Source organism: Rhea americana, unplaced genomic scaffold, assembly GCF_003343005.1.
Source record: "Rhea americana isolate MKP2758 unplaced genomic scaffold, rheAme1 scaffold_422, whole genome shotgun sequence".
NCBI lineage: Eukaryota > Metazoa > Chordata > Aves > Rheiformes > Rheidae > Rhea > Rhea americana.
The window spans coordinates 34,740-106,426 of NW_028186560.1; the positions used below are offsets into that span (position 1 = coordinate 34,740).

At 41.2% G+C, this 71,687-nt stretch overlaps 2 protein-coding genes across 2 annotated transcripts in view; both read left to right on the forward strand.

The window, feature by feature from the left end:
- Positions 1-10,711: 10,711 nt before the first annotated feature.
- LOC146590040 (myosin heavy chain, skeletal muscle, adult) lies at positions 10,712-28,669 on the forward strand. Its single transcript, XM_085315220.1, has 38 exons — positions 10,712-10,915; positions 11,004-11,147; positions 11,233-11,389; positions 12,602-12,629; positions 12,734-12,845; positions 12,928-13,020; positions 13,771-13,834; positions 13,981-14,079; positions 14,181-14,284; positions 14,363-14,501; positions 17,108-17,226; positions 17,316-17,465; positions 18,174-18,344; positions 18,984-19,293; positions 19,380-19,462; positions 19,954-20,041; positions 20,130-20,247; positions 20,398-20,521; positions 20,607-20,743; positions 20,840-21,095; positions 22,207-22,449; positions 22,556-22,732; positions 22,820-22,965; positions 23,052-23,142; positions 23,231-23,620; positions 23,869-23,995; positions 24,099-24,217; positions 24,470-24,666; positions 25,045-25,228; positions 25,315-25,480; positions 25,653-25,777; positions 26,007-26,315; positions 26,451-26,654; positions 27,266-27,391; positions 27,485-27,655; positions 27,742-27,846; positions 27,989-28,084; positions 28,508-28,669. The coding sequence occupies exons 1-38, from the start codon at positions 10,712-10,714 to the stop codon at positions 28,661-28,663; spliced, it is 5,832 nt and encodes a 1,943-aa protein (XP_085171346.1). The 3' UTR covers positions 28,664-28,669.
- A 31,121-nt stretch (positions 28,670-59,790) lies between these two features.
- LOC146590041 (myosin-1B) overlaps positions 59,791-71,687 on the forward strand; it is a 16,560-nt gene continuing 4,663 nt past the window's right edge. The window contains exons 1-27 of the mRNA XM_085315221.1: positions 59,791-59,994; positions 60,090-60,233; positions 60,326-60,482; positions 61,153-61,180; positions 61,267-61,387; positions 61,467-61,559; positions 61,684-61,747; positions 61,830-61,928; positions 62,034-62,137; positions 62,219-62,357; positions 63,840-63,958; positions 64,058-64,207; positions 64,840-65,010; positions 65,289-65,595; positions 65,994-66,067; positions 67,083-67,170; positions 67,266-67,383; positions 68,133-68,256; positions 68,342-68,478; positions 68,581-68,836; positions 69,823-70,065; positions 70,172-70,348; positions 70,436-70,581; positions 70,668-70,758; positions 70,847-71,236; positions 71,349-71,475; positions 71,683-71,687. The exon at positions 71,683-71,687 is cut by the window's right edge and continues 114 nt beyond it. Of these exons, the coding sequence (XP_085171347.1) occupies positions 59,791-59,994; positions 60,090-60,233; positions 60,326-60,482; positions 61,153-61,180; positions 61,267-61,387; positions 61,467-61,559; positions 61,684-61,747; positions 61,830-61,928; positions 62,034-62,137; positions 62,219-62,357; positions 63,840-63,958; positions 64,058-64,207; positions 64,840-65,010; positions 65,289-65,595; positions 65,994-66,067; positions 67,083-67,170; positions 67,266-67,383; positions 68,133-68,256; positions 68,342-68,478; positions 68,581-68,836; positions 69,823-70,065; positions 70,172-70,348; positions 70,436-70,581; positions 70,668-70,758; positions 70,847-71,236; positions 71,349-71,475; positions 71,683-71,687 (3,876 nt within the window). The remainder of the gene's footprint in view (positions 59,995-60,089; positions 60,234-60,325; positions 60,483-61,152; positions 61,181-61,266; positions 61,388-61,466; positions 61,560-61,683; positions 61,748-61,829; positions 61,929-62,033; positions 62,138-62,218; positions 62,358-63,839; positions 63,959-64,057; positions 64,208-64,839; positions 65,011-65,288; positions 65,596-65,993; positions 66,068-67,082; positions 67,171-67,265; positions 67,384-68,132; positions 68,257-68,341; positions 68,479-68,580; positions 68,837-69,822; positions 70,066-70,171; positions 70,349-70,435; positions 70,582-70,667; positions 70,759-70,846; positions 71,237-71,348; positions 71,476-71,682) is intronic.

Here is a 71,687-nt window from a genome sequence, read left to right on the forward strand (position 1 = left end):
GCACTGTTCAGGGAGAGTATCGGTGCATCTTACTTGTTCTCGAGCTTTCTGTACTACATCTGCCTCAAATATGGGAGATATTCATAGCCACTGACAGGAAGACACTGGTCTAGGCAGGACTTTGACCTGACCTAGTAAGTGATCTCCATGTCCTGAAATGATTTTCAGGACTAGGACCTGGCAAAGAGGCCCTGATGTGGAAAGCTTGGAGTCTCGTAGCTACTATTTCAGTGCCAGGAAAGGCTCTGTTCCCTTAGGAGTGACAGTCACAGAATAACAGAATGGCTGAGGTTGGAAGCGACCTCTGGAGATTATCTAGTTCAGCCTCCCTGTTCAAGCAGGGTCAGCTACAGAACACTGCCAAGGATCCTATCCAGAAGGCTTTTGACTATCTCCAAGGAAGGAGACTCCACARCCTCTCTGGTCAACCTATCCCAGTCCTCAGTCACCCTCACAGGAAAGAAGTTTTTCCACATCTTCAGCTGGAACTTCCTGTGTTTCATTTTATGCCCATTGCCTCTTGTGCTGTCACTAGGCACCTCTGAGAAGAGTCTGGTCACATCCACTTTACACCCTCCCTTTGGATATTTATACACACTGAAAAGATCACTCCTCAATCTTCTCTTCTCCAGGATGAACAGACCCAGCTCTTGCAGTCTTTCCTCAYACGAGAGATGCTCCAGGTCCTTAATCATACTAGTAGCCCTCCACCAGACTTGCTCCAATAGCTCCAYGTCTCTCTTGTATTGAGGAGCGCAGAACTGGACCCAGCACTCCAGATGTGGTCTCACCAGGGGAGTGAGTAGAGGGGGAGGATCACCTCCCTCGACCTGCTGGCAATACTCTTCCTAATGCACCCCAGGATACTATTGGCCTTCTTGACCACAATGGCACATGACTGGCTCACGGTCAACTTGTTGTCCACCGGGACTCCCAGGTCCTTCTCTGCAGAGCTGCTTTCCAGCAGGTCAGTCCCCAGTCTGTCATAGTGTAGGGGGTTATTTCTCCCTAGGGGRCATAGCTTTCAGGATGTTATGGGAGACAGTGTCAAAAGTCTTCCTGAAGTCAAGGCTGACATCRTGCACTTCTCTCTCCTTATCTATTCAGCCATTCAATCATAGAAGGCTATTAGATTGCTAAGCATGATTTTCCCTTTGTGAATTCATGCTGACTCCTTCTGATCATTTTCTTATCCTTCAAATGCATGGAGATGACATCTAGTTCCATCACCTTTCTAGGGATGGAGGTGAGGCTGACTAGCCTTTATTCCCTGGATCCTCCTTTTTGTCCTTTTTGAAGACTGGAGTGACACTGGCTTTCTTCCAGTCTTGAGACACCTCTCCTGTTCTCCATGACCTTTCAAAGATGATGGAGAGTGGCCTAGCAATGATGTCCACCAACTCTGTCAGCCCTCATGGTTCATCCAATGAGGGCCCATGGACTTGTGGATATCAAACTTGCTTAAAGGATTCCTAATCCAATCCTCTTCCACATAGAGAAGTCTCCATTTTTCCAGACTTTCTCCCTGGTTTTTGGGGTCTGGCTCCAGTGTTTGCAAGGACCAGGCAGTCTAAGCTCATGTAGTGTCAGAAGCAAAGCTGAGAGTGACTCCAGGCAAAGCATGCACCTTGCAAGGTGAAACACTCAGTACACTGATCCCAAGGCCACAGCTTTCTGACAGTCAMTAGATTCAGAAGCTGAAGTGTGACTGCAGCAGTGGTGGAACAGCTCACAACTGAGTGAATCCCACACATGGGTCACTAAGTGGAAACACAATAGCAGGAATTACAGCAAAGCTTCTGGAGCCAGRGATAGCTGTTACATTTTCTTATCTGGGCAATACTGCCCATCCTGAGCCCTGCAGTACTGGCTTCAGGCTGCTGCTGGTTTCTGATCTTGCAAGTATGAGAGAGAGACTGGGAAAGCAACACTCTATAGGTTTGCTTTTGCAAGAGATACATCCCATCTGAAAGCAAGTGGGTGGCTTGTCAGCCTTCATGACACCTCTCAGGAGGGTTTTTGCTTCTCGTGGATATGCCACAAAGTGTTTAGCTTAATGGGTGCCTGGGAGCCCAGGCTCCCTGACACATGACAAGCCAGTAGCCAAGGCCTAGAAATGAGGAGCAGCTCCAGAAGAGGGAAGCTGTGTTGTCACATCATGGAGAAAGGAGAAGCTGAGTGACTGGGACTGATGACAGACCTAAAACATGTTCAACTTGCATTTTCTATATTGTCAGAAATGTTAGTCTGTAGGAAGAGCTAGTTGGAAGATTTCCCAAAGACAGCTCCCTTTGTGGCTATTCCAAATCTTGCTACAGTAATGCTACACTTATATTAGTAAATTAAACATGTCCAAGAGTATTCCCAGGAACTTAGGCCAATTGGCAAGGGACCACTTGTGCTTACTTCAGTAAATTATCTCAGTATTAAGAATAGTGAGGCTCAGTGCAGACTTTGTATTGGGAACGGGCCCAGAAAATGCCAACTGTCCGGTTATGCCTTGAATTTGTTTAGGAGAGTGGTAGCTGGCACAAGTCAAAAGCTTACAGGGAATGTGTTAATATTTTACCACTATAAGTGATTACATTCTATTTCCTCCAAATGTTCCCTGGCACAGTTCAGTTTTGCTAAAAAGACATAGCATGAGCCAACATTTCCTCCAGTGTTACTCACTAAGGTCTACGGAGTTACAGTAGAGCAGAATTAGAATTGACTACTTCTGATCATAGACTTTTTTGGAAGAAGCTGATCAACCCTAAATACCAGGAAATATAAAATAATCAATGCTAGGAGGAAGATCAGGTTTATAAAAGAAAATAAACCTAGAACCAAGCTCGAGCAGCTCATGGGATGCTCATACTACCCAACATGAGTCTTTTGCATTTTTACTTCTTTTAGAGTGTCTTTTAGAAGGACACTCCAAGATAGGTGGTCTACAAATTTTCATTAATATCACCATGACTTTTCGACTGCAAGAAATTGTAAGAAATGATAGTTGTATTGATAATTTTAGTGACACAGAAGTGCTAAATATATAATGTTTTTCCATGATGCTCACCTGTTGATCATCTCCACCTTCAGTCTCTAGAAGCATGGTCCAAATGACTTTTCTCTGGACACCTTGCCTTGAAAACCTAGGCCCTAATGTGTAGGCTACTTTCCTTACAAGTAATGATTGAGATTACTTCTTGAGTTCATTAATCCAGAAAAAAGATTGATGAACTGTTTTGCCTTTTTTGTTTGTTTGTTTGTTTGGAAAGCTGCAGAAAGCAGAAACTTTCCATGGTATTTTCACAAGGATTACCTAAGAATGTTTGAATGTTTCAGGCTATTTTCTCCAGATGCTTTAAGTCAAGCTTCCCAGTTGACTTATTCATCAATATTTCTTGCTTGTGTCTGATGTCCTTGTGTTAATCTATGTTCTCCCAAGTCAAGAGAATTACTGACAATGCTAAAAAAGTTCCTGCTGAACAAGTGTTTGCTRTGGGCGCTGTTCTTATGTAGGACTATAAATAGCCAGCATATTCTCTGCAGGGAAGCTGCTGAAATAAATCTGCTCTCACAAGATTCAGCTAATATTGTGATAATAGAGATTTCAAAGTTATGGTAAACTTTTGCCATATGTCCAAGTTTTTTTTTTTTTTTTTGTGAAGCTCTGATGGATTTTACCAATTAACTTGCAAGTAAGACATGTAAATAAGCTACATTTTTCACCTTACTTTCCTTCTTTCATACTTTTTATATTGTCTAATCAAAACCAAAATGTTGTAAATATTTCTCAATAACGTATAGTTTCTTCCTTCAAGCAATAAGAGTTTTACTACTCACTACAAAGATATCAAGTAAGGAATTTTCCTTTTTAACTATTTTATTCAGGATAAAAGATATTCAAGATAAAAGAAGGGCAACAGATAAATTAAAAAAAAAAAGTATTAACATTTTATTTTTACTTTCTCAGTGTGGCAAATTTAATGTTGTGCTATGGGATTCCTCTAAGATGGCAATGACCTTTGAGTTGTTACTGGGATAAGGRTGTCAGCTGTCACCTGTGAGATGAAGGTGACTAGATCTGCAAGAACTAATGACAGTCCTTCTAAAGAAATAAGATATTACAATGTCTTTTTTATTGAATGTTCTTCCTACTAGGTTGGGATGTAATTAAATGAGTCTTAAAAACCCTTGCAACAATGAGATATTTTTCCACTATTGCTGAATAGCCTAAATATAGATCAGTGAGTTTAGTTCCAAGTCCCAGCCATTTAATTATGTTGTTTCTTTGTTTTGACACTGAAAACATCATTATTTAAATATCATTCCAAAAGGAGGTTCTTGCAGCCTAAGAGGTTGTCAGAGTTTAATCTGTTCTTTAGTTCATCAGATAGTTGGAAGTTTTCTCCAAGACATGAGCCTGATTYATTTTTAAGCTTGTAGCCAATCTACCTCTAATATATCACCTGCCTTTAGAAGAAATATAGTTTCCCAGTTTCTGCCAAGATACTCAATACACTGTTGGAGCATGTGTACACCATTGCCTGTTAGGATGAGGCAGTTTCCTTTCCTTGTGTATGGTGAATATCTGAGAACTGATCCCAGGGGAGAGTGCAGCAAAATAGCTCTCCTTGCTACTCAGGAAGGCAGGTAGTTCTCTTAACATAATATTGTTGAATTATTTTTAACTGAACTGAATTTTCTCTGTAAACTATAGCAAAGACACAATTCACTCAAATTAAGACAGCATTCACCAATGCACTCAGTACTGGCCCAGTCATGCCCATTTGAGTGAACAAAAATTTACTGTCAAGTAGGACCAGCGTTTGGCCAAGAATAAACATACCAGAGAATTTCACTTATAAAGAATCCTTCAGTTTTATTAACACATCTCTCTGTGGCCATCTCCATCACCTTGGATCATTGTGTGGCAGAGACTGCTACAGTACAAGCTTCTGCAATGCTGTTTCAGTGTGGTGCTATTTCCCTGGGAAATGGTGCTTGTACACAGAAAAAGAGTTGAGAGGGAGAAGGAAAAGAGTTCTACTGTCACCCTGGGAGTGGAGTAAAGAGTAGGGAACATTAATAGCAGAGAGAGGACTTAAGAAGGAATGAATTTCTCCTGCCATCCCTGGCTGAGGTTCTATTAAGTCTTGGCAGCACTGRGAATCTACCACTATTTTTCTCAGCTGTTGCTGTAACCTGGAAAGAGCCCCTCTCCCCACCCCCCACCACTTCAAGGTCATACTGAAGGGGAGATCAGTTCTGCACTAGACYGTTTGAATTGAAAAGGCAGCAAGGCAGTTTTCTTTATGAGAAGGCTTCACATTTTAGATGAGCACAGTACATAGGCATTTTCCTAAACATTCCTGGCAGGACACAAATAATCTCATTCTTCTCTTTGCAAATTGAAAACAAACTGAATTTGCCATTCTGCCTGAGTGCACATTCATGTGATTGTCTTTAAATTGTTATTACTCTCTCCAAATTCATTTCTTGAAAGTGTATAAATCATATATAACTCTAGGAACTAGCTGCAAGTTCTTTGTCATTATGTATTTCAACCTTTTTGCACTATTTTTGGGCAGTATAAGGTGACTATAGTGGGAAAAATTGTGTGTAGTTTGAATTTTCGACAACTCTTAATTCAGTAAAAGGATAGTTCTATAACATTGAACTTTTCAACAAAAAGACAACAATTGGAAAAAACTCCAGAGAATTTAGAGTATTTGAAGAGACAAAAATGCACTTTAACTTATTGGTAGCAACACAAAGTGACACCTGAATTTAGAACTGGGAAATATATTGATAGAAGGCATATTGCTCATGTACAGAGAAGACATAAAGCAATATATCAGTTGAGATCTAAATATCCATATAAAGAAATATAACTTATTGTAGGTCTGTGGTATAGGAGGCTTAACAATATATTTTCACTTATTTTGCAGACTTATTGTGAGTATTATTTAAATTCTCTTCCCTGATATTCATGCTATACTACAAAGAAATATACACAAATAGGAGATTAGGCCTGGTTTTCACATCCCTTTTAATGTCACTATTAATTCAATGCCATGACAAAGATACATATGGATGTTTTCTGCTATATAGTTGTGGAACAGCATACAACTTACAGTTACACCCTCCTGGTAACAGTGAGCAAACCTACAAGAATTTTAATTAAAAAAACATGAGTAATTTGCAGCTGGAGGAAATGTCACCTGTCTGCTGAAAAGAAGTTAGGGACATGGAGGTGTGAGGAAGGAATTCTTCTATTTTCTTTCTAGGCCTGGCTCACATATGAGAGGCTACCCTTGCATGAGATTGAGACCACTTTCAGAAAAGGTTTTTGGTTTCTAAAACTGACTTGTGTGAGCCTACCCAACCTCCAGGCCTCCATTGCAAAAGCATTACTGAGTGACAACAAAAGCCAAAGAGACACTTAGACTCACTAACCACTTTCTTTTCAAATCAGACCTTCTCTTGGTGGCTGTTGTTCTGCACTGTGGCCCAGGATGTCCTAGCCACATGTCTCTCTCCTGCTTATGAGATAGCTGGAACCACATCCTGCACAATATAATATTAAGAACCCAGAAAAGGTCTACTGAGAAGGTACACCAAGTGTGGAGTCATCACTGAGAACTGAAATGTTAAAGATTTTCATTCAGCATCTAGACTAAGAGACTCAGCTAAACTCCTTGTATGTCCCTGGAGACACGGACACATCCTGAGGGCACCTTGTACCATCCTGACAGCAGAGCATAAAACAGGCTTACTATGTATCACTGAGAGGAGCCCGACAGAAATGAGATAGCAGCTAGTTCATACTTAATCTGTGGATGCCAGAGGATGAAGGATGCTGCTGCCTTTGCATCCTCTCTGAGGGCCCACTCTGAGGAGCATCTTTGTGCTCTGGATCCCACTGGAAGGGAGGTGTCCCTTACCAACAGTCCCTCAGTGCCTGCTCCTCAGAGAGGCAGGACTTCAGATGCACCCTCATGCTTACCATTTCCTGGTGACTGGCTGATTCTGGGCTCCTCCCTGGATAGGGTCAAAGGTGTTTGTATCAGCCTCCTCATATTTTATGTAGAGACCCCAGGAATGAGTTCTGGGTTTGGACTCCAGRCTGGGGTTCCTCCACCCAAAATGTGGATGCTGCAGTGCCTGAGTCCTTGGAACGGGCTCTACATGCACAGAGTATTGCTTGATGCTTGATATTATCCCAGACCCCACACACCATTTTTCTAACCTTGTGCCTGTGTTATTCACAGAGCTCTTTCAATAACTGAAATGCCAGTGACCAGGAGAAGAGTGTGTTTCAATCTGACAGGATTTAAAGCAGCTCAAGTGACAGTGCCCTTCTTCTAAAACTAGATCAGGCATTCTGCTGGACTACCAGCAAATTCCCCCTTTCTCAGAATATCAGCACTGTACAAGACTGCCTACCACATCTAATGCTCTGATACAGGCAGCACTAGGTTTCTAGTTTTTTTGGAGCACATGTGAATATGCAAGTGTGCAAGGTAATTTTGATGCAATAGGAGTACTGGACTGAGGATGTATCAGAGTGGGACTGTATGCTGAAATGATGTGTATATAGGATCATGTGAACAGTTATGGCTGGGTGAAGGGGTATTTGGGGCGGTTGTAGGTAGGGAAGGTCTACTGCAGTCTCTACTGTTTCCTGGCTTGTGCATGTTGACAGTAGGCACATGCATACAGGAGACAGGCTTAAGCTGAGATTGCTTTTTCGCTTTTGTGAGGGGAAATGGAACGAACTGCTGTGTGTTGGTAGAGAAAGAAGGTATCTGAGAGCTGCGATTTTTTTAGCTAGGTTGTCTTCTGCATGTGCGAACTGAGCTCTAGAATGGCAACACTCTAGGAGCTGAAATTCTTGTAAGAACAGTAATAAATTTGGCTGATATTTTGTCTCTATAACCACTCCCAGGTGAAAAGGCATATAAAGATCAGAATGGCATAGATTTCTACAGGCCCAGTTCTTTACCTGAGCTATTTGCTCTTTTCACTCTACAAACTGACAAGATTGACTTGAAAAAAGACATATGAAAAAAAAGAGGTCATTTCTGAAATTGCCAGACTCGGTCACCTTAATGAATTAAAATGTTACCAAGAAATAAAGGGAGCATGTCTTGCTYGCCTGGACTGGCCTGCATATATATCTCACAGCATACATTATAAGCTCTTCCCTAGCACAATCTCATAATAAGTTTTCTTAGTGAATCTCACACTTTTTWGCAATTTAAAGAGTACTGATGTGCACATGTGAGAAATCCTCTGTATACATGAATGCATGCATGCTCTTCTTCCTGCATCAGAAGTGATCTCACATCTCTCTCTCAGGCTCCAGCCCAGAATTTCAGCYAGATTTCAGCCTCCCATTTCTGCAACTAAATCTTTGTCTCTTGGCTGACCATTTCTGTCACCATTTCTGTGAATTTCCTTTACCATCACTATCACACTGAGGAACCCAAATTACTCTCTAATTTCATGATTTTACCACTGCAATGGCCAGATGCTTTTAGTAATGTTTATTTCCCTTTTAGTGATCTGACTAATGTATTACTCTTAAGCATTTCTTACACACTTCACACCATCACATGGGGAAGATAAATGTTATCATCCCCATTGTACAGCTGAGAGAGTTGCTGCACAGACATACCAAGCAATCCACCCTGGGTCATACAGTGAGTCGGTGGGAAAGCCAGCAATAGAATCCATAAGTCCTTCATCCAAGTTCTCTAAGTGCCTTGACTAGTCCAGATTCCCCCCTTAACACCCTTGTCAAATTATTTATAGGAGATGTATTCATATAGTCAGTAAGACATCAAAATTTTCTAATTATATCTAGTCATGTCAAATGACAATTATGCCCTTAGTTCAGTTTGCCAGACAATGCTTTGCCAAAGAAGGTTTGCCAAAAATGTTTTGACCGAAGAAAGAGTAGGCATCTGCAGCATCTGCAGCCTAGATCCTATAAAATGTCCCTGTGACAAGTCTGCCCTGTCTCCACGAAAGCTTCAAGGTAAGTGTATGGGGTGTGCAGGCTTGCAGAAAGGGAATGGTGCTCTTATGTTCCATTGCATTCCTCCTGCCTCCAAYACTTATTTGCAGGAGAGGACTTTTATTTCTCAGCACAGGTTTTAAATCTGCTTTCAAGACACCTGCATATTTTCACTCTGGAATTCTGTGCAGCAAYAAGTAGAGAGTTACCATTTTTATTTTACAGTACTGTCCAGCTGCCAGCCTGTAAGCCACCTGACTGGTATCACAAGAGGTAAGAATCTGATTTATTAAATCTGAGAGGACTGAGAAAGATTTTTTTTGGATGGGATTTTTGAATGGSTGAGTGAGCAGTCACTGTTTCATCCTATGTTCAAATCCAATGTGATTACAGTAGATTGATGGAGGGATGCCATGGCTAGTAAGGTTTTCAAGTCGCTAGGTTTAAAGCTTCTGACGACTGATGGCAGATCGGAAAATCCTCATGGGGTTATTCCTTACTTCTGCCTAACAGATCTAACAGAGTGAGGTATGATGACTTTAGATCTTTGCTATGACAGCAAAATARCTGGACAGAGATGGGCAGAGGAAGGAAAAGTAAAAAATCATATATTTTATCTTGGAGCATGTGAATTAATGTATTATTTTGTCCAAAATTTACTTTTAAATTCCTAAGATGTTAGAGCAGACAGAACTGTGATATGAGCAACCAAACTCTGGTGGTCTTCTCTGCGACACTCCAGCTGAGTTCCCCTTGCTACTCTGCATATTCTCTATTTCATAAAAAATGGAAGCCTCAGTTCTCCACCTTTCTGTAAGCCAATGCCTGGTCCTGCAGAGAGAAATGAAGAATTGTTATGTTGGTAACTCATTCAAGAATGGTTATGTTGGTACAATGTAGCATAATTGTAAAAGCTATTGTAAATTTTAGGTACCTAAATGAATACAAGGCATAGCAATAAGTAAATATTTTCCTGAGCTGCCCACTGCTATTTCTGAWAGTAGTCATTTCTTAGGGAGACTAATAATGGCTTTAGATTTCTTCATTTGAAATTCTGGAGTTGAGCTTTGAATCTTTGTGTTTAAATTCTTTTTATTATCATTGTATTCATTTAAAAAAGTAAAAGGAAATAACTGGAATGTTCAGAAACAACATTACTCCTCTTTTCACAGACACTCATTAGACCATGCAGTGTAGATGTTTACACCTGGATTCAAGACTTCACTAAAATTAGCAAATAATATTATCATAATTGTAAAGTTTTAGAGATTGAAACTGTCAGTAAGGTGTGCAAATTATCTGTAAGTCACTCAAGACTGTAGTATACTAGCCTTCTGCTCCAGCTTCCTGAATTAGTATTACTTGGAAAGGCATTCATTTGTAGCCATGACATTATARTCATATCAAGTGAAGTTTCAAAGGTTGTCTAGATAATTGGAAAGAATATTGGGGTTCTTTTTCTCTGCAGTACAGYGCCTAATTGCATTGAATGGCCACAGGTTATTTCAAAAATGATTTTAGCACAGGGGACCCTCAACCCAACAAACCCCAAATAAACATTTTTCACATTTTCCCCAAAGGATAAAGCATACTAATGAAAAAGTATGTAGGAATTTCCAAAAAAGCTTTGAACAATATTAATATAGTATCGTTCTTTTCCCATATTGTCTTCTTCTAGAAAGCCCCTAATAAATTGCAGCCATGTCTTCAGACTCTGAGATGGCTGTTTTTGGGGAGGCAGCTCCTTACCTCCGAAAGTCTGAAAAGGAGAGAATTGAGGCCCAGAAYAGACCTTTTGATGCCAAATCATCAGTCTTTGTGGTACATGCCAAGGAATCTTTTGTGAAAGGGACAATCCAGAGCAAAGAAGGAGGAAAGGTCACTGTCAAGACTGAAGCAGGAGAGGTGGGTGAAAAACAAGGCTTAAGGACAAAACCTATTTCCCATTCTTGGTTCTCAGCTAACATACAAGGATCTCTCGTTTCCTTGGCAGACTCTGACTGTGAAGGAAGATCAGRTCTTCTCCATGAACCCTCCCAAATATGATAAAATTGAGGACATGGCCATGATGACCCACCTCCATGAACCTGCTGTGCTGTATAACCTCAAAGAGCGTTATGCAGCCTGGATGATCTACGTAAGTACCAGCAGCAGTCTTCCTGCAAGCAGCTGGGAAGAACTGCTGCAAGTGGAAGCCAAYGTTCTGTCTCYTTYCCTCACAGACCTACTCGGGTCTCTTCTGTGTCACTGTCAACCCCTACAAGTGGCTGCCAGTGTACAACCCGGAGGTGGTGTTGGCCTACCGAGGCAAAAAGCGCCAGGAGGCCCCTCCCCACATCTTCTCCATCTCTGACAACGCCTATCAGTTCATGTTAACTGGTGAGTGACTTCACCTGTCTCCATGGGATTGTATCATGAAATTTTCTGAATGGACATCCTGTGCTAGGAATACAGTGTGACTTTTTCAAAGCTTTCATCAATCTGATATGTATGTATTTTGAGCTTTATGATATTTACACCATTGTTTTTGCTATTTTAAATGAAATGTATCTCTATACTTTTTTTTTTTAATCAGGCTGAAAGCATACAGTTTTAACCAGCACAAGAGAAATTGATATATAGATAGAAATATATAGATAAATTGAATCAGAAGAACACATTCCACTCCCTGCGCCATATATGAATTTTTTGTTTGTTTTTGGAACTGATTAAAAGTAGTCCAAATCAGCTCTGGCATTCTCAGTATGTCATTTGCTCTTTATACTTGAGCCACCATAAAGTGTTTTTTTCCCTTTGGCTTCAAAGGTTGTTGTCCCAGTTTCCCAACAATCTTGGAAGCTGAAATACTGGAGTTTTTTGAGATGTTTTTGAGGATTTGGGATAAACCTCTGGGCTTCTCATTTTTTGACCCTTCTRTGTTAATTTGCTCCTGAGAAAGTGTTTTTTTCATATGTCTATACAGTAGAATTTGGTGAAAGAAAGTAAAAATTAGATATTTACAAGCCAAAGGCCTTTTTATAGTTTGGGAGAATCAGGTGACTGTAACTCACTTATTTACTCTGTTGAAAACCTAATCGTCCTTGAAGTGATGCTGTGGAACATTTCCATTTTACTTTGAAAGAGTTTCTACTGTGATATGGAATGACTATTAAAACACTGATATTTGAATCTCTACCCTGACTTAACTTTGTTCTTCTCTTTGATCCTTGGAGGCAAGAGAGGAGAGGATGACTAAATGTATCATTTGTGTTTTGTTTCTTTTTCATTCTTTCTTAGATCTTTATGTCCAAAAAACTTCAGTTGCCTAGGAAAGTTACAATGATGCTAAAGAGAAATAATCAAAAGACAGATGGAAAAAAAAATTAAAACCCCTCACCTCAGTCTTTACTCTTCTGTACTCAGCAGAACAAAGGGATGAAAACGGGAATTACTTCTTATATTTGAATTAAGTTAAAAACAATCAACATTTTTCTAAAAATAGAAATAAATGTCAATTCTTTTGATTCACCTAAAGTTATCTGACTACTTTTCACTCTTTCTGTGTTGTTTACTGAATATTAAATAAGCCCTTTATTTGTGTCTCTTTCAYAGATCGTGAGAATCAGTCAATCCTCATCACGTACGTACATATACATTGCCTGCTTGGGTTCTTCATGGGTTGCTCTGTGCCAGGGGAGCTGCTGCCTGACCATACGCTCTCTGCTTCTCTCTCTGGCTTCACAGYGGAGAATCCGGTGCMGGGAAGACTGTGAACACAAAGCGTGTCATCCAGTACTTTGCAACAATTGCAGCTAGTGGAGATAAGAAGAAGGAGGAGCAGGCGGGCAAAATGCAGGTGAGGTAGGAGGGACAGACTAAACACTTGGCCTGTAATTGCCACATGGGTTAAACGCTTAACAATGCTGACYATGTTGCAGGGAACGCTTGAGGATCAAATCATCAGCGCCAACCCCCTGCTGGAGGCCTTTGGAAATGCCAAGACCGTGAGGAATGACAACTCCTCACGCTTTGTGAGTTGCTCAGCCAAAGGGTTCCTGAACAATAATAAACAGAAGCATGTGACAATCATAATTTCCTGTAGTTCAAGCTTAGGGTTTACAAGATCTTCAGATTTTGAAAACAATAATTCTATGAAAAATTTGATCTATATTATATTAGCAYGCAAATTCTTTCTCCAATAATGCATTTCAATATGAAACTGTATTTTTTAGCGATTAATATATGMTTATGTCCATTTATAAAAGAAATAATGGAATAAGGAAAGAAAGGGAGGGAGGGAGGGAGGAAGAAAAAGTAGGAAAGAAAAAGCTACCTGAACATTAAATCAGTCTTTGCTTGGTATGATATTTAATTAAGCAGAAGTAAAATTGCTTATTAGATACCAGGAGAGATTTAAGCATCTGAACTGGTTAAATGGATATTCTCACATCATTCAGATGAATACTTTCTGTATGCAGGATATAGTTAGAAGAGTATGGAATGAGATATAAATGGCCTAATGAAATCCACCCATTCCTTTCCATTTGTGCATTCAACATAAAGGAAATACACAGCTGTGGCTCTCCTGGCTATCTTCATGGTTAAAAATGTGTTTAAACCCCATTAAAATTAAGACTTTATCTTAATGGTGGAAATTTATCTGACTCTTAAGAAAATATCTCTAATATAAAATCTTCTGCCCAGTAGAGTAAATAGCAAAACCTACCATTTCAGATACACTTTTTATGAAGGAAATTTTAAGAYTTTTTTTTCCTTTAAAGGGCAAATTCATCAGAATTCACTTTGGTGCCACAGGAAAACTGGCTTCTGCTGACATTGAAACATGTAAGACACTTTTCTGAACTTTTCACAATCCGTCCATCCAATATCTTTTCACTCAGACATCTGTTCTGCCTTCCCTGCTTTTCTTTGTGCCTTCTCCCTACCTTCTCTTTTTCCAATTCATGTTTCTAATTATATTTTTCCCCTAGACCTGCTGGAGAAGTCCAGAGTCACTTTCCAGCTCAAGGCAGAAAGAAGCTACCACATATTTTATCAGATCATGTCCAACAAGAAGCCGGAGCTAATTGGTAGGGAACTAACTTTTTTRGAAGAAGATCACCGAGCACCAGCTCAAACTATTACCTGATTGACTAAATTAAGCCTGCATGATTCCTCTTCTTGCTTTCAGATATGCTCCTAATTACGACCAACCCATATGACTATCACTTTGTGAGTCAAGGTGAGATCACTGTTCCCAGCATCAATGACCAGGAAGAACTGATGGCTACAGATGTAAGTAACATTCATATGTATATTGTATCTATTGTCATGTCTCCAGACAAAGCTTTTATTTTACTATTTCTATTGCAGAGTGCCATTGACATCCTGGGCTTCACTCCTGATGAAAAGACCGCCATTTACAAGCTGACGGGTGCTGTCATGCACTACGGGAACTTGAAGTTCAAGCAGAAACAACGAGAGGAGCAGGCAGAGCCAGATGGCACTGAAGGTATTAGTAAAGTCTGCTGTTCATCTCTTAGTAATAATATAGTCTTTGGAGATGAAGGGTGAGAAGACTTGAAATGTGTAAAGAGAGTTTAGGTGGAGCCAGCACAAAACCGCCACCCAAAATATCCCTTTTTTTCAAAGAGTACCTAATCCTTATTTGAAGTATAAATTGAACACGTGCCCATAAATCTATCCTGGGCATTTATCCAAAGCTTTGAATAATACAACTTACTTGCTGTGATCATATGAATCCTGAGACCCACTGAGAAGAGGAAGATTTTTCATAAATATTTTTCCAGTTGCTTTTTAAAGGAAACTGAGGAAACTAAATCAGTGTCACAACTTCTCTTTCATATTCCATATATTAGGGATTTTGCCCAGGAAAAAAGGAACATCTCTTCATCTTATTTCTTTAGGTAGGAGATTCAACCCATAAATATCACCTCATAGTAGAATTCTCTGACCATCAGTCTATAGGAAGCTGACATACACTAGTCTAATGAAGAAATCTGCTTCTCAGTTGACTATTTAATCACCTGAATGTTACATAAAAAGTGAGCAGTGATGCATGATGTTTTAAAATGACTCACCTGGCCTACTTCTTTCAAAGAATTCTCTTAGATGGTTAACTTTAGGACTTGATTTGGGGTTTTGATCCAGAATAAATGAATATTGGAGATGGTGGAGTTCAGGGTCCTGCAGGAAAGAAGTAAGGCAACAAGCAGGATTGCAACCCTGGACTTCAGGAGAGCGGACTTTGGGCTCTTCAGAGACCGAATTGGAGGAATTTCATGGGTTAAGGCCCTAGAAGGAAGGGGGGGTCTAGGAGAGCTGGCTAGTATTCAAACATAATTTCCTCCAAGCTCAAGAGCRGTGCATCCCTATGAGTAAGAAGTTCAGCAAAGGGGCAGGAGACCTGCATGTGTGAGCAAGGAGCTCCTGGCCAAGTTCAGACAGAATAAGAAAGTATACAGAACGTGRGAGAGGGGACAGACTACTTGGGAGAATTACAGGAATGCAGTCAGAGTATGTAGAGATGCGGTGAGGAAGGCTAAGGCCCAGTTGGGATTGAGTCTTGCAAGGGATGTTAAGGACAATAGGAAGGGCTTCTCCAACTACATCAGCAGCAAGAGGAGGACTAGGGAAAATGTRGGYCYGCTACTGAATGGGGCAGGGGCCCTGGTGACAAGGGATACAGAGAAGGCAGAATTACTGAATGCCTTCTTTGCTTCAGTCTTCACTGCTAAGGGCAGCCCTCAAGAATCCTGTAGCCTGGACGTGAGGGAGAAAGTCTGGAGAAGGGAAGACTTTGCTTTGGTTGAGGAGGATAGGATTAGAGATCTTCTGGGCAGGCTAGACATCCACAGATCCATGGGCCCGGATGGGATGTACCCATGGTACTGAGGGAGCTGGCGGATGTTGTTGCCATCGTCTTTGAAAGGTTGTGGAGAACTGGAGAGGTGCCTGAGGACTGGAAGAAAGCCAGTGTCACTCCAGTCTTCAAGAAGGGCAAGAAGRAGGACCCAGGCAACTCTAGGACACAACTACTGTGTCCAGTTCTGGGCTCCCCAGGACAAGAGAGACATGGAGCTACTGGAGAGAGTCCWGCATAGGGCTACAAGGATGGTCAGAGGGCTGAAGCACCTGCCTTATGAGGAACGGCTRCAAGAGCTGGGCCTGTTTAGCCTGGAGAAGAGAAGACTGAGGGGGGATCTTATCAATGTGTATAAGTACCTGAAGGGAGGGTGTCAAGGGGACAGGGACAAACTCTTTTCAGTTGTCCCGTGTGACAGGACAAGAGGCAATGGGCAGAAACTGAACCACAGGAAGTTCGGCCTGAACATGACAGGGAATTTCTTCACTGTGAGAGTGACAGAGCACTGGAAGAGCTTGCCCAGGTTGGTTGTGGAGTCTCCTTCTCTGGAGATATTCAAAGCCCGCCTGGATGCAACCCGGTCTAACATGCTCTAGGTGACCCTGCTTGAGCAGGGGAGTTGGACTAGATGATCTCCAGAGGTCCCTTCCAACCTTACTGATTCTATGATTCTATGAATATGCTTATGATTTGTTTTGAGTATAACAATAACTCTCAACAGAGTGGCAAATTTCAGAGACATGTCTCTACTGAGCACTCACTATCAACCACGCTGTGGCAGTTCTAAATTCAGAAAGCCCTGCCTTTCAATGATATGCCTGCTCCCAAAGCAATGTACAGGGAGCCCAAGTACTTAAATATATGTTTTGGAATATACTCAGGCAATCTTCCTGCTATCATTTTAGTGTTTTGGTGCCTGGATACCAATTAGCTCCAGAATGAAGTGATGAACTTCAGCTTTCATGAGGAATTTTTAATAAATAATTTATTTACAGATACTTTGGTGAAGTTTTTAAAAAGACAAAAATATCATTTAGGTGTCCTACTGTGAAAAATTTTCAAAACAAAGATCAGTTTTATTTTCATTGCTGCCATACTTCCTCCAAGATTAGGTAAGCAGAATTTCATCATTAGGCATTCAATGTTGAAATTATTTTGGAAAGAGCTGCTCACTGAATATACTCCATGTATTCTTATCCTTGATTTTTTTATCTCATTGTCCCTGTATTTAGTTGCTGACAAGGCTGCCTACCTGATGGGTCTGAACTCAGCTGACCTGCTCAAGGCCCTGTGCTACCCACGAGTGAAAGTTGGGAATGAATATGTGACCAAAGGTCAAACTGTGCAGCAGGTAAGAAAACCCTTGTGTGATTGGGAACCTAYGGCTTGTATTCCTTACTGTCTTATTACTCCTTTTTTTTTCTCCTTTCTTTTTTTTAGGTGAACAATGCTGTAGGTGCCCTGGCAAAAGCCGTCTATGAGAAGATGTTCTTGTGGATGGTTGTTCGTATCAACCAACAGCTGGATACCAAACAACCCAGACAGTACTTCATTGGTGTCCTGGACATTGCTGGCTTTGAGATCTTTGATGTAAGGAATATGTGTTTCAGAGTAGCTCTTGGAAAGGGAAATTAAAATATCAGAGGACTACCAAATGATATTTTTCTGAAGATAGAACAATTAATCATTTGCAATTTTCTGGAAAAAGAAATCCTTAATTTTCTTCTATAGCACRGAGCAAAACCCTCGGAGGCCTCATTAGCACAAAGATAAAGTTATGTTTTTCTGTGTAAAAGTATCTATTACAGTTTTGCATGCTGTAATATTTGAACTTAATGATATTTATATTAAAAAATAATTACAATCAGCTGGTATAAGAGCTCTTGTATTTWAACTGGGACTTGGGCACCCAATGAAAAATACATAACAGTTTGAAGATATGGAAATTGTTTAATGGAACAAGAAATAAGTGAATAAATGCTTGATCAGGGAGGACAAGTAGGTCAAATGAAAATGAAGGTCAGGGCACCAAGTCATCATGTTAGCTGAACAAAGAAACATCAAAGTATCYGATGAACTTTAGGAAATTCACTGGGAATATCTTCTCTGGGAAAATTTTCTTCTTCTTTCAGGCAGGCACTTCATTGGGGAGCTGCATATAGGCCCTGCTATGATGCAGTCCTGATAATACTATTGTTTTAAAGTAGGAAGTTCTATAGAAGATTAATAATGATCAAGAAAACTCATGATGCAACTGTGCATGTTGACAATGGATGTCTCTCTTTCTGCATTGGGAAGTTTAACAGCCTGGAGCAGCTCTGCATCAACTTCACGAACGAGAAACTRCAACAGTTCTTCAACCACCACATGTTCGTGCTAGAGCAGGAGGAGTACAAGAAGGAAGGAATCGAATGGACATTCATTGACTTTGGGATGGACCTGGCTGCCTGTATTGAGCTCATTGAGAAGGTAAATTTCTAATTCAAAATGTCCTATATTTCCAGGAACTCATTGCTGTTTATTACAGTCCACACATTACATGTATTATAAGTCCACTAATAACTATGGAAAAGATTCCTCAAAAAATATATCTGTATGAAAGATATTTGAGCCTGTTTTACTGAAGAACATTTTTCTCAGAAACATTCATGAGTTCCCAATATAAAACAAACATATTTTCTTAAGATGGTTCATATTAAAATAACTATAGGCCAATATAGTCTGTGCCTGTCCTTTGAATGCAAGATAGTGAAAGAGACTTTGTGTAGTGCAGTAGAATTTAGGGATCTGATTAAAAGTACTAAATTGTAGTAAATATACAATGACCACCTTTGTGAAAGACATATTAAAATACAATCACAGTTTTTGTCCCTGATTTTTTAATGTAACTTTTAGCTTAAAAAAAAAAGTCTGAATCACAGCACCAAAGTTACAGTCAAAGAATCTTATCTCCTTACAACTCACTTTTTTAGAARGAAATGTTCTTCAGAACAAAGCTGCAGCTTTGTTTCTCAGCTTCCTATCTTTTACTATATTCCYGTTCTGATCAAGTGGTCAATGTATTATCTTAGAGGCACCATTTCTCTTCTGTACTGTAATATATTCCAGCCTATGGGCATCTTCTCCATCCTGGAAGAGGAGTGCATGTTCCCCAAGGCAACTGACACCTCTTTCAAGAACAAGCTCTATGACCAGCATCTGGGCAAATCCAACAACTTCCAGAAGCCCAAGCCTGCCAAAGGCAAGGCTGAGGCCCACTTCTCTCTGGTGCACTATGCTGGCACAGTGGACTACAACATCACTGGYTGGCTTGAGAAGAACAAGGACCCCCTGAATGAAACTGTCATTGGGCTGTACCAGAAATCATCTGTGAAGACACTTGCCTTACTCTTTGCCACCTATGGAGGAGCAGAAGCAGGCTAGTTTTCTAAAATTCATACGTTCCCAAATTCATAATATAAAAAATGAACCAAAAAAGATAACACTATTTTTTTCTTTTTACAGAGGCTAGTGGTGGTGGTGGTGGTGGTAAGAAGGGTGGTAAGAAGAAGGGTTCTTCTTTCCAGACAGTCTCAGCTCTCTTCCGGGTACAGTATGAATTTCAGTATCTCTAAAGTGCCATGAACATGATTGAGAATCTGAGCTATCTGAACTCTCATTATTCTCCTGACTTTGGTTTTATTGTGAATCAGTAAGAAGGATGAAATGAGCAGAGGATATCRTATCAACCATTCTTTACCTAATCCCCTGAATTTCTTTCAAAAGAACACTTGTTCCATGTGACTTTTTTTTTCAGAAGCTGGGACATAATGTAAATAATTATGTAAGTAATTTAGTTTATGCTAAAATGTTGGTACGGTAGCATTTCACTTCCATATGAAGCTATAGAATTTTCAACTTTAATAAGAATACATAAAAAAACACAAAGAATCTTCGGTTAAATATAATTTTTGATTTGTTTGCTACTTTCTCCTAAAATTCTATCTGTGTATACTCATTTTATTAGTATCCTGACATCTAGAGGCTGAGTGTGCAGAAATAAAATTTGTAATCTGAACTGCTACACATGATTCCACAGGAGAACTTAAACAAGCTGATGACCAACCTACGGAGCACTCACCCCCATTTTGTCCGTTGCATCATCCCAAATGAAACAAAAACACCTGGTAAGAAGMTCATGCAGAAAGAGATGMAATACAGCTGTTGGCCTCTGCCCTGGAACCCATGGGTTTCATTTGTGTTCTCAAATGTTAGGTGCCATGGAGCATGAACTAGTGCTGCACCAACTGCGTTGTAATGGYGTGCTGGAAGGGATCAGAATCTGCAGGAAAGGATTCCCCAGYAGAGTCCTCTATGCTGATTTTAAACAGAGGTAAGAGGTCTCCACATTTTGGCATCATTATAACCAATGTTAAGTACCTTCTAGGTTCAGTCAGGCTGGGCTCTATGGCAAAGAATAGACAGTAGCCACCATGCACTGGTTAGGAAGAACAACCTTATCTTCCTCCTTCTCTTTTCACAGGTACAAGGTGCTTAATGCAAGTGCTATCCCAGAGGGACAGTTCATTGACAGCAAGAAGGCTTCTGAGAAGCTCCTTGGCTCCATTGATGTGGACCACACCCAGTACAAATTTGGTCACACCAAAGTACAAACACTCCTTGACTCATGTAGTGTGTGTCTGTGCTTTGCACCACCTGACAGTGATATGCTGCAATGCTCCCTTTCTCTAGGTGTTCTTCAAAGCGGGGCTGCTGGGACTCCTGGAGGAGATGAGAGATGAMAAGCTGGCACAGCTCATCACTCGTACACAGGCCAGATGCAGGGGCTTTCTGATGAGAGTGGAGTAYCAGAGAATGGTGGARAGGAGGTAGACATTTCAGATACAAATAATCACTGGAAKTTGGAGAAAATGTCTACACCATTCAAACCCAAAATATTTAATGTTTATCTTAATTGCATTCAGGGAATCCATCTTCTGCATTCAGTACAATGTTCGTGCATTCATGAATGTCAAGCACTGGCCGTGGATGAAGCTGTTCTTCAAGATCAAACCCTTACTGAAAAGTGCAGAATCTGAGAAGGAAATGGCCACCATGAAGGAAGAATTTGAGAAGACGAAGGAAGAGCTTGCAAAGTCTGAGGCAAAGAGGAAGGAGCTGGAGGAGAAAATGGTAAAGCTGATGCAGGAGAAAAATGACTTGCAGCTCCAAGTGCAAGCTGTGAGTATCATCAGTTTATTTTTTTATAAAGGAAAATGAGTGAATAAGATCTAACTTTTCTTAGAAGTCTCAAACTGCACCCTAATCTGCYTTACAAAATATTCTAAGCTGAATTAAAGGTGACTAAAGGTAAAATTCAGSCCCCCTGCTTTGGGCCCTCAGTGTCACCATTGCAAAGTGGGTTCCAGCTTGAGAACGACTTTTAAGTCTTACTCTTAGTGCCTACATGTACATGCGTCTATGTGAGCTTATAGTATAAGGTACCATTACAGTCATTGCAAAGTAAATACAGTTTATGAACTGTGGGCAGTGATTCAGCTGACCATCCTATCTTAATTCAGTTGCCTACATAAAAAGCCTGCTGCCATTTCTTATGATGCAGAGTATCTCACTTGTTCTCCTGCAGCTACTAATCCAGGAGAGCACAGAGGCCCAATATGTCCCATGAAACAGGTGCTGGCCCTGTGTGTATGTCTCCAATGCCATTTGGCATTTCAAAAGTATCAGCAACATTTACGCAATGCCMTTGAGCTCTAAGTGTCTGTTCAGGGTTAGGTGAATTTTGGAAATGACTGTATTGACTAGGTATCCACTGACTAATGGAAGTTCAGATATCCAAATCTCACACAGGCATGCTCATTTACAGATGTGAAACTCAGTTGCATTCTCAGTATCTACAAAGAAAGCCACGTGTAACACATTAGAAAATCCCCCATTAAATTTCAAATATATTTTCTCAATGATGGATGACCAAAGCAAGATAATTCACCTTACAGAAAACACCAAATAATTTTGAAAATGGCACATGATTAAAATACAGTCATTTTCAAATGAACAGTATCAACTACATTCAAAAAAAAATAATAAAATTTAGATAAACAAAGTGAAAAATAATGGCACTAAATCCAGTATCTGATGATGCAAAAAGTTCAAAAAATAAAACTGAATGAAAACTCCTAGTGAATTTGTAATGAGGTTGTGCAATAATCATTTCCCGAAAATAAATYCCAAGGGTCTTACTGTTGCACATTTATTCTTTCAGCATAAAATATCATTTTATATTCACCGCTAAATCTGTAATTTTTCAAGCAAAACTACATATATCCAACAGGAAGCTGATGCATTAGCTGATGCAGAGGAAAGATGTGACCAGCTGATCAAAACCAAAATCCAACTYGAAGCCAAAGTTAAGGAGGTGACCGAAAGGGCYGAGGAYGAGGAGGAAATCAATGCTGAGCTGACAGCCAAGAAGAGGAAACTGGAGGACGAATGCTCAGAGCTGAAGAAAGATATTGATGACCTGGAGTTAACACTGGCCAAAGTTGAGAAGGAAAAACATGCCACCGAAAACAAGGTATAGCAGTGAACGCATCACTCTCGCTCCAGAAATCAGTGCTGTGCTGGTACAGCACGTTTGTAGCTACTTCCTTTACTTACCCCCTGCTCCCTTTTTCTCACAGGTCAAAAACCTCACTGAGGAGATGGCGGCCCTGGACGAGAACATTGCCAAGCTGACAAAAGAGAAGAAAGCCCTCCAAGAGGCCCACCAGCAGACTCTGGATGACCTGCAGGCAGAAGAGGACAAAGTCAATACGCTGACCAAAGCCAAAACCAAGCTGGAGCAGCAAGTGGACGATGTAAGCCCAAATACACACTCAGCAAGAACAGGACAGTTGTTTAGGTAGACCTGGCTGGCAGAGCACTCATGATCTTGTTCTGTTTAGCTCGAAGGGTCCCTGGAGCAAGAGAAGAAACTGCGCATGGACCTTGAGAGAGCCAAGAGGAAACTCGAGGGAGACCTGAAGCTGGCYCATGATACCATAATGGATTTGGAAAATGATAAGCAGCAGCTGGATGAGAAACTGAAGAAGTAAGTGTGGCYGTGGGKCACCTTTGYGTTGTGCAAATGTGCCTGTGTTTTTCTTCAGGCTCTAACACGGTTTGCTTTGTGCAAAGGAAAGACTTTGAAATCAGCCAGATCCAGAGCAAAATTGAGGATGAGCAAGCCCTGGGCATGCAATTACAGAAGAAGATCAAGGAGCTGCAGGCAAGTCTTTGTTCCTTGCCTTCTCTCACACCGTCAGAGGTCAGGCAGGGGCAGGGCATGGGTGTGAATGGTGCCTGATGTTCCGCAGGCCCGAATTGAGGAACTGGAGGAGGAAATTGAGGCCGAGCGGACCTCTCGGGCCAAAGCAGAGAAGCATCGGGCTGACCTCTCCAGGGAGCTGGAGGAGATCAGTGAGCGCCTGGAAGAAGCAGGGGGAGCTACAGCAGCTCAGATTGAGGTGAACAAGAAGCGTGAGGCAGAATTTCAGAAGATGCGTCGGGACCTGGAGGAGGCCACTCTGCAGCATGAAGCCACAGCTGCTGCCCTGCGGAAGAAGCATGCGGACAGCACAGCTGAGCTTGGGGAGCAAATAGACAACCTTCAGCGCGTCAAGCAGAARCTGGAGAAGGAGAAGAGTGAGCTGAAGATGGAGATTGATGACTTGACCAGTAACATGGAGTCTGTCTCCAAAGCCAAGGTACAAAAATACTAATTCAAATTAATTTGAAAAGAAAATGTTTTATCATATCTTTTTAAAATATAATCAGGTTACAGTATACAACTGTGTCCCTAAATCTAGTTCATCGAACTCTATTTCTAAGCATGTAAGCCCAACAAGCAGGATGTAGTGTGTACCTTATAGCCACAGTTCTTCTTATGAGAATCCTGCTGATAAGGAAAAGTCCCCGTATTAGTACTCTTTCATTTTTCTTATTATACATGTAGGGAAATTTAGAKAAGATGTGCCGTACTCTGGAAGACCAGCTGAGTGAGATTAAGACAAAGGAAGAGGAGCATCAGCGTATGATCAATGACCTCAAYGCTCAAAGAGCTCGTTTACAGACAGAAGCTGGTAAGAGAGCATCTCTGATGAGGAATGGGGATAGCATCCAAAAAAAAATTAATTCTGGTCCTAAATGACAATTAACACATTTCWTTTCTATATACTTTCCCAGGTGAATATTCACGGCAGGTGGAGGAGAAAGACACTCTGATTTCTCAACTGTCTAGAGGAAAGCAGGCATTTACCCAACAGATTGAGGAACTGAAGAGACATCTAGAGGAAGAAATAAAGGTGATGACTTTCCTACAGCTTGCAACTGAAAGGATACTCAATTTCACACAGTCTATTTAGCACAAACCATACTGAGAGTCAATTATCATTGTTGCAGGGAGAGTATGTAGTGAATTGTGCCCTCCAGCCTTAAATTAGTCATTCACTGTACTTGAACCTTCCCAGTGGTGACATTCCATTGTTAAATGCATACACTRCCAGAGATTTCCTAGGATGTACCTACTCCTTGTTCCAATTCACCTGTCCTCCCAGGCCAAGAACGCCCTGGCCCATGCCTTGCAATCTGCTCGCCATGACTGTGACTTGCTCCGGGAGCAATATGAAGAGGAGCAGGAAGCCAAGGGTGAGCTGCAGCGTGCCTTGTCCAAGGCCAACAGTGAAGTGGCCCAGTGGAGAACCAAATATGAGACAGACGCCATTCAGCGCACGGAGGAGCTGGAGGAGGCCAAGTACATGGGGACTGTGGGGAAGGCTGCAAACAGCTAACAAGGGGAATCTACTGAACTACTGTCAGGAAAAAAAATAAGGCAGTGCTTTGGGAGAAGGAAATTAAATCTTATGATGCATTTATTTTGGATATATCAAAAAATGGAATTACATTTAGACAGAGAAAGGAGACACCAGCCATATTTGGTATACCCATGCATGTTAGAGCATGGACATTGGCCATGGGAATACAAGGAATGCCTGGGAGAGGCCTTGCACACCTAAGGCATAGCAATCATTGAGTGAAAAGAGATAARCCTGCTGTTCTGACAAGTCCATTGGCTGCACAAAACCACCTTCTATTTGCTCCCTAACTGGGAGCTTTGCTTACTACTTCACAGGAAAAAGCTGGCACAGCGYCTGCAGGAAGCAGAGGAACATGTTGAAGCCGTGAATGCGAAATGTGCCTCCCTGGAAAAGACAAAGCAGCGGCTGCAGAATGAAGTRGAGGACCTGATGATAGATGTGGAGAGGTCAAATGCTGCTTGCGCAGCTCTGGACAAGAAGCAGAAGAATTTTGACAAGGTAACCCAGGCTCCAGACTCATGGTCTGGGGACAGAGCATCTCCTCATGACTGCCACACTCATACTGCGGCCCTGTTGCTCTTCAGATCCTGGCAGAGTGGAAGCAGAAGTATGAGGAAACGCAGGCTGAGCTGGAAGCCTCCCAGAAGGAGTCTCGCTCTCTCAGCACGGAGCTGTTTAAGATGAAGAATGCCTACGAGGAGTCCTTGGACCACCTGGAAACCCTGAAGCGGGAGAACAAGAACTTGCAGCGTAAGTCCCGGGTGCTCTGCTCCTGCCAGGGCTTTCTCACAAGCTCCTCTATCCCCATCACTCCACATGGGTCTGTACCTGCAGTGCTGTGAGGRTSCCTGTCACCTTCCTGTGGTAGGACATTTCCCCCATGCCCCGTGCCTGASCCTGCCATTTGTCTCTGTCCCTGCAGAGGAGATTGGTGACCTCACGGAGCAGATTGCAGAGGGAGGAAAGGCCATTCATGAGCTGGAGAAAGTGAAGAAGCAGATTGAGCAGGAGAAATCTGAAATCCAGGCTGCTCTGGAGGAAGCTGAGGTAAGTGGCCAAAATCACTGATTTCCAGTCCTAGAGTCCTGAGAAACAGTGTGAAAAATAATAGCTTGAAGCTATAAGGCATATGGTACTGCTCTTTCGCTGTTGAATTTGAAGCTGCAGCCTCTGTTTCCACATCATACAGAAAGAAAGAGTCACAGTTTATTGCACAAGAGAGAATAACATTAAGGAATACACTTTTATTAATGCAGTGCTTTTTGTTCTTTTTCAGGCCTCCCTGGAACATGAGGAGGGAAAGATCCTGCGCCTCCAACTGGAGCTCAACCAGGTCAAGTCTGAGATTGACAGGAAGATAGCAGAAAAAGATGAGGAAATTGAGCAACTGAAGAGAAACCATCTCCGAGTTGTGGAGTCCATGCAGAGCACACTGGATGCAGAGATCAGGAGCAGAAATGAAGCCCTGAGGCTGAAGAAGAAGATGGAGGGAGACCTGAATGAAATGGAGATCCAGCTGAGCCATGCCAACCGTGTGGCAGCAGAGGCGCAGAAGAACCTGAGAAACACACAGGGAGTGCTCAAGGTCTGTTAAGACAAATACGTGTGTCTGCAGGCATCTAGGTTGGGTAATATACTTGCATTATAACTACACGTATAATAGTGATTGTTACTGTCCAGCACTGATGCAAGACATTCATTTCTGCTGCCTCTTTTRCAGGATACCCAGATACACTTGGACGATGCTCTCAGGACRCAGGAGGAYCTGAAGGARCAGGTGGCCATGGTGGAGCGCAGAGCAAACCTGTTGCAGGCTGAAATTGAGGAGCTACGGGCAGCCCTGGAGCAGACAGAGCGGTCGAGAAAAGTGGCTGAGCAGGAATTGATGGATGCAAGCGAGAGAGTTCAACTTCTCCATACGCAGGTCAGATTCCTATGTGAGAATACCTTGAACAGGCACTGGTGGAGGTCATTACCGTGTAAATAACATACAAGGAGAGACTGTGGTTCTTCCGAAGTTTGTTGTCAAAGGCTATTCTTTGGGGTTAAATAGACTTCCTCCATGGATTAAAAAATAATAGTAATACTACCTTAATTTTGCTTCACATTTTCTCATGATCATGATGTGAAGGTTTAAATATCTTGATTTTAATGATGACTACCTCATTATGACTGCTTTCAAAATGTTTCCTGTGAGCTATAGGATTTTTCCTTTCCAGATTCTTCATCTATGTAAATTCTTTAGACTATCCTTTATGGTAAGAACTTTAACCTGAATTGAAATTGCTACCTCAGACCAGGAATCAGATTATAGCTCAATGAATATGATTTTATTAAGAGGAGAGAGAACTGCATTTTAAAATGTTTACAGCTCTCTGTTGACTACCTTTTTATAACATAACTAGGTGATTCACGTGAAGCATACTGATATTAGATATATTGATAATAACCATAATTTTTAACAGTGGATTTCTTAATGTAAATGTTGTACCTTGGAGCCAAATGAGGGGAAAAAATGATATTTTTGTTCAACAGAATACTAGTTTGATCAACACCAAGAAGAAGCTGGAGACGGACATTTCCCAAATCCAGAGTGAAATGGAGGAGACAGTCCAGGAAGCCCGCAATGCTGAAGAGAAGGCCAAGAAGGCCATCACAGATGTGAGCTGGGGGTTCCTTTCCTTGCTGGTGGTGAGCGGATTCTGCCCCAGTATGTCTCCCATCCCAAAATGGGGCTGTTCTTTTGCTCTCCAGGCGGCCATGATGGCAGAAGAGTTGAAGAAGGAGCAGGACACCAGTGCCCACCTGGAGAGGATGAAGAAGAACTTGGACCAGACAGTGAAGGACCTGCAGCACCGTCTGGATGAGGCTGAGCAGCTGGCACTGAAAGGAGGCAAGAAGCAAATCCAGAAGCTGGAGGCCAGGGTGYGTAGRGCTGCTGTTTGTGCATCAGGGAGCACGTCCCATGAGGCACCACCAGGGGAGCTCCAAGGCTGGGCTTCTCATTGCAGGTGAGAGAGCTGGAAGGGGAGGTTGATGCTGAGCAGAAGCGCAGCGCTGAAGCCGTGAAGGGTGTGCGCAAATACGAGAGGAGAGTGAAGGAGCTGACCTACCAGGTAAGGCCTCAGGAGGCCTCTTTGTGCTGACACCCCCTGCTCCCAGGAAGCCAAAACATTTTAATGTGATTCCCACGCGGAAATGTTAATTGTGGTGTGGGGAAAGCAATGTCCTCTCTTTCCTGCTTTCCAACTGCTCTAGTCTGAGGAAGACCGGAAGAATATTCTCAGGCTCCAGGACCTGGTGGACAAGCTGCAAATGAARGTGAAATCGTACAAGAGACAAGCTGAGGAGGCTGTAAGTACTGCTCAAGCTGAGGCAAGAGTCACTTTCGGTAGGTTCATCACAGGTGCTGAGGAGATGAGTGTGAGAAACCTGGAAACTGCCACTGGTCAGCAGAGGAGGGCTTCAGGGTCTTTGTTATCCTCATACCATGTTCCATAGGCATAAAACCAGTGAGAAAATAACTACAGGAATGTCAAGACCAAGTGAAAAAAATTACCCCTGCCAACGTGACACATTGCTGTATTGGGGTTCTWAGTAAGGGAGGACAAGGAGGTTTGTGTGAGGTCTCTTGCTAAGTGGTGGTAAGTGGGGAATGGAGAGTGTAAGCTGTGCCCTTTCTCTTAGGAACAAGTGCAGCTCCTTCAGTCTCAGTGGCAGGAGGACGGGAAACCCCTGCCCTGGACTCTTTGCCACCACCTGCCTCTCCCCCTACAGGAGGAGCTGTCCAATGTCAACCTCTCCAAATTCCGCAAGATCCAGCAYGAGCTGGAGGAAGCTGAGGAGCGGGCTGACATTGCAGAGTCACAGGTCAACAAGCTCCGAGCCAAGAGCCGGGAGTTTCACAGCAAGAAGATAGAAGAGGAAGAATGAGGATGTCAGGGGGCAATGAAGTGACATGGGTCGTTCACAAAATGTGAAACCCTCTGTCACTTTCTTTTGTAATTAGTCTTTGTAACCACCTCAATGTCTAGATAATAAAGACTGTGAATTACTCTGCATACACAGATTTGCAATGGTTAGATTACTCTGTGTGCACAGAATGCACACAGTGGCTTTTTTTGCTATGCTTCAATTCCACAGTTACCTTAAGTTTGGGGCATTTTCAAATGAATAGCTTTATTTCATTTCTACACCTGGATAGTAATACAGCTTTCATTACTCCCTTCCCCAGTATTTCTCGATCATATCCTTTTCCACTGCTAAGTAAGGAATAACAGTAATTTAAATCCCATATTGGCAAGASGAGAGGATCGTGTGAGAGGCAGACAGGGTACCTTGTCTGTCCAGGCACAGTGCAGTGGGTAAAATTGCTTCTGCCYTGGGGAGTCTTCTTTCCAAAAGGGTGCGGTACATAGACGCCATTTGTTATCTGAAGGAAGTGATCCTTCCCTTCTACTCAGTCCTGGTGAGGCCACATCTGGAGTACTGTGACCAGTTCTGGGCTCCCCAGTACAAGAGAGACATGGATTTACTGGAATGAATCCAGCAAACTTAAGGCCGCTTAAGGGATGCAGCACCTCTCATATGAAGAGCCGTTGAGAGAGTTGAGATTGGTTAACCTGGAGAAGGGAAGGTTCAAAGAATCCTATCAGTGTTTAAAAGTACCTGAAGAGAGGGTGTCAAGAGGATGAGGCTAGACTCTTCTCAGTGGTGCCTAGTGACAGGACAAGAGTCAATGGGCACAAACTGAAACACAGGAAATTCCACTTGAACACAAGAAAACACTTCTTTATTGTGAGGGTGGTTGAACACTGGGACAGGTTGCCCAGAGAGGTTGTGGAGTCTCCATCCTTGAAGATATTCAAATCCATCTGGACAGGGTCCTAGGCAGTGTGTTCAAGGTGACCCTGCTTGAGCAGAGGGGTTGGATCAGATTACCTCCAGAGGTTTCTTCCAAATCCAACTACCCTGTGATGTTCCCATTCTCACTTTTTCATGCTCAYTTTGGAGGCCAGATGCTTCACAACAGCTCCAGAGCCACAGGGCTTCTGGRTGGGTCTGAGTCCTCATAGTGCCCTTACAGTGAGGAGGGAGGTGCTATCACCTGTAGGTAGCCGAAGCCCATGCTTTCTGGAAGGCGGCCCTTTGTTAACAAGGAAAGTTAAAGACCACAGGCACATAGAAAACAGTAGGATGCACTTCATGTTTTTTGTTATGGAAAAAATTTGTTAACAGGTAGTTTTTAATCAAAATAAATACTGTATTTACATAAGAAAACATTGTTATTCCTTATTCTGTCTAACAGGGACAGAATAGCCAATATTAAGAGATTATACTGCTGTTGTAAATTAAATGGAATTTGAACAGATTGATCCACTAAGTGTGAAAAGGGGGAGTCACTAAGAGATAAAGCCCTAACCACTGTAGCAGGTAGAGCCACCAGAAGAACCTAGGAATTTTGGCAGTACTGTGTAGTGCTTCCTAGTAAGGAAATATTTATTTAAGACTTTAACTAGTTTTTACTTCAAGGAAGAACGTAAATGCAAAAAAAATAACAGAAATTAGTTTTAGTCATGTAATATAAAACTTCAAGCAGCAATAATCTTGGGAACATACAGCATGAAAGAAGTCTCCAAGTCTAGTACTCTGGGCAAGAGAACACCACAAATGGTAACGCCACCTTATGTATACCTGTCTGGCTCCTACAGCAACAGATGAATTGTAATGTGGACACAAAGTGAATCACGGGTGAAAGGGAAAAGCCACTTCCAGGGAGTTCTTTGAACAGCTCTGAAATTGTTGGAGAGGAACTGGGGAGAAGAGAGCAGGAAGAGTGCTGATGTGCATTGACCACMGTGGTCAGTGTGGCTGCAGTGCCACCATTCATCATTAATTTTCCTTCGCCCAAGAAAGCTGAGCTTAGCTGAGCTTAGCTGAGCTAAGGAATCTTTCCCTGTTATAATGGAACATGGAGGTACTTTGCTACGGAGTAGCTAAATATATTTAAGGAAAAGATGACACCCTATGTCRACTTCTGTGTCATTGTGGGGTTGCTTTTTAGAGACGCTATTTTTATGTGTGAAGCTGAGAAAGGTGCATTAATGCCAGAGATATCTGGGCACCAAAGAAGGGAAACAACCCTTCCTCTCTCTCCCTTCCCCAACATGCTCCAGAGAAATAGGTGGGTTTCCTTCTCAGAGACAAAACTTTTCTTTCCACACCTTGCAAGGAAACAAAAGAATCTCTGGTTCTAAAATGAATATTTCTTTGATCACTAGACAAATCTTTTTCATGGCACAAGTATAGTGGAAATATTCTCCTTCTAGTGTGGGTCGAAAGAATATTTCTGGCCTGTTCAGTTGTTCTCTTGTGAACTGCAAAAACTACCTAGTGGCATAWTGGAGAAAAAGACACACTGTCTAGCATTCAAGAATATCCTACTTCAATCACTGTTATTCATTGCTCCATSAGGAACATCAGATACCGTGCTCTCTCATTCTCTGTCTTTCCTCTAGCTTAATTGATAAGCCAGTGTGTTGCAACTATGGATCAGTAAAAGCGTGGAGACATATCTCTAGCTTCATGGTTACCTTTGTTTAATAAGTAGAGTAGCCAAGATCACAACAACTTTGGGGACCACATTTTGTTGCCTAAGCCATTGTTCTCCATGGAAAATATTGCAGTGACCAAACAAAACAAATGACCTGGTATGAGTGTGAAAGAACCATGACGCACTTGGAAAATGTTAGGCTCTTTTCTTGCCTGTATGCAATTATGGCTTGAGAGTTTATTCCTAAATGTTAAACTGATGAAAGGCAAAATGGCAGGTTCCTTGAATTACAAAATCTCACTCTATTGCCTGTTTCAAARTTCACATATGGAAGTCCCACAGATTGCACTGTGCTGACCTGGCAGGGTCCCTGAGCATTCCAGAAAACATGATCTTAGACTTACTGATATYAGAGTACAGGATGGGTAGGGAAAGTTCATTTCTCCTCACTTTGTGACATGATGMACTACATATAGGACAAGAGTCGTTTTGCACTGACGCACTATTTCTGGAGTCAGGCTGTCAGTCACCCTGATAAGTGCTGATGCAAAGGTAACTGATCTTTAGAAAAACATGGTCTATAATAGCCATAGAGCAGCATCTAAAAGAAAGTTTTAAATACATGCAGCTGATGGACTCCACTGGAGCCATTGCCCCACATGGACCATGGAGGATCTCAGACCTGTGACAACTTGGGCACTAAAGAATGAGGTGTATCTCCTGAGTACAAAAGCAATGGCCCTATAATATCACCAGGACTGTTTGAAGGTAYTTCTGACCTGCAGAAGCAAGGTCCTTTTAGATGCTACCTGTCAATAACATCAAACTGAGCATTTCAAATCTGCAGGCACTTCCTAGCTATCTGAAACAGTGCCTTGCTAGAAAAGTGCATTTCAATGAGGGAGAGGGAGAGGGAAAGAGAGNAAAAGGAAGAAAAAGAAAGAGAGAGAGAGAAAGGGAGAGGAAGAGAAAAATATAGAAAGATAAGAAGGAAGGAAGGAAGGAAAAGGAAGGTAGAAAGAAAAAGGGAGAAGGAGAGAGAGAGAGAAAGAACGAAAAAGACAAAAGAAATAAAGAGAAAGAAATAAAAAGAAAGAAAAAAGAAAATGATTGATTGAAAGAATGATCAAACGAATGTCATATAGCTGTTGATGCCTAGCTTTTAGATTTTGAGTCTACTGCTTTTGACCACCTTTGGAAGCATTTTTACAACCTTGAGCTTCCTCAAGTGGTTGGATTATGTTGTAGGTAGATAGCTGCTGTTTCTAGTTGCAGAATAGTGGCTTCAGTGGCCAAAGATGTAATAAGGCAGGGAGGGGATTCACTTGGCAGTGTCTGTAATGGCAGTACCTACACTTAGGAAGGGAGATCCACATTGCTCTTGTGAACTGATTGTTATTCATCCATTTATTTCACACCTATTGCCCAGCTATTTGTATACCTATTTCTCTGGGAAATAGATCAGGTTTCTGAACCTCTGCTGTGTCCTGGCACTGCAGGAGGGACAACCAGGCAGGCTGTGTCTGGCACCTCCTCACACTCTCACTATGCTAACTATGAGTCTCAGGACCAAAAGAAATAGCTGAGGACAGCAAAAGGAGATACATCTTGGGAAAGCTGAGCTGCAGGTGGGGACTGGGAGGACAGACAGTATGGGACACTCCCGGGAGACCAAAAAGACTGGCAACATACTGGCCACTGTATGGCATACTACTTTACAAGTAGGTAACACTTTGAGGTACAGCTTCTCTGAACGTGATCTTCATTCAAACAACTATGAAGTCATAGAGCAGTGAGGCCACAGTCCTTCTTAGAACTCCAGCTGGGCCACAGTAGTAGCATATGTATGTCCTGCGGGGTAACCACTATAATCCAGTCAAGACTCCAGTCATGCCATAGGTGAGGTAATAAGGAACTTAAAGTTCACCTTTCAGAGATTTGCCATACTGTTGTGTCAAAGTTTTAGATGAGGTGCAATGTCTGCAAAACTTCCATTTTTATTATCAAAAGAGAGAACTGGAAATGAAGCTGGTCTTCCTCTATGTTGAAGTCTCTAAGCATCTACAGCAGTTGAAGTATACCTCATTTTCTTATTTTCTTTCTTCCTAAAAGCCAGTTATTTGCTCTTCCTAATATTAAACTCTGCACACTTACATCTCCTCCCTTCTTTACTCTCCAGCACCTCATACATCTCCAGACATCCTGTTCTGCCCACTTCCTTTTCAGTTTTTCCACCTCACTCAAGTTTGCTCTAACTCCAGCAWGCAGTGGAAAAGGTATTCTATGTATAACTCTCATCTTATTTWAAATACTGCTCAGATATCTTCTTCACAGGTTTGCTGTAGTGGTAGAAGTTTAAATAATCAGATAACTGTGATGCACTTTCCAGAGCAAGACTATCTTCATAAAACAGGACTTTTTTTTTTTAACCTTCCTGTCCTCTGCTCAGTGACTTGCTTCTTTCCCCTTCCCCTTCCCCTCCAACACAAGAGAAGGAATAACATTGCTTTCAATGAACTGAAGCGAAGTCCTGAGGATACCAAGGACTACAAAAGGAGGGAAAGGACTGAAAGAGAGAAAAGTCTGTCACTGATATCACGAAAACTTCACCAACAGCACTTTTTGGGGGCTTACACTCTAGCTCCAGGGATTTTAGCTTGCATCTATCATAGCCTAAGCAATGAACATCCTTAACTGCCTTTCATCCCAGAGGATGAGTTCAAGTTTCTCATTAGTTATGATCATTAACAACTTTTTTCCAGAGGTCAGTTCATGTTTCCAACTTCTTTCATCTGCACCAGAATGGAATTCTCTATTAGGAATGCCAGTGTAGATCCCTAAAGCACATTTTGTAACCAGACAAGACAGCATGCCAGCCACAGTATGGTGTACAAACAGCCAAAAGGAAATACAGAAAGGTTCCCTCACTTTAATTTAATCTKACCAATTCTCATTAATTTCCATGTAGAAAGAATGCCCTTACCATTGCCACGGTCCAGCGCTCAGCTGCATCTTAGCAGAAGGGTAGAGAAGTTTTGCTCCRAAGGATTATGCATTTCTGTTCAGCTTATGCTAACATTCCTGGGAGATCTCATTTTACACAGAGAGCAGCAGAAATACTGCTGCAGCAGAGGCTAGGAATTCTCTGTCAGATGGGGTCCACAAGGTGCACTGATCCCTCTAAGCATGCCCTACTCATCCTGAGATCATAGTCAACAACAGCACTTGCAATCTACAAATCCCACAGGGGATGTTTCTGAAATAAAGTGATGTACCAGACAATCTGGAACAGCACAAAAATTGATTTCACTGGAAATGTTGGTACATTTGTCTATGTTCTTTGTGACCTTTTTAGTAGCAAGCTGTCGCATAGCAGATATTCTCTGTGCCTCTGAGTATCTTAGTGTTTGATATGACATTTCTAACAGCTTTAGTATTTAATCTGGAAAACGACAAAACCTAACACTGCAGGGTGATCTCCTTAGTTCTGTTGGGAATAATTGTGAGAATTCTCGTGTGAGAAGAAGTTCTGAAACATTATCCAAATGATCTACTCCAAGCAATTAACATATACTTATATATGTCTATTATACACATTTTATGAGCAGAAAACCTGTATAAGAATTTCTATTAAGAATTAGTAATGATTAAGATATAAAAGAGCATTGAAGGAAAATAAGGATATTTCAGAAAAGTTAAACAATTTGTGCTGGTGTTTACTTCAGAAGGGAGGATGTTTCCAGAAAAAACATCCATTAACAGAAATGAATCAGAGAAACTCTCTCAGCTTAAGATCTCTGTTGAATATTTCAGTTTTTAGGAAATAACAATGTATTAAATAGTARTATATCTGCTAAATTATATACTCAAGGATATTCTAAAAAAATCAGAATTGTTGTAGAAGTGATCTGTTGATTAAATCATGCTCAGTATCAAGGGATTAAAATGTTGTAACTGTGATATTAGACTTTTAAACCTGTCCTAAATCTAGGGAAAATAGATCTGTCAAGCTGGCATCTGCATAAGATGAATTGATAGAAACCAAAGTAAGAATAGTCAATATAGTATGATGAGATTGTTTTGAAAAGTATGTGCATGCTCCCACATTAAATGGTCAAAAGTTGCTACATGACCAGAAAAAAATACTTACTTTGTGGATTAAAATATAGGACACAAAGTATGGAAATAAATGCTCAGCTGACTAATAGAGGGAAGCCACCAGCACAGTCCCATGGCTGGAACGTGTATCTGTGCAGTTCAACATATCCATAAATGGCATGGAAAAAAAAGATTAAAAAGATGACAAAATCATAGCAATTGCACAGGATTTTGTGACACAGAATGACTGGATGATTAACTAAGAGGTCAGATGAAATTTAGGTAAGTGGTATTTCACATTTCAAAAATAATTATTATGATAAACTCCTTAAAAATGGTTTTAAATTAGATATTAGCACTCAGGAAAGAGATCTTGTTATCTTTGGGTGGTTCTCTGAAATTGTCAACCCAAAGACAGGTTAATAAAAGAAATTTAAARAATAGGATTTTTAATGGAAGAGACTGAGAACAAATCAGAAGATATAATTATGTCATGGCATAAATACATCATGCACTTATACCTTGAATGCTCCAGTTTTAGTTTTGGCAACCAGATCACAAAATGGTACAGAGGAGTGTCCCAAGTAATACCAGAGATAGAGAACTTCTCTCATACAAGGACATACAAGGTACTCAGATGACTGGGACTCTTCAACTGGAAAAAGAGATGACTGAGCTGGGACAGACAACTATAAAATCAACAGTTGTGTGGAGAAGGGGAAGATAAATGGGTTGTGTCACGTGTACACGTGAAGCAACCGGCAGCAAGTAAATTTATCTTTAACGCTAGTACAGACTGGCCATTCTGCATTTCTTTGTCAGCTGCTACATGAGGGAGCAACACATAAATCTTCCTCTGCTGTTTGGCATATACAGAACAGTACCCCATGTGAAGGTTTACAGTGCCAGAACTGCAGTGTCTCTGGGAGACACAGTGGGATATATCCTGACAGCGGATAGGCTAACTAAGCATCCAGGAAATCATCCTTCAAGTGTATTGCTTCCCTCAGAGTGGTTATTCAATACCAACATCTACATTGTCTTTGTATGACGCCCAGGAAAACAAACCTTGTTCACAGGAGCATGTGGTACAGCCTTGATCACATCACTGCTATGGTTCTTGAGTAGGGACCTCTGGGTATGGGCTTTGGCCTCCCTACTGTGCATAGGCTGCAACACCCTGTGATATGAGAACTGTTCCATAGCWATCTGTATTTCCTTTGCCTTGCCATGTATGCAGCATGCACATGGCTTTTATGCCCTACACTCGGTACATATAAGCACATCAGTAATCACTGTAAAAGGAGCAYAGCAAACCAAGCAACCCTCTCCTCTGTTTGGCATTTATATCACCCTGCTGCCTGAGCATCTTAACTTTGAGCAGCTTGTGAAGCTAGCTTTAGATAATTTGACCCCACAGGAGGTACTTTTGTTTTGGGGAGAGAGGGAGGTGGGCTCCAGTGGAGATTTCAGGAGCATTTAGAAAGTCAATAGATGATCAGAGTGTAAAAAGGGCACTGAAGAAAATGAAGCCTCTTCAGAAAATTTGATTTCCTTACATCAGAGAAACCAGGGATATTCCCACATGATTTTTGCTGAAGAGGTTTTGGAACATATGGAAGAGTAGCAGCGCAACAGGAATAGATGGCACTTGACTAATATTGTTAAAAGAATTAGAATCTGAAGTAGCTGAATTATTATCTGGGGCACATAACCACATTTTTTTAAAAAAAGAAGAAGAAGAAGAAGAAGAAGAAGAAGAAGAAGAAGAAGAAGAAGAAAGAAAAGTTAGACACTTGGATACAATATATTGTCTACATACCAGCATTCTTTTGTAGAATAAAAGGATGCCTCACAAACCTGCAAGTGTGTGCAAAAAGAGGTCTGACTCATGTTGAGGCAGTGCTAAGACTGCCCTGAAGCCCTGTTACCCTATTATCCTAGGTATTGATAGGGATGTGCATTTAGGTGGGGTGTGCCAATTTGATCTCACAGCAGGAAGCTCAAGTGGAGATCAGGAAACAGTACAGTTCACAKTGCAGTGCAATCTGGGTTGAACAGTCCTGAAAGTGCGTCTCTGTGAAGTAAAAACAAAGCTGTGCTCTTCTGGCTTACTTTTAAGCCCCCAAATAAATACAAGCTGGCCTTGTGGCTTGCCCACTCTTCAGCACTGTCACACCAGCTTTCAAGAGCCCCTTTCACATTGCTCGTTTTTCTGTTACCAAGGCAGGCATAAAGAGTCAAGCAATGCAAGGTGTGGAAGAAGGTCATTGCTAGTCCATGTTTTCAGAGAACATGCCTCTGAGCACAATTCTGCTGGAAAAATTTTACGGCAGCAACATGAGGCTGCCATTCTCGTTGAGGTCAAATCTACTCCAGTGCAGAGCTATGACAGTTCAGATATAAAAAATGTCAGAAAGGTTACCAAAGAGGTCAGAATGGTCCTTTGATGGGAGCTCAACCTCCTTCTGTTTAGATGAGAAAGCTGGACCACTCCATTGTTACTTTCACCACAAGTTTAAGGTCCTTCTCTTTGCCTAGGACAGTGGGATTTGCTGTAAGCAGTTCAGCTGTGCAGAAAATTCAGAGAAGAGGCTATGAGAGATAGGTACCTTTTTTTGGCAGGGTTACTTTTAACTTTGTCAATTCCTTTAATCAGTTCACATGCAGTACAAGAGACAGTTGTGTCTCTACAACTAGGAGAGCAGAACATCAAGGTAAGAACTCATTTAGCCAATGTTTCTAACAAAGATCCTCAGAATCATGGGCAGAGTTCATCAGTCTTGCATGTAGATTAGCCAGGATACATTTAAATCAATGTTATAGCATTATCAGGGATTTCTATACAGATAGGCACATGGAAAAGAATAGCAGGAATGGGTTGACAGTCAAACAACATCGGAAAGGAAGTAGGTGGAAGTAGAGAGCCCAGAAAGAAGGGAAAATAGAAAGAAGTCTTATACACTGCAATGTGTGGGGCAAGGGAAGAAATCCAAATGAATCACATCTTAAGAAAGGAATTGAGAAAAGAAAAAGCATATACATGAATAAATAGGAAACAAGAACGGAGAATTAGAACCTGTATGAAATGATCACAAAGTGGACATTATAGGTAAGTTAACAGACTCCATGCTGAATGTCAGTAAATGTCAGTATAAGTTTTACAGTGTCTAATGACTTTGAAGTAGTTCGTTATATAGCAAGGGATCTTCATTCCAACACCAGTGTCAAAATCTGCAGGTGCAGTGGGACCACAGCATATATTTCCTATACGATTCCTGCAGCCAGGACAAAAGACCTGGGAAATAAAACCCCATGGAGACACGAACAGAGCCTGTGGTTTACACCTGAAAGCTGAGTGAATGGAGCAGAGCCAAGTGCTCCTCCTGAGTTCTTTTTCTCAACTGAGGAAAGGTGCCAAAAAGGTGTACCTGCAACTCCTGCTCCAGGACATTCTCATCATTCTCTTGTTTCCTTCTGACTTTTCATACCTTTCTCAAGTACTRTACCCCACCAAAATGCTACAGTGTTCTTGGGGACCACATACGGGATGGCTGCTAATGCACATGGGGGACCAACCTTCTCTCCAAGGGGCAGGAATAGGACTGATGTCCAGAACAAATATACACACTGAGGCCAGTCCAACACAATAGAGGAATATTCAGGCTCAGTTCACTTTCCYCTCTGCGTAATCCAATCACCTAACCTTTACAGAATGAAGTGGAAATGTTCTACCCACATGTATGACAGTAACAGACCCCTCATGAGCTATTACCATAGCTTCATGTGATATGATCAAGCAACAGAATGCATACCTTTGCACTAGAAATGCAGTCCAAAAACAATGACAGCTCTAGTGATCACTGTAAAGAAGCTGCAGCCCTCGGAGATTTGGAGCCATGAGGACTCATGAATATAAAACAAAAAATTCACAGATGGCATGCTTCTGCRGATATCAGCAATCCAAAAAAGTTATGAAAGTCAACATTTTGAGCTGAGAAAAAAAAAGTAATAAATACTGTTAATAGGACTATGACAGAAAATGTTGAACTAGAGCCTATAAATAATATACATACATAAAGTAGGAAAACACTGCTTTGTAGAAAGGCAGAAAGAGTGTATCTAATAGTGGGCAGAACTGAGTATCAAATACAGGTTAGTTGCAGGAAAGAGTAAAAGCTTTCTGCTCCCTTCTGACATTAACACCCAGCACAGTCCCCCTTTAGGAAGCATTTCCAGATCAGCCTTCTTGCACATCATGGGAAACGCACCATGCAGGGGCTGGAACAGGGCCTGGGAACAATAGGGCCTGAGAAGGAATGACTCTCTGGAGGGTGGGGAGTCATTCAAGAGGTAATACTCTGCAAAACAGTCTATTAGACATCACACTACAAGGAAAACGGGATGAAAGGCAGTTTTCCAAAGAGGCTAAGACAGATTGACTGTCATCTGACTGTGACATTGCTGACCTACCTGGACTTTAGAAGCAGCTCTGGAATAAAGCCAGCTGGGAAACTGCTGTTGAAGTGGGAAAAAGACACAGATTCAGATCTACATTTTAAGGTGGTAAAGAGACATTTCCCTCCTGGGAAGTGAGCTTTCAGGTTGACCTCTTTCAGCTAGCAAGATTTCAGGGACATGCTGTTCAAAATATTCTGGCAGTGTCTTGGGCAACAAGTGAAGGACAAGCATATTTGGAAAGCTCTTTCAWCTAATCTGACTTGGAAGGCACAACCCTCAGTGTTTCTTGCCTGTATTAACTACATATGTTACTCATTCAGCATTGACAAGGACAAAACTTGTTGGATAGTAAATTGATAAGAATAAAAGGAAGAGGAATCAACAGAGTGGACTGCTTGAGATCCAGCCATCTTGCCCAATATGCTTGGACATATTGGTAAACGCCTTTTGCCACAGGTCAATCAGCCTTAATCAGTAGGGACATTTCCCAGATCTGCTTGGAGAGATCAAGCACTCCAAGGGAAGGCCATGTGAGAGCCCTGTGTCTCCTCTATRGCAAAGTCTAAGTTCTTGGAAGAAATTCCCACACATTTCTACACAGAGCTCACTCTCAGGCGGYGCTGCAGGTAGAGGGCATGTGGCTCAAGGCAGTAAAAGGTATGTGTAGGCATAGACATCCACATACACACTCTCTCTCWCACACACATACATACACTGTCTTATACACACATACATATAGCCTAGAAAGGCTCGCTCTTGTCACCTGCTAATTGACAGACACAATTCAAAAAACATCTTTTCAGCATTTTCTCCTCTGAATAGAAGCAATCCTAGGGACAAAATTCTTCTCCTCTGAGAAAGCAAAGTTGTACTCATATCAGCATCCAGTCTGTACCCTGCCTGGCTCTGAGGCTACCTGTTTCAGGCATGCTGTGCTTCTACTGCACTGCGCAGTTGGCCTATGCTGGAAGCAGTCTGAATGCTTTGCATAATGTGGAAACCAAACTCTTAGGTGCCAAGCTTCCTTGTTATGCAGATAATCCACTCTGTAGAAGATGCAATGCCGCTCAAACTATTCCCACCACACAATCCAAGTAGCAATTCTATGTGTGGATTGTTTCCTAGGCATGTTAACGGAGCCCTTTGCCACAGGACTGCCTCTCATGGAACTGTCACATGGGCATCTCTGCTGAGGACATAAGGGAACCAGGATTTGGCAAGAGTGAACTGATGGAAGCTCAGCACCTTCCTGTTAGCTAAGTTCAAAGCACTGTCTACTCCAGCTCTGTTTACTCCAGTCCCTATGATACCTTGCCGAGTTCATGATAACTATGCATTTTTCTACACCAATTCTGTGACCACTGAGCATGTGCTGCTTTCTCTTGTGCTGATGTAACTTTTTTTGTTGAACAGAAGGATGGGAGGACATATCTGAGTGGGGAGCACATTGTGAAGTCTTCCACTGTAGAATTYAGGAAACTTTTGCTGGTAGTGCTCCTGAGCCAGTGGCTGTAAAGACCTTTTATGTGGTAGACTGGGGGGTCAGAGAAGCTGCTGCAGCCATTTCTTGGGTAACTGTGTTGTGCTCAACACAAGAGGATCCTGGTYCCCTAAAGAACTCTGATGACACATGTGATACCTCTCTTTAGCTCTCCTCCACAGAGTGTAGACCAAGGCATCATTTCCTCACTTCTGCTGCCCAAGAACGAAATGTATGCCCAAGAAAGAAATCTCTCTCCAGGAACTGCTTCATCAGTTCAGCCTGGGAAGATTTTCACTCCCTGACAAGCAGGAACTTCTTTTATTACTAAAGAGAGTTCTCAGTATTTGGACTGATTTACTTGGCAATAAATGATAACTGGGAAGATGAAACAGGGCAGAAAAGTTTTATCACAGAGGCTGTGTTCAAAAACGTTCATATCTCTTTGATGAGGAAGTAGCCAGTCTCTACAATTAAGCAGAGCTTTCTTCTCAGAACTATTGCTTTTGTGTGTCTCTAAGTAGAGACGATCATTACATTCAATGTATTTTTGATATCTACAACAAAYGCACACATTCTGAAATTCTTGTATTTTGTCCATATCACATACCTTCAGCAGTTAGCAGAGACAAGTGTTGCACTTGCTCACTCCCTAGAGAGATGTAATTATTTGCAAATAAATATATATATATATTGCAAATAAATTTGCAAAAAAAGTCTCTAATTATTTTAAGATGTCAGTGAAGAATGAGCTTCTTTCTTCCAAAAGCAAGTCCAGAAATATTTTGACTACATGAAATTCCCGAAATGAAACTGCCTGGGGTTACAGGTCTTCAGAGGTGTATTTCTAATGGAATTTCATAGGCCAAGACACAATTCAGATATCCATATCAAATCAGATGYCATTTACCTTCACATCAACCATGTCCATTTCAGCATTGTGGAATAAGGATAGCTCTCTGTCTCATATCAGTCTGCTCCCAGATCAAAACAGTGGAAGTTCTTGTGGGGGTCCTCTCAAACGCTGTGCATGGGAGTGTCTTTCCAATCAGAGAAACATTTCCTGGGAAAAAGCCCTCTATGGACACCATCTGTCATCCAGCACTGACAGCTATGACTTTCTTCGGAAATGCCCTATCAGCACCAAGCTACAGAAGAGATAGACAGAATTTGGTTAAGAAAATGTCTGCAAAATCACGAGAGGACAACAAAAAGGAATAGGGAGAGGATGAATCTCTGCATAAGAAGCAGTGGCATCAAGTGAAATTAGCAGGTGGCAGATTCAGAACACAGAAGGATGAGATTCTTCAAATCAGTCATAATTAAACTGCACAACTCAACACCAACAGAGTGAAACACTACATATTTCCATCCAGCCAAAACACCACTGCACAAATTCATGGGAGGAGAATCCTGACTGCACCACACAACAAACACTTCTGATTTGGGAAGTGTCTGAGCCATGAGCTGATGGAAAATGGAGCACTGTTCAGGGAGAGCATCAGTGCATCTTGCCTGTTCTCAGGCTTTCTCTACTTTCTTTGCCTCAGATACTGAAGATGCTCTTAGCCACCAACAAGAAGATACTGGTCTAGGCAGGCCTTTGGCCTGACCCAGTAGATAACCTCTATGTCCTGACATGACTGTTACCACCAGCCTATACACAGCAGCAAGACGAGTAGGCCCCACTCAGGATTAGAAATACTACCATTAGAACCCACTTCTTGTCTGGGCAACACTGTCCATGCTAAGCCCTGCAATAGTGGCTCCAGGCTGCTGGTTTCTGAGCTAGCAAGTTCATCACTGTGAAACTCATGAGAGACTACGAAAGCAACACTCCATAGGGTTTCTTTTGCAATTTAATTTACTTTGTTATATGTGAGAATTGAAAAGATGAAACAGGGAAGTGGAAACATCTGAGTCATAGTCAACAGTGTTCATAGTTCTTTGAACAAAAACTTGTCTGTCTATACACTCATGCAGGGATTGCTCCTGCTGCACACACACACGCACACACGCACACGCACACGCACACACACGTGTCTGCCAGACTACACAGCAACAGAAAGACCTATCCAGACAGGAAACACTACAACACCATAAATGGTGTGGGGTATGCATATGTGAGAATATGCATGTAAATAGAACCATTGCTTTACATTAACTTCTAACATCTAAAACAAATGTATAAATCCCTGCGTTCTTATATTTGTCCCTGATCATATTCCATTTCTCCACAGCTGGTGGAACCAAATGCTTCACTTACTCACCAGAGAGCCTGAGCCTTCCCCTCAAATTTTACAATGTCAGCGAAAAGTTAGATTCTTTCTTCTGAAACCTGACCCCCCGGGGGTAGTGATATAAATAACCATTAAAATAGGCACTTCGGTTGGAGTCCTCAGAGACATGCTTGTGTTAGAATTGCTGAGCCAGGCTCCATCAGGTTTTCCAGTACAGGCCAGCCCAATCCGAGGAGATCCTTATACACCTTATGTACGGTGGGGAGAAGGGCAAATTTTCAAGCACCCCACAGGGGTTGCTCCCACTGACTTGGGTTTCCCAGAAAGAGCATTCAGTGTCATCTSGTATGGATATTTTAATTGTCTTTCCACACTTGGAAAGGTCAAGTCAGCCTTGAATCCTTCGAGCTGGAGAAGAGGCAGCCAGCAGAGTTAAGAAAATGTCTGCAAAATCATAAAGAATAGATCATTGAATCTCCCTGCATAAGAAATAGTGGCATCAAGTGAAATTAGCAGGTGGCAGATTCAGAACACAGAAGGACGAGATTCTTCAAATCAGTCATAATTAAACTGCACAATTCCTCAACACCAACAGAGTGCATGATAAAAGTGTCCATCCAGCCAAAACACCACTGCACAAATTCATGGGAGGAGAATCAGGCGTAAACACTTGACTGCAGCATACAGCAAACATATTTGGCTTGGGAAGTGTCTGAGCCATGAGCTGATGGAAAATGGAGCACTGTTCAGGGAGAGCATCAGTGCATCTTGCCTGTTCTCAGGCTTTCTCTACTTTCTTTGCCTCAGAYACTGAAGATGCTCTTAGCCACCAACAGGAAGATACTGGTCTAGGCAGGCCTTTGGCCTGACCCAGTAGATAACCTCTATGTCCTGACATGACTGTTACCACCAGCCKATACACAGCAGCAAGGGAAGTAATCCTCTCAGGATTAGAACCTTGCCAAGAGACCCTGCTACAGAGAGTTTGGAGCCTCATTGCTGCTGTTTCAGTTCCAGAATAGGCTCTGCTCCCTTTGGAGTGACAATGCCCCAGTGTTTGCACAGTCCAGGCAGTCCAAGTACATGCAGTGTCAGCAGCAGCTGCTGTAAGTGCCTCCAGGCAAAGTGGACACCCTGTGAGGTGAAGCACTCRGTAGACTGATCCCAAGACCCCTGAGCCACAGCCCTCAGATTCACTGGATTCAGAAGCYGACATGTGACTGCAGCACAGCTGGGCCTGCTCAGAGTTGAGCGAATCCCCCTTGTAGGATGCTAAGTGCAAAGAACACACAATCTCAAGGGCTATAGCAAAGCTCATGGAGCTTATCAAATATTATGCAATGTAGAGTTACATGAACTAGTATATATTGTTTCTTGTATGGGTAGAACAGCTTATTCTTTGCTGCTCAGGCTGCTCTGTAGCTGGAATCATAGAATCAACTGAGGTTGGAAGGGACTTCCAGAGATCACCTTGTCCAATTCCCTGCTCATAGCAGGTTTAATCAGAACAGGTTGCTTAGGGACCTGAGGATCACTGCTGAATTCACTCCACTATTTCAATGTCTTTCATCACTGGGGAGCTCAAAATTGGATGCTATGCACCAGATGTGATCTCACAAGTGGCAAATAGGGGGGAAGGAGAATTTTCCTGGATCTGCTGGCTACATTCTTACTAATACAGCCCTGAATGTGGTTGAACTTCTTTTCTACACTGCTGACTCCTGTTCATCTTGCTTCAAGAGGATCCCCAGATCCTTTTCTGCAGATTTGCTTCCTAAACTGTTGGCCATCAGCCTGTATTGCTGCAAGGGGATAGTCCACTCCAGATACAAGACTTTGTATTGGCTTTTTTTTTTTTTTTTTTTTTTTTTTTAACTACACATGGTTCTTGTCAGCTCATTTCTCCAGTTTGTCAAGATCTCTCTGAATGGCAGTCTTTCCCTGACCACTGACAACTCTACCCAGTTTAGTGTCATCCACAAAGCTGCTTAGAGTGCACTCTAAGACATCAACCAATTCTTTATAGAATCACAGAATAGTTAAAGTTGGAAGGAACCTCTGGAGATAATCTGATCCAACCCCTCTGCTCAAGCAGGGTCACCTCRAGCACACTGCCCAGGACCCTGTCCAGATGGATTYGAATATCTTCAAGGATGGAGACTCCACAACCTCTCTGGATAACCTGTCCCAGTTTTCAGCCACCTTCACAATAAAGAAGTGTTTTCTTGTGTTCAGGTGGAATTTCCTGAGATTCAGTTTGTGCCTATTGCCTCTTGTCCTGTCACTGGGCACCACTGAGAAGAGTCTGGTCCCATCCTCTTTACACATTCCCTTCAGGTATTTATACACATAAGATCCACCTGAGCCTTCTATTCTCCAGGCTGAACCATCCCAACTTTTTCAGCATTTCCTTGTATGAGAGGTGTTGCATCCCTGAACCATCTTAGTGGCCATTCACTGGACTTGCTTCAGTAAATCCGTGTCTTTCTTGTGTTAGGGTGTCCAGAACTAGACACAGTACYCCAGATGTGGCCTCACCAGGACTGAGTAGAGGGAAAGTATCATCTCCCTTGAGGCAACACTCTTCCTAATGCAGTCCAGGATATTGTTAGCCTTCTTAAGACTTTAGAAATAGTGGCCCTAATTAATTGCCCTAATTAAACATTAGACACTAAACAGTATTGATCTCTGAGAGATCTCACAAATTACTGGGCACCAGCTGGACTTTGCACTGCTGATCACAACTGTCTGAGCCCAGCAGTCCAGCCAATATTCCATTCACTTCTTAGTTTTCATGTCCAGCCCTTAYCTCAGTAGTTTGGTGATAAGCCAACATTAGTAGACTCTATCAGTGGTCTTGCTAAAGTCAAGGTATACAACATCCACTACCCTCATCACAGAAAGCAACAAGGTTGTTCAGTTATGTTTTGCTCTTGGCAGATCCATGCTGGCTGCTCCCAATCACSTTATTGCCCTTCATTTATCTAGAAATGGCTTCTGAGAGGATTTCCTCCACAACTTTCCCAGGGACTGAGGTGAGGCTGTGAAGACAGCCATTCAGTTCCATTCAGAATTTGTCTGGTCGTCACCAGCAGCTCTTCAATTTCTGCCTGAACAGCTACAGGATAACTGTAGATTGTATGTCTGRCTATGTGAAACCTGAACTGCTGTTTTCTGCTTGCTTCACTAACAAAATAAAGTATGCTACCTTAAAATCAATGGAGACTATTTGGTGAGGATAATAGCATAAAAATTGTATTACTTATGAGTAGAAGTTCCTTTCAGAACACTGCATTGTTCAAATGAGTTTTTCCTACTTGAAGTGAAACCATCACATAGCATCATGAACAAGGGGAAGTTCTCATGGGACTSCTGCAGCAGGCAATCCACAAGAATTCTGAAACATTCCAATCTTATTTTATCCGTACTGAATTGCTGAAATTACCTGCCTTTCCCTTCTGGCCTTTCTCACAATCACAGAGAATGGGGGAGGRGAAGTTGTATCTTAAGGGCTGGCAGCAAGCGAGGCAGCTGGTTGATCTCTGTCTCAAGACGGATCTATTTTCAGCATGCCTGAATCCCCTCTCCTCTAGGGGAATGTCAGCACTCCAACTCCTTGCTCAGACAACATTGCTGTGCAAGATATTCTATATCCAGAGACAGCTTTCAATCCACCACTTCTTTTTGACTGTGCTGTGTTTTGCTTCCAGTGGCAGAGGAGTCCAGAAGGGATGGAAATAGGATAGGCAGAAAGTTAACAGTTGACAGGATCCTCTTTGTTTTTATTTTTGCATCAAGACATTGCTGCCTCTTTCAGGACTGGCTCTCTGCATTGTCTAGCTGTATCTTGATTTGGTACAGCATAGGAATTCTCAGACTGAATACATCCCAGCTGTAAATTTCAAAAGCTTTATATTCTGTCTTTCTGTTCTTAACCGACACCACTTTTGTAGAAATACTTTTTGTGAATTTTTCTGTCAAAACACATACACATGCACAACACTTCCCACTCCCAGGACTCTTAACTTGTCTTGGATTTACCCATCTGATATTAACTTGTGCATATTTAATTGCATTTCTTTTTGTTGAACTACAGGGGATTCCCATCTTCCCATTTCTCTAGCCTGTTGAGGTCCTGTTGAATAGCAGTACAACCATCCTATACAATAAGACCTTTCAATAGCAACAATTTAAGCAATATCCTGGAAATGTACCTTTAAAAACTTTATTTAGCAAAGGGGAAATAATAATTATTAGAGTGATAAAGTGAACAAACTGTTAAAATTAGTGATAAATGCTTTACCAAATTAACCTTCATTTTAGGTTTATTTAAAAAAAAAAGATTTTTGAGTATTGGCTATGATAGCAGAGCTAACAGGATCAAGTACATGTATAGTTTGAATAACACCCAGCATTTGGTGTAAYGCTCCTCTGATGCTGAAGCACCATAATTATTTTGTAGTTTGTCAGCCCAACTGCAGCTCACTCGAAGAGCATATGGATAGTATGATGAGGAAGGAATGTTTTGCATGTGTCAACATGATGTACTGACATCTGAATACAATGGCTGTTCTGATCCCCCGTTTCAAAAAGGAAATAGAAGAACTGGATAGGGCCCAAAGAGAACAATAAAGCTAGTCAGTGGTTTAGGGACTTCAGCAGAATGCTCCACTTGGAYCAATAAGATTAATTGCTTCTGATGGAACAATTCTCCAAAAATTACTTTAAATTTTAATGAATTTTTTGAAAGAAACTTTTAATCTCATTTACCTTTGACCTTGAATGTGTTCTGTGGAAATTAGTTGCAAGACTAAGGTATGCACTGTAAGATAAAGTAATTTAATAGCACTTGGTGTCCATTAGCTGTTTTTTCATGTTTACCTTTGCATGCTGGTCAAGGTTTGTTTTTGTTTTTGTTTTGAGGGGTTTTTTGGAGACCTATTTTGACTCAGCAACTTCAATTCCAAAAAAAAAAGGAAGAATTCTGTCCTATATATGTCTTTTACATGCAGGCTACTCCAGATTCTTGATCACTCTGATCTTCTTTTTTTTCTTTTTCTGGTTCTACTATAAAACTTTTTTAGTCGAGTAGTCATATGGACTCCCAAGGCAAGATGTGAGTGCTTCATCAATTTAAACACTAATATGATATTGTTTCCTATTTCTATTTTCTGTTTACTATTCTAATTATGTTTTGACTGCTGCTAAACTCTCAGTTATGTTTTTGASATTCTGATTTTTTTCTGAACCTTGAACTGACCACAGGTTTGTGGCTGTTCTGCAGAAATYTTTGCTTGTTTTTTTTGTTTGTTTGTTTGTTTGTTTTTTGTTGAGATGAGCAAGTCGACAGTGCTATAGGAATTTTATACATCCAAATCTTGTCCTACTTAAACAGAGACTATGAAGAATAGCTCATCAGAACACATAAAAATCAGAAACAGACAAATCAGAAACATAAAGATTTTATAAATAAAGCTCCTCTAAACTTTTATATCCTGGCAGGTTTCTTCTCTCTTCTATTCAGTGGTTTTTCAGATTTGCTATGAACTCTCTGCAGTTTGCTGTAAGAACCTCGGAAAAATATCCCTAGAGTGAATAGTCATTTCATACAATGCAGTAAACTACAAGCTCAGGTGAAGGAATCCTGGACAGAAGTAGAAAATGAGAATATATTTGGGAAGTTTCTTTAGCAATGACTACATTTAGTCCTACTAGAGAAGGGAAATCAGAGGCAGCTGGAGAACTCTTAAAGAGGAATAACTACTGAAGGAGCTGCAAGGACTATTAGTGGCAGGGAGCAGTTAAAAGAATGGCAAGGACAGTTAGAGAAAAACACTGGCCATCAAATGACTCACACTTCTGGGAATTCACGTGCTGGACTCTGACTCCAGGAAACACAGTCAGGCCGGTGAGTCTCATAAGAGATATCAGTGATTAAATGTGATCTTTTGCATATTATTCTATTTCTTTTCTTTTTTATAAGAGCTCTTAGAAATCAAGCCTTGTCTTTTTGCACCAGTCAAGTCATGGTGATAAGGTTATCTCTGTGCTTAGCTATTGCTGGAGTTGTAGCTGAGAAAGGAAGTTCAGCTAAAGACATTTTTCTGTAATTGTTACTGTCAGGGCATACCAGTTTTCTTGCCTGCCACCAAATACTACAGAGTCAGGAATTACTGTGCCAAAAATAAAAACTTACAGAGGAATTTTTTAACTAAAGATTGAGAGAATACAGAAGAGCATGTTATTTGGAGTGAAGTCCTGTTATCCTTTCTTATAGAAGGTCAGTAGGTTACAAGCTTCACAAGCATCTGTATTTAGATCAGACTAGGTACTTCATTAGAAGGCATCAGCAAAACAAGAAAAGGTACGATAGCAGACCCAAAAGCAATGCCTCCCACACAGTAGATACAGTAACTGTGCACCAAGGTTTTTCCAGATACTACATGTCACCTGACAGAGTATATACAGACCTCAAACAATTGCAGAGTGCTGAAAACTGAGAAAGGCTGGACAAGGCCTTCTCTTCATAGAATACATAAGCATGGCTATGAGGCAGTGAGATAAAGAAATGTTAATGATGGAGGTGGACAGAAGGGTGAGAACACACACCTGAATTTCCTGCTTTCCCAGAATAGCTGGGCCCCAGTAAATATGACTGGCTCAAGCAGTTAGTAGTGCTGGGCATATGAGTTTGAGGATCTACAAAAAAAAAAGAACCAAGTAATAGTACGAAAAGCAGAAGTCTGTGTCCTGCCCTTTCCACACAGCTAGAGGAAATCTCTGTGGTAGACAGAGAGGCCACAGTCCCTTCCCCTACACATAGCGCTTCCAGCTCTAAGGGGCAGCTAGGGAGTCAGGAGCTCCAACAAAGGTTTGACTCTGGGGAAACGTGCTTCAAGTGCTTTTGGCAGAAATACAGCAGTACACAGCATGGCCATGTCTCCACCCACTACAGAGGGGCCCATCCAGACTGTGATATTCACTGTTTCCGTTTCTCATTCCTTTCCCCTTAGATCTACCCAGAGGTATAAAATGCTCACCAAAATTTTTAACCTTTCTTCATATGCTCATTATTTGTTTTTTTGTATGCTACCTGGTTTTGTGAATTTACTTGCCAGCCCGTTATTCTGTGGATGTTCTGATGTATGACATCAGTCTTGTGGGCATTTAGGTACTAATATCTCAAAACAGCCTCAAGTCTGACAAGCCTGTAATAGTGGAAAAATAGAGTCACAGAGTGTAATCACAGTAAATAGCTGGCCTTAAAAAAACAAACAAGAAAGAAAAAAAGAAACTTATAGAGTACTATCTTCCTGAATGCCAGAGGAAGGCTTACCAACCACCTCACTACAGACAAGCCTCCCCTCTGTCATTCTCACCACTGTGGGAGAGACATCCCTACTACTTCACACAGCATCAAAAAGCAGACTTCTCTGCACCATATTCTAACACTGCACTTGATGCTATACAGCTGTTCCTACATCCGTGAAATCAGTTCTCCAGCATGACAGAAAAATAGACTTGGGAGGCTGTTCTGCAGACATGGACAGCAGAAGCACACAGTTGCATGCTCTTTCACCTCTCTACCATGCTAGTCTCCCAAGAATAGCATGGTAGAGACCTCTGGCTTCTCTGTGTCATTCTATGCAATGATAAGAAGGGATCTTTACAGTATTGACCAATTTTAGCCTGCAAACTATTAAGATTTAGTTGGCTCATCTTAGGCAAATTAAAATCATAACCTGACATCCAAGCGATCCATTAGTCTAAATTCCAAGGAACTCAGATATTCCCTGTTATTAAATATGCAGGGTTCCCTTGGGAACCTAGACCTGMATTTAGATTTTCAGCTTTGGTTTGGAACTTCTTGAATCCTCTTCTGAAGCTTTGCCCTTGCCTATTTTCACAAATAATTGGCATACACAAAAATAATTGGAAGTGCAGTGTGGCAGTACTTTAACTTACARCATTATCCCCCTCTGTGTATTGTCTGTTCAGTTATTACTTTCTAGACTTAAGTGACTTGCCACCATATTTTACCTGAAGTAGATAAAAAGTCATAGAGTCAAGGAAATGAAGGAACCTTGGCTGCAGTGACTGTGAGGTGGTGAAGGTCAGGATTTTGAGACAAAAGAGCAAGGTAAATAGAAGGATCACTAGCCTAGACTTCAGGAGAGTGGATTTTGGCCTGTTTGCAGGTCTGCTTGGAAGAATCCCATGTCATATGGTCCTGGAGGTAAACAGGGTTCCAGAGAACTGGTTGATCACTTCCTCTAAGATCAAGAACTGTCCATCATAACATGCAGAAAGTCAGGGAAAAGTAGCAGCAGGTCTGAGTAAAATGAAACAGAAAAAAAGGAAGCATACAAGAGATAGATAGAGGACTGGTGACCCAGGAGGATTACAGAGACACAGTCTAAGTGTGCAGGGATAGGGTTAGGAAAACTAAAACCCTCATTGAGTAGAATTTGGCAAAGGGGCATGAAGGGCAACAAGAAGGGCTTCTACARGTATATCAACAGCAAAAGGAAGACTAGTGAAATTGTGGGCCTACTGCTGAATGGGGCAGGGGACCTGGTGACAGTGAATACAGGAAAGGTTGAAGTACAGAATTACTTTTTTGGGTTCATTTTTATGAATTTGTCTTCAGGAATCCCAGGCTCCTGAAATTAGTGAAAAGTCTGGAGCAATCAAGTCTTACTCTCAGTAGAGAAGGATTGAGTCCCTAAGCCCTTGGGACTTGATGGGACCTATCCATGAGTGCTGAGGGAGCTGGCCAATGTCATTGCAAAGCTACTCTCAACTGTCTTTGAAAGGTCATCATGATCAGGGAAGTTCCTGAGGACTGGAATGTGACTCCTGTGTTCAAGAAGGGCAAGAAGGAGCATACGGGAAAGTACAGACCAGTCAGTCTCGCCTTGATCCCCAGGAAAGTGATGGAGCAAATCCTCCCAGAAATGATTTCCAAATATCAAAGTTTTATCTGAGGATGGAAAAAGAGATGTGAATACAAAGAGGTGATAGTTCTACTTCTAATTAGGAGTAGTCAACAGAAGAAATAATGCCTTATCACCCTAATAGATTTCTACCATGAAAAAAACAGTTCAGTGGATGGGGAGAGAGAAGTGGATGTTATTTACTTTGGCATTAGTGAGGCTTTCAACACTGCCTCTCATAACATCCTCATAGACAAACTGATGAAGTGTGGACTAGATAAGTGGACAATCCAATTCTATACATTGAACCGCTATGCTTAAAGAATTGTGATCAGCAGCATGAAGTCCAGCTGGAGGTCAGTCACAAGTGGTGTGCCCAGGGACTGATACTGGAGTCAATACTAATCATCTGAATATGGGACAGAGTGTACCCAGAGAGAGTTTGCAAATGACACAAAACTGTGAAGAGTGGTTGATACACCAGATGGCTGTGGTACCCTTCAAATGCACCATGGCAGGATGGAGAAAAGGGCTGACATAAATTTCAACAAAGGGAAGTGCAAAATCCTGTACCTGTGGAGGAATAACCCTGTGTACCAGCATGGGCAGAGGACAGWCAAGCTAGAAAGTAGGCTTACAAAAAAGAGCCTGACGCTTCTGGTGGACACCAATTTGAACAAGAGCCAGCACTGAGACCTTGCAGCAAAGACGGCCGAGAACATCTTGGGCTGCATTAGGAAAAGCATCACCAGCAGACTGAATAAGGTGATCCTTCCCCACTACTGAGCACTGGCGAGCCTACATCTGGAGCACTGTGTGCAGTCCTAGGCTCTTCAGTACAAGCAAAACATGGGCATACTGGAGCAAGTCCAATACAGGGCCACAAAGTTCATTAACAGATTGAAATGTTTGATCTTTGAGGGGAGACTGAAAGAGCTGGGATTGTTTACCAGGAAAAAAGAAGACTTGGTAGGATCTTACCAACATGTATAAATAAATGATGGGAGGAAATAAAGAAGATGGAACCAAACTGCCAAACTCTTCTCAGTAGTATCCAGTGACTGGACAAGAGGTAATGGGCACAAAATGAAAGACAGCAAATCCCATTTAAACATAAGATTTTTTTCCTACTGTAAGGGTGGTCAAACAATGGAACAGGTAGCCCAGTGAGGCAAAACTTGAAACATAGTGCAAAGTCCAGACTACTACTTATTTCCTGCTTCACTATAACCTGCAGCTGCAACTCTGAGAAAATATAACTTCTAGACTTTTTGCTGATTTCAATTATGACTCATTTTTTCTGAAAGATGAAAATCATTTAAATCAGATTTTTAGAAAATCTGACAGTGAATAAGAGAAATGATGAGATGAAATGATGAAAGAGAATGGAGAAAGAGTCTTTTATTCTTTTGTAAGTATATTCTTTTTTCTTTTTTTCCATTGCGTAGTATTTAAATACTTGACTCGTTCTGCAAAAGTCATAGGATACCTAGTGAAGGGAAGAAGAGAAGGAAGGACTTTTACTGGAGGGGATTTTTCTATGAAATAACTAGATTTAGGGATGAGGGAGAAGAAGTGGACTTTACTAAGGATTTTGCCACTGTATTCTACAGAAATCTCATCTGGAAGTATGGACTGGATGAATAGATTATTAGGTGGGTTGAAAATTGGCTGGATCTCTGGGTTCAAGGTGTAGTGATGAACAGCTTGATACCCAGTTAGCCATCAATAGTAAGCAGAGTGGTTCAACATCGTGGCCCCCATTTTTTAACATTTTCATCAATACTTCGAATGATGACATAGAGTGCATCCTTGGCAAATTTGCAGATGACAATGACAAAGCAAATGAACTTTAGTCTTGGGGAATCTTGAAAAATCTGAAGGTTGTGATTTCAGAAACCCCATGGAGTTCAGTGAGAAGAAGTACAAAGTGTTCTACTTGGGCAAAATAACTCCATATAGGCTGTCTTTCTTAGCATCAGCTCTGCTGGAAAGAATGTGGGGGTTGCAGTGGGTGCTAGCTTGAATACAAGCCAGTAGGGCACTTTTATTGTGATGGAAAGAAACCATCTTTCTAGTCATGTAACCTAAAATGCAACCAAAGTTACATTAGGAAGAGTGTGGCCATCAAATTGAAGGAAGTTATTATTCTTCCTCCATTCAAGAAGGATGTGGAGAAACTGGCGGGTATGTAATGGAGGGCAGCCTACAAGGAGAGACTGAGGGGGCTGGGCTTTAGTCTGAATAAAGATGCTATGGAGTGATATAGTAGCCTACAACTTCTTGAAGGGCAGATAAAAGGATCACAGACAAACTCTTCTTGTTAGTAACAGATGATAAAACAACAGCAATGGCCACAAATAGTGGTTTGGAAGGTTCAGATTGAATCTTGTTTTTCGCTGAGAGGGTAATGCAACATTGCAACAGGTTATCCAGAGAGGTGAGAAGTTTACAAGATTTCACTAGACAAAGCCATAGCTTGATGAAGTGCTGGTAGCCTCAGGTGGGAAACTGGACTAGGGACCTCCAGAGGTCCTTTCTCACCAACAATTCTATGGTTCTACGAAGTCGTCATTTCTTTTTATGCTGCAGACAGCTGAATTGGGGGAGCAAATCAAAAACCTGCCAAGGGTAAAGCAGAAACTGGCAAAGGAGAAGAATGAGTTGAAGAATAAGATCAACAATTTTGCTAGTAGCATGAAGTCAATCTCTACAATCAATCACAGAGGTAGAATTATCATCTCTTTTTATTCATATCTCTTTTTTATTCTCAGATGAAACTTTTTATGTCACCTTGTCCGACATTTGGAAAGAGCAGGAAGAACAGGTTAACATTATACTGTTCTGGTTTAACAAATTCAGGAAAAAGCCTTCAGTTTAATGGGAGCATGACAATGCCACAAAGATGTAAGATGATTCAGAAAATTCACAAAACATGAAACTTTTACTTTTTAAAAAATAATAACTTTTTTCTTTATTCTTTTCTAAACACTGAAGATTACAGAGATTACTCCAAGCAATAAAACCCCAAACTTGAGGATTTGATATTTAGCTCTGTTATCTCACTTCAGCCCTTTCCAGATGTCTAGCTTTGACTTAGATATTGTGAATATTTCCATTATGATACTGTCTTCTATTGCCATCACATTTGGTAGTTTTCTATTACACCCTTATGTTGCTGGCTGTGGGAAAAGCATTAATGAAACATCAAGACTAGAAAGATGTTTGAGCTTAAGAAATTCCTGAAATRACTTTCAATAGGATGAATCCTCTTTCCACTGGGAAGGTTGGATAAAAAGACTGGTTGTGGTGTTCTCATTCTTACCTTTCCAGGCTGGATGGAAAGGCAAGGTGCTTCACAACAGCTCTGGAGCCACATGGCTGCTGGATGGGCCTGGAACCTGGCAGTGCACTCACTGGATGGAGAACATGTGCAAGGTGCTATCTCCTGAACCATGTAGATGAAGGCCACACATCGTGGGAGGTTGTCCTTTATTACCAGGTTTCCAGCAAGGGAATTTAAAGACACAGAGAACAGAAAAATAACAAGTCAACTGTCATTCTCTCTTGAATTCATTGCCTTCCTGGAATATTCCCATTAGTCCTAAGAGGTGAAACAAAATACAAGATGTCAAACTGACAGAGTGGATGATATATTGTGAGTATGATCCTTGAACCGATGTACTGGAATCTGAGACATCCTCCTCAGTTAACATGTGCAGAGGGCCCAAGAAGGAAGCTGAAATGTAAAGAATCATTTTCAGCTAACACYAGATTTATAAACACAGTGATGACTGTATAAATGGGTATTGCCAGGGTCACAGAAAGCCATAATCACACTTAAAAGGATGAGAGGTTTCTTACAGCTCTGTGAATTTCAGCCGCTAAGCTTTTCAATTCCTGCACAACTTGGAAGCCATTATAATAAAAGTGAGAGACAAGTTTATCAAAGAACTACAGATCTCACTTGGAGTCAATATAATGTGTCATATGAAGAATAATCAAGTTCTTTTTTTTTTTTTTTGTTAAACAATTAAATAGTTCATTAGAATAAGGAGGAAAAATCTAGCTTGCCTTTTTCTCCCTTTTCCCTGCTTTTTTCATACTAGAGGAAGAATAAGAGCTTTCCACTTTCTTCAGTGACATTTCTACAAGAATTTAATATTATTTTTTAGAACAGAGACTTTAAAATCCRTGTACAAATATGCCCAATCACTGTTCATTTGCCACTTGATCTGTTCAGAAAGACACTGGGCTCGTCAGAAAAGAATATTTGAACTATGTTGTTTCTGGTGTACAGCCTATGTTGGAAACACCTGGAAGTTCTTTAACACAGTGAGTTGAGAAGACGAGTCATTCTCTGTGACCCCTCCTATAGTGCTCAGAGATAAGAGGAAAAATATGARTATAGTACAGAATCACAGCAGCTCATTCTTGCTCTGTGGAAGAACTTTGAACRGCATGTGGTACCTAACTCTTCAAAAAAGAAAACACAGCTCTGCAGGACCCAGAAGGTGTTCCCAGTAACCTTCTGAGTCTCAGACTTTTATTACATGGAAGAGCTAGACTGTCCTACTTACATCTTTCTCCTCTACCTTCTTCCAACACAGTATGATAAAAATTTTATGCTGTCTGTTGCRTATCTATGACATCAGAGGGAATTGCCACACCACTTCTCCTCCATTGTCCCATAAATTCCTAAAACCAGTGTAAGTTATATGCAAGTCTCTAATGCATCTATTCCCAGGCTTACCTAATGTTCACTTTCACTGAGTACTATCATGCTTAACTATCCATACAACTAGAATTATTTGTACAAGGACAAACAAGTTGCCTGTCTTCAGACAYAATGCTTTGCCATCAATGTATCTGCACAAAGAAGCAGTCTACTTCCTCAGTATTGTAAACAGCATCTGAGAACTTTGTGAATTTTGCTCAAACTAATGACTCTTTTTTGTTTAGAAATGACAAATCATTTTACAATTAAGAAAAAAATCTTTTTTTTTCTTGATCAAAATCTATATGCTTAATATACTCAGTTTTGTTGAATGAGGCAATAAATCATGCAGCARAATAAATCTACCTAGACTACCTAGGAATTGGATTGATTTGCTCTGGGAACAAAAAGGTCTATATCTACAGGTTACAGATGTCAAGACTCTGATCCTCCCAATAGGTTTCTGTATTTCAGTGGATTTTGTGTTTGTTCTTGGAAAGGCTGRAGGAGGTGTGTTTGTGATCTAAGCCTCATTCTTGCACTTGGTAACTATAGTCACTGTCCAAGGTCTCTAAAATAGCAGGGTACTGGTGAGTTAAAACTACCAAATAAACCTAAATGATGAGGAAAGCAGAATGTCAATAATCATTGCTAATTTGATGTGACCGAAACTTCTTCTAGATATATGTCTGAAGAAACCACTGCAGCCAGATATGGAAGACAGCAAGCAAATGCCTTCAAAATCCAATTTCTAATTGTAGCCAACCTCCAATACTTCARAAGAAGGTAAAAAAAATGTAATTATGGATCAAGGAGGGAAAGCAGTTCCCTCTAATTTTCTGAAACTTGCCAGAAAAATCYCTGAAAGTCAACATAAAGGAATTAGAAATAGGTGCAATAACATAAATAGAATATGGTAGTCCAAATYTGGGGGATAAGATTATTCCAGATTGTTCCTGTTCCTTATCTGCAGAATATTACAAAATAAAATTACCCCAAATCTCTTTGTAATATTAATTCTTTTAATCTTACTGCTGAGTTCTGAGGCACACTGTCTTACAAGTCAAGCAGCAAGACAGRAGCAGAGAAGCCAACAGTTCCAAGTCCCACTATCCTGCTCTATTTGCTGGACAGCACTTCCTCCTTTCAGATTCCTTGTCAAAATATTTATAGGAGATTTATTCCATAGCTAGTAAGACATCAAATATTTCTAAATATATCCACGACTAACACGAATGGGAATCACGCAGTCAAGTTTGCCAAACAATGCTTTGCCAAAAATGTTTTGACCTAAAAAAGAGGAGGAGGGAGTTGTACGTGCCAACCGGAACCTATAAAAGCGCTGGTAGGACAAGTCTGCTCTGTCTCCACAGAAAGCTTCAAGGTAAGAATATGAAGGGCTGGGGGCTAGTGGAGTCCCATTGAATTCCTCCTCCCTGTGGARCTACTTTTCTCAAAGCACTGTCTGAATAAATAGTGATATTCTTTCTGCTTTCAAGCTWTTTGCGTATTTTTGCACTGTGGTTTATCTCTTAAATTCTGAGCAGCAATAAGGAGGAAGTTGTCATTTGTGTTTTACAGTATTGACCAGATTCCAGCCTGCAAGCCACCCATCTGCTATCACAGGAGGTAAGATCCAGATTTACTCCTTCCTCAGGAACAGACAATCCACCATGGGGGCTTTGCCCACCTGWGTAGGCACTTCCTATGTCCATTTACATCTACGCTAATTAATGCAGTGCATTCCTACCTGGATTGTGTTGTCCAAAACAGTAAATTTCTCTTCATAACTGGGCTTGACCCRTTTGATACCTTCTAGGAGACAGTTAACGTCTTGCCACATAGAACTATAAACAGGAAACCCTGTAAATGGACATCCAGAAAGAGAAGATGAATTAACTGAATACGTAAAGTTAAGATTTTCTCAAATCCCTCTGGGTTCTTTTTATTGAGAAGTTGTCTTACTTTGCTACAATTTAATTTTAAAGGATCATCTTGAACTGGAGGAGATGGAACAACGGGAGAAGCTAAAACCGCTTTTTCTAATTCAGGGAGTAGAGCGTAGAGCTGGAGTATAGGCAATTCACAGCTGTGCTTCTGCTTACTCCACACCTATTGCCTTATGTTGCTGCATTTCTTTAGTCAATGGAAATTATATGATCTAAAGTATTCCAGAGAAAGAAGATATAAAAGCTCTTTCATAATTTTAGTAAGCAGACTTCTTTTGGTATCTCTACTACTTAAAACGGAATGTTAATGGGACAATCAAGCCAACACTTCTCTGTAGCCCKCCAAAGGACTACTAGACCTAAAGAATAAATCATGTAAACAGAAAATAAGGGAAAGGAAATAAAAATAACAAATACCAACCCCCTCTACTATCTTTAGTATCTAAATGTGTTAAAGGATATCTGTGCTGAAGAGCCAGTCAGATAGAGAGGGAGACCCTAAGAGCAGACAGAACAGAACTCTAAAGTCAGGTGTGTGAAACAAAAGCATTTCTTCCATCACTCAGCACTGTAGTATTTCTCTCCCTTTCAGCTCCCTACTGCACTACATTCAATAAATTGCAGCCATGTCTTCAGACTCTGAGATGGCCATCTTTGGGGAGGCAGCTCCTTACCTCCGAAAGTCTGAAAAGGAGAGAATTGAGGCCCAGAACAAGCCTTTTGATGCCAAGACATCAGTCTTTGTGGTACATCCTAAGGAATCCTACGTGAAAAGCACAATCCAGAGYAAAGAAGGAGGAAAGATCACGGTCAAGACTGAAGCAGGAGAGGTGGGTGAAAAACAAGGCTTAAAAACAGCATTTGATTGACAGTATTTGATGGACATTCTTAGCCAACACACATCTATCTCCCTTTTCCTTGGCAGACTCTGACTGTGAAGGAAGATCAAGTCTTTTCCATGAACCCTCCCAAATATGATAAAATTGAGGACATGGCCATGATGACCCACCTCCATGAACCTGCTGTGCTGTATAACCTCAAAGAGCGTTATGCAGCCTGGATGATCTACGTAAGTACCAGCAGCAGTCTTTGTGCAATAGCTAGGAAGAACTGTTATGCTAAGCCAAGTGGAAGCCAGCTTGCTTTCTCCTTCCCTCACAGACCTACTCGGGTCTCTTCTGTGTCACTGTCAACCCCTACAAGTGGCTGCCAGTGTACAACCCGGAGGTGGTGTTGGCCTACCGAGGCAAAAAGCGYCAGGAGGCCCCTCCCCACATCTTCTCCATCTCTGACAACGCCTATCAGTTCATGTTAACTGGTGAGTGGCCCTATGTCCGTCACATTGATTAGRACAAAAATCCCCACAGTGTACTTATTGAGGAATCTAGCAATGCGGTTAAGGACACCACAGAGCTGTAGCACAGAAAACTGGAGTAAATTAAATAGCAATTCATTTCCGGCTAAACTGAACCTGAAGCATGCATGGAGKTAGTTCTCAGGAGAGACAGAATATTTCAATAGACATCCTCTTTTTTTTTTTACAAGTCAGAAATAATAACTTATGAAAAATATTGCATATTCTTATTCATTTTTGCACCTCTTTGCTTTAGCTAGAGAAAGACTGTTAAAAATCAAATCCAATGCATCTCTACGAAATCTTATTCTACCTTTCTTTAAAACTTGGACATTAAGAACACTTTTCCAAAACTTTTGACTCCTTATATTGTGAAGATTTCACCTATATCTTTTATAAGCTTTTTGCATAGTGTGACAGAAGCTATCAAAAACTGAGGATTAATTTTATTCCATAATAATGGCAATTATTCCACAGAGACTTTGAAAAAAACTTTGGGATTAGATGACAAGCCTTCAGCTGGGAGTGATCTAATGTATTGTGACATACGGACATTTCTTTCAGCTGTTTAATAGCAGTTAAGTGTTACTCAGGAGAACTACTAACAGTCTCTTCACTTCTGTGTCTTTCACAGATCGTGAGAATCAGTCAATCCTSATCACGTACGTACATTGCCTGCTCAGGTTCCTAATGGATTGCTCTGTGCCAAGGAACTGTATACCTGATTATATATTCTCTGGTTTGACAGTGGAGAATCCGGTGCMGGGAAGACTGTGAACACAAAGCGTGTCATCCAGTACTTTGCAACAATTGCAGCTAGCGGGGATAAGAAGAAGGAGGAACAGCCACAGCAGGCAGGAAAAATGCAGGTGAGTTCATAAGGACAGCAGCCAACAGCTGTCAGCTTTATTTATGAGCTATATCATTACAGTAAGATTTTTATCTTAGGGGACACTTGAGGATCAAATCATCAGTGCCAACCCACTGCTGGAAGCTTTTGGAAATGCCAAGACTGTGAGGAATGACAACTCCTCACGCTTTGTAAGTTGTTGTCTTGAACAAAATAACTTTTCTCTTACCAGCAATGACTCAGTGCAATGACTGGAATGTTCTTGTAATCAGAATTGGTAAAACATATCTAGATTGACTGTTTTTCTTCTTTCAGGGTAAATTCATCAGAATCCATTTTGGTGCTACAGGGAAACTTGCTTCTGCTGACATTGAAACATGTAAGAGACTTTACTGGCCTGACAACAATCCTTCCTACCTTCCTCAGTTCTTACGCTAACTCTATTCTACCTTCCTTGCCAGATCTGCTGGAGAAGTCCAGAGTCACTTTCCAGCTCAAGGCAGAAAGAAGYTACCACATATTTTATCAAATCATGTCCAACAAGAAGCCAGAGCTAATTGGTAGGAAGAATCACTAACTTATCTGGAGGAAGTTCACTAAGCAACATTTAATTCCATTACATACTAACTACTTCTGATCTGTATGTGTTTTGTACTTGTTTTCAGAAATGCTACTGATTACCACCAATCCATATGACTATCATTATGTGAGTCAAGGTGAAATCAGTGTTCCCAGCATTGATGATCAGGARGAGCTGATGGCCACAGATGTAAGTAATGTATAGAAACTTTRTTAGGCAGATTCCAACCTCTAATAGACATGGTACTTACTTCAGCAACTCTTTTGTTAGAGTGCCATTGACATCCTGGGCTTCACTTCAGATGAAAAAACAGCCATTTACAAGCTGACTGGAGCTGTCATGCACTATGGAAACTTGAAGTTTAAGCAGAAGCAGCGTGAGGAGCAGGCAGAACCAGATGGCACAGAAGGTATTAGCATACAGTACACTGGATCACTCGCTAATATAAACAATAATTCTGAGCCAGATTCATTGATCTTTCTAGACTTTTCCCTAAATACTAGTATCGTAGAATATAAGCATATTCTAACTACATAACTCTTCTGAAAGATGACAACTCGGCAGAAGAGCATAGAGGTTGTTAGAGAAGAATTTTCTACAGCATCTAAATTACTTAACCCAGTGGGTTAATTCACACCAGTGTCAATGGTCTGATAGAAAGACAGTATGCTGGAGGGAGGGGAAATTTGCTTCCATTTCTGTCAACAGTGAGAAAGAAGGTTGACAGCCACACTGAACATGTGGCCCATTCTTAATGCTTGTGCAGASTAGGTGTTAATTTTTGTTTTAATGATGGATGATAGAATATTTTGAACTATGAAAAGCATAAAGTAGTAGAGAATAAGGTCCAGTGGACACTAAACCAGACTGAGAGATAACTCAGAGCCATTCTGCTCATTAATTTTAAGCCCAGACACCTGCTATCAGTTATAATCAGTTGTAGTCATCTCCCAAGGGTATTATTTGCAGATGAACAAAGCTAGAATCCTGAAACTGTTCTACTATAAGGTCTTTATTATGGAGAAAACTCATAGTGYTTATACTGTGCTATTTTATTTCATATGGGAGGTAAAAAAGAAATCTCAGCTAATACTACAATTGTGTTTCCTATATTCCTGTTTTCTGTTGAGTTCTCTCACGTTTCCATGAATTACAAAAATAGATAAAATACAATGTTTATCAAGTTTGTTCTGCCTGGGATTTTTCAAAGGTGTATTCCTTTACACTTCATGGAAATATTTTCATGAAAACAAAGTTAYTTGCTTATATTATAAAAAGCTGTGTACCATAGAGTTTTTTCCTTTCTTCAGAAATATTAAGGTGTAAATGAAAATGAATTCAAGGAATATAATAGCATTGAATCTGATAATGAAAAATAGTAGTAGTAGAATATGCTACAAATTATATGAATTATCTTATTTGAGCGATGTCAGGCATGCCATTTTGCWGATCACAGCCTGAAAGCATTTGAAGCATTGTATGTAATAATGAATCCATTTAAATCAGCTGTGTTGTAGGGACTCAAGTCAACATAAAAATCACTGAACTCTTCTGAGAATTACTTTGTGAACAAATTTCTCAGTGTGGCAAAGTCATCTTTTATTTTATTAGCTKTGTTTGCTCATAAAACTGAGAAAGGACTGTGACAGTTCATCTTTTCCATTTCCTGTCTACTCCATTTACTGTGCAATCCATCTATTTCTTTACTTATTTTTGAAGACATCGAGTAACACAGGCAACCTGTTCTAATACTCCATTTAAAATGTGGAACTACAAATATATTACTTCTTAATATTAACTCTTTATCTTGACCAAATTTGCCTTTTTTACTTGTTTTAAAAGAACAATAATGCCTGTAAGTGCCTTAAAAATTAATTATTTTGGCATTCAGTTGCTGACAAGGCTGCTTACCTGATGGGTCTGAATTCAGCTGACCTGCTCAAGGCCCTGTGCTACCCCCGAGTCAAGGTTGGGAATGAATATGTGACCAAAGGTCAAACCGTCCAGCAGGTAAAAATCAATGTCTGACAACCTGTGGCTTAAACTAAATTACCTGGAATGCCTCTTTTTCTCTGAATGGTTACTAAAAGCCTTTTATCTTTGATTTAGGTATACAATGCAGTAGGTGCCCTGGCAAAGGCTGTCTTTGAGAAGATGTTCTTGTGGATGGTCATTCGCATCAACCAACAGCTGGACACCAAACAGCCCAGACAGTACTTCATTGGTGTCCTGGACATTGCTGGCTTTGAGATCTTTGATGTAAGAGCAAAGTTCTATTAACACAACTTTACAAGTAACTTAATGGAGTGGTGAAAGATTTAAGAAGTAATAACACATTTTTTGCAGAAATTAGTTTAATCCTTTTAGGTTACACCTAAAGAATCATGATACCCACAGACTTTTCATTGAGAATAGATTAGTGCGGCACATATGCTAATGGAAATGCATAAGAAGTGGGTTTTGGCAGTTTGAGATGACATTTAGTACCTAATACAAATTGTGAGTATGGAAGTGTGTACTCAGAAGGTTTGGGACACAACTGAAATCAGAGTTTGGAAATGTTGGATATATTGATGACTGAGGTCCCTCCCATAGGAGGCCCACTGTAGTAGATATCAAAACTGATAATCCCAAAATATTAAAAGGCCTCAAATTCTAGGGCTTAGAAACATGTTGATAAAGCTTAGCTTGCCAGTCGAGATGAGCTGATAGAAATTCTAAATTCCTAGCTGGGCAGAGGACTCACAGATTCACCCATAACTTGCTAAATCAAAAAAAAAAAAAAAAAAAAAAAAAAAAAAAAAAAAAAAAAAAAAAAAAAAAAAAAAAAAAGACAACATTGCTCTTTATTTTCTTGAAATTACATGTAATCTCTGTTTGTAATTGTGCAGTTCAACAGCTTTGAGCAGCTCTGCATCAACTTCACCAATGAGAAACTGCAACAGTTTTTCAACCACCACATGTTCGTGCTGGAGCAGGAGGAGTACAAGAAGGAAGGAATTGAATGGGAGTTCATAGACTTTGGGATGGACCTTGCTGCCTGCATTGAGCTCATTGAGAAGGTATCACTCTAATTCAAAATGTCTAATACTTTCAGGAATTCATTACTTTCATATATAATGTAAGTCAAAAGTTTATATATGACACTGTATAGTTCTAGATTCTTTTACAATTTGCTTTACTGGTCATAAATTGACTCTAGAAGAATCCTGTTTTGAAAAAGACAGAGAGCATTTATATTTTCCCACTCGGAAAGCTTGTTCTTTATCTGTAATTTTTTTCTACCTTCTCACCTGTCCTTCCTCCTTTCTTCTCTTCTATGTGCTGCTATTTCTTGTAGCCCATGGGCATCTTCTCCATCCTGGAAGAGGAGTGCATGTTCCCCAAGGCAACTGACATGTCTTTCAAAAACAAGCTCTATGACCAGCATCTGGGCAAGTCCAGCAACTTCCAGAAGCCCAAGCCTGCCAAAGGCAAGGCTGAGGCCCACTTCTCCCTSRTRCACTATGCTGGCACAGTGGACTACAACATTTCTGGCTGGCTTGACAAGAACAAGGACCCCCTGAATGAAACTGTTGTGGGGCTGTACCAGAAATCATCTCTGAAGACACTCGCTTTACTCTTTGCCTCTGTTGGAGGAGAGGCAGGTCAGTTCTCTAAAATTCATATTTTCATCTTTTTTTTTTAATGACTCTTCCAGAGCCATGAATATCAGCTGGAGAAGGTGGTTTTTCAACATGTTCTTAAGAAACTGCATACTGTTAAGAGTCTCAAATAGTTTGAATTTATTTAAAAAAGGATGAGATCAAATGTATCTCAGACTTCCCATGAGCCCTAGAATTCCAGTTCAGTGCATACGTTTGGACCTCTGTCTCTGGAGAACAAGTTTCTCTTTCTTTAGAATAAATGTTGACTCTGTGTGCCACTGCATCTTAGTTTCTTTGCTTAGCATGACTAATACATATGAGCAAGCTTTTTACTGTCTCACAGACAGGAAGATTGCATCTCAAAGTTGTAATACCATCTGTTTTTTGGTATTCTTCAGAGAGTGGTGGTGGTGGCAAGAAAGGGGGCAAGAAGAAAGGTTCTTCTTTCCAAACTGTTTCAGCTCTTTTCAGGGTAAGTTAATATCCCTTTCTATTCTGTATCAAAAACATCTTTTCAGCTATTCATAAAAGGGATGACTCCAAGTCAGCTGAGACCAATGAGAAGATACTTGTTGACTTAACTGTTCTTTGAATGTTGAAAAAACCACTTGAGTCAGATTCTAGTTTCATTTACTCACAAATACATTGGTAGGATGAAGCTCTTTTCCTATTTCCATGTCCCCTAGGACAGTGGTGGATCTGCCTGCCTGCCTGAGGGAATATCTAGTCTGGATCTGCACATCAGCTTGGCTTTCCATATCAAATTTATATAGAAATGCAAAGGCCATCTACCTTCCCACCAGTGTATGGGGCTTTAGGCAATGGAGAGGCATCTATTTGGATTTCTGTAGCATCTAGCTACTGCCTGGCATTCCAGACAGGTTTTAAATTGCATAGAAGGGCCACCTCTCTAAACAGCCCTGCCACTGCTCCAAACCAGGGCTAAACTGAGAGCAGTTAGGTCCTACCCAGTAAAAAGAACTKCTAAAGTCAGTGCCAGTTCCTGAATTTCCCACAGAATGTGCTCTAGGGCCTATCACTTGCGCCTTTTATCTAAGAGCAGTGACCCCCCTTTCTCACCCAGCAGTAGCTCTTTCTCATCCTCCTCTGCTCAATCATTGTCATATTTATCTTCACAAGTTGCACCCTTCCCTGTAATTTTGATCCTTGCCCCTTCACCTTTTTGTTCTGCCTACAGTTTTGTTTGCATTCTCAACAAAATTAAGTATCTTGTGCAGAGCTAGAGAGAGTCTAGTGATTGCAGAGAATCTTCTTCCAATGAGCATTTTGTTGTTTGGTACCCCAGACCTCTGGTGACCATTCTTTCATGAGTGTTGTCCAAGTGTATAGGTCTCTCTGTCTCATGAGAACACATTACATATTTTTTTTTTTTAAGTTTTTCTGGTTTGTTTTTGTTTTGTTTTTCTGTGCTCATCTGGTACAGAGGTAACATTTGATACGAAAAATGTTTGCCTGTGCTCTCACAGGAGAACCTAAACAAGCTGATGACCAATCTACGGAGTACTCACCCCCATTTTGTGCGCTGCATTATCCCCAATGAAACAAAAACACCTGGTAAGAAGACTAAGGAGAGGGAGATCTTATTGTGATGTAGTCATTATTCTTTGTGCTTTATTATAAAATATCAAATAATTGTCATATTCTTTTAGGTGCCATGGAGCATGAACTGGTGCTTCACCAGCTGCGCTGTAATGGTGTGCTAGAAGGAATTAGAATTTGCAGGAAGGGATTCCCCAGTAGAATCCTTTATGCAGATTTTAAACAGAGGTCAGAGCCCTTTCTGCTCTCCATCCTATTTTTACTACATGAGTTACAAATCTTACCTATTTTAACATTTGTGCTTATTTTATAATTCCTTAATTTTGTAATTAAAACTTGGACCAAATTGCTGGAATGTATAACCAAAGACAGCATGTGTGGCTGACAAAGGAAAAATTTTTGAGAAATGAAGGGATAACTCAGGTGCCCTCACTGATTTTTTGCTCACCAAACAACTGAACCTCGCCAGTGTCTCTAACTAGGGAAGCACACTGGAGCTACACAACATTCTAGCTATGTAATTTTTGTATGAGAATTTTTGTAGGTTCTTAGGTTTCTCAAGTTGTCCCCCCCCCCAATTTGTTTTTTAAAGCTTGGGAGCACTGGTTGGGTATCTGCTGCTAGTGTTAATGGAAGTTCATTTCTTGCGAGGTATATAGTGTCATTGTTCCTGTCTAGCAATTTTCTGTTCAAGAATGAAAGCATGGCTTAATACAAAAGGATATCAGAATGGAATGCCTGGAGATCAGTATCTTCTTTCCATCTACAATTGTTCAACTAAACGCAGTGAAAGCTTCCTTAATTTTGTCATTAGAATTCATTTCACTATGAATATCATGTTTAGACAAGGGATGGAAGTCTAAGTTCCTCAGCTTCATTCTACTGCGAAGAATGCCGCTAATTTAACTAGCTAGTATAAGCTTATGACTTCAGATTTAGTCAGTCTGTGTTAATTCATATTCCTTTTCATTCTGCAGGTACAAGGTGCTTAATGCAAGTGCTATCCCAGAGGGACAGTTCATTGACAGCAAGAAGGCTTCTGAGAAGCTCCTTGGCTCCATTGATGTGGACCACACCCAGTACAAATTTGGTCACACCAAAGTACAAACACTCCTTGACTCATGTAGTGTGTGCCTGTGCTTTGCACCACCTGACAGTGATATGCTGCAATGCTCCCTTTCTCTAGGTGTTCTTCAAAGCGGGGCTGCTGGGACTCCTGGAGGAGATGAGAGATGAAAAGCTGGCACAGCTCATCACTCGYACACAGGCCAGATGCAGGGGCTTTCTGATGAGAGTGGAGTATCAGAGAATGGTGGAGAGGAGGTAGACATTTCTCAACTTTCATTAAAGACACCATACTTCAAAGAAAGTGTCTACGCTAATCAGCACCCAAAATATTCAATGTACACTTTAATTATGCTTCAGGGAATCCATCTTCTGCATCCAGTACAATGTTCGTTCATTCATGAATGTCAAGCATTGGTCATGGATGAAGTTGTTCTTCAAGATCAAACCCTTACTGAAAAGTGCAGAATCTGAGAAGGAAATGGCCACCATGAAGGAAGAATTCGAGAAAACCAAGGAAGAGCTTGCAAAGTCTGAGGCAAAGAGGAAGGAGCTGGAGGAGAAAATGGTGTCCCTCCTGCAGGAGAAAAATGACCTGCAGCTCCAAGTGCAGTCTGTGAGTATTATTAGTATTTTTTTTTTGCCAGGTGAAAATAAGTAAGATCTAAGACAGAGGAGTTAGAAGTCTCAAACTGCACCCTAACCTTCCTTACAAAATTTCTAAGCTGAATCTTGTATGACTAAAGGTAAAATCCAGACCACCTGCTTTGGGCATTCAGTGTCACCATTGCAAGGTGGGGCTCCAGCTTCAGAATGACTTCTAAGTGTTAGAGAAATGTACATGTAAGCACAAAGACTATGTAAACGTATTCCATGAGGTCACATTATACCATTGGCCATTTAGTGTATACAGTAAATGGAATATGGAGAGATACTCAATTGACTATCCACTCTCTCTTAGTTTATTTGCCTAAATAAAGGTCATTAGAGACACTTCTTATGACACTTATCTCACCTGTCCTCCTGCAGCTTCTCCTCCAAGAAGACACACCCTGTACATCATGAAACACAACTGCCAACCCTGTGTGTGTCTCCAATGCCCTCTGGCATCTCAAAAGTTTCTGCAACATTAGGGCAATACTATTGTGCTTCTAGGTGTGCACTTCACAGTTTTAAAATCCAGCCAGATTCAAATGGACATTACCAATTACATTCAGATTATGTACTGACATGCCTGGATTAATTCTAATTTAGTATTACCAAAAAGAATTTTTAGGGAGACTTTATATATATACATATATGTGCCATTATATTCAGTTATTCACTTTCAAGAAAATGAATAAAAATGCTTAGTAAAAGAATTATTTTTACATATCTAGAAATATTACATATGAATGGAGCTAGACACAATATTTGATAATGAGAAGAATCTAAAAAACTGAAAAGAATAAAAATTGATTTAGAAGACACCGTACAGTAATACTGTCTGCAAAATAATAATAAATAATAATTCCATTTTTATTTTTCAGCTTTAAATAATATTTTCTATTCAGTGTCTGCCAAACCTAGAAGTTACCCAACAAAATTATGTTTACCCAACAGGAAGCTGATGCATTAGCAGATGCAGAGGAAAGATGTGACCAGCTGATCAAAACCAAAATCCAACTCGAAGCCAAAGTTAAGGAGGTGACCGAAAGGGCCGAGGACGAGGAGGAAATCAATGCTGAGCTGACAGCCAAGAAGAGGAAACTGGAGGACGAATGCTCAGAGCTGAAGAAAGATATTGATGACCTSGAGTTAACACTGGCCAAAGTTGAGAAGGAAAAACATGCCACCGAAAACAAGGTATAGCAGWGAACKCATCACTCTCGCTCCAGAAATCAGTGCTGTGCTGGTACAGCACGTTTGTAGCTACTTCCTTTAATTACCCCCTGCTCCCTTTTTCTCACAGGTCAAAAACCTCACTGAGGAGATGGCGGCCCTGGACGAGAACATTGCCAAGCTGACAAAAGAGAAGAAAGCCCTCCAAGAGGCCCACCAGCAGACTCTGGATGACCTGCAGGCRGAAGAGGACAAAGTCAATACGCTGACCAAAGCCAAAACCAAGCTGGAGCAGCAAGTGGAYGATGTAAGYCCAAATAYACAYTCAGCAAGAACAGGACAGTTGTTTAGGTAGACCTGGCTGGCAGAGCACTCATGATCTTGTTCTGTTTAGCTCGAAGGGTCCCTGGAGCAAGAGAAGAAACTGCGCATGGACCTTGAGAGAGCCAAGAGGAAACTCGAGGGAGACCTGAAGCTGGCYCAYGAWWCCAYAATGGATTTGGAAAATGATAAGCAGCAGCTGGATGAGAAACTGAAGAAGTAAGTGTGGCTGTGGGGCACCTTTGTACTCTTCAAGTGCACACATGTTTTTCGCTGGGCACTAACACGGTTTGCTTTGTGCAAAGGAAAGACTTTGAAATCAGCCAGATCCAGAGCAAAATTGAGGATGAGCAAGCCCTGGGCATGCAATTACAGAAGAAGATCAAGGAGCTGCAGGCAAGTCTTTGTTCCTTGCCTTCTCTCACACCGTCAGAGGTCAGGCAGGGGCAGGRCATGGGTGTGAATGGTGCCTGATGTTCTGCAGGCCCGAATTGAGGAACTGGAGGARGAAATTGAGGCCGAGCGGACCTCTCGGGCCAAAGCAGAGAAGCATCGGGCTGACCTCTCCAGGGAGCTGGAGGAGATCAGTGAGCGCCTGGAAGAAGCAGGGGGAGCTACAGCAGCTCAGATTGAGGTGAACAAGAAGCGTGAGGCAGAATTTCAGAAGATGCGTCGGGACCTGGAGGAGGCCACTCTGCAGCATGAAGCCACAGCTGCTGCCCTGCGGAAGAAGCATGCGGACAGCACAGCAGAGTTCGGGGAGCAAATAGACAACCTTCAGCGCGTCAAGCAGAAGCTGGAGAAGGAGAAGAGTGAGCTGAAGCTGGAGATTGACGACTTGGCCAGTAACATGGAGTCTGTCTCCAARGCCAAGGTATAGAGTACATTTTATAGGCACGTTGCCCCAAATGGCACTTCCTCTTTTGTGCATGTCACTATAGCTAGTGTGTAATAAATGTCCTAGCCTTCTGTTTGTTGACATATAGGCAAATTTAGAGAAGATGTGCCGTTCACTGGAAGACCAATTGAGTGAGGTTAAGACAAAAGAGGAGGAGCATCAGCGCATGATCAATGATGTCAATGCTCAAAGAGCTCGTTTGCAGACAGAAGCAGGTAAGATATCCACATCTCTGATGTGCAGATAGAACAATGGCAGAGGACAAATGAAGAAATAAGTCTTCTAGGCAAATGGACACTCCKCTCTACTGCAATGAGATAAGATCATAAGCTTCTGCAAGCTCCACTGAATATCTAGGTACATAGCTAGAAATGAATATATTACTGTCATCAACAGAAAAATTCTGTCTGCAAACTTTTCAGGTGAA